Here is a 55,225-nt window from a genome sequence, read left to right on the forward strand (position 1 = left end):
CGAAGGAAAATTCAGCAGGGAGCAAAGAGGGTAAACAAACTCAGCCCTAGCCCGGGCCTTCTTAGCTAAAGCTTTAGGCTTTCTCCTCGTCGACGTCCCAAAACCTCTGCTTTGCGGCTCCACTCTCTTCACTCGTCAGATAACCATTCCGTACACCAAATTTCATTCAATTTTTGTGTCATTTTTTCAAGCATTCGCTCGTAGGCCCCTAATTTGCCCTTTTATGTTATTGTACAATCAAGTAATCGATTTATTTATTTTTGTTGTAGTTTCAATTTTCATGAGGATTTTCTGCTCAAAGAAACAGACCCTGTTAACAAATTTAATCCTTTATTGTTGCTCTTGTTTATAAATTTGTGCAAGTGTTTTGCTTAGTAATAAGTGAACTTAATCGAATTGGGAATTGGGTTTTTGTAGAATTGCGATATTGATAAAACGGTGTTTGGGAATTTCTTAAAGTTGTGTCCTCTTGTGTGTAATTTATTGGCTGTGGAGGATATTGATAAGGTTTGGTTTGTGTTGTGGAATGTTAGAATTCATAAGGTTGAATTCAATGGAAACGAGACCGGACCCAGACATCGATGATGACTTTAGCGAACTATACAAGGAGTACACTGGCCCTCCTGGGTCAAATGCCACAAACACACAAGATAGGGCAAAACCAAACAAAAGGTCTCTTGCCGGGTCTGATGAGGAAGAGGAAGCTCGTGACCCCAACGCTGTCCCAACCGATTTTACCAGCCGAGAAGCTAAGGTGTGGGAGGCCAAGTCAAAAGCTACTGAGAGGAATTGGAAGAAGAGGAAGGAAGAGGAAATGATTTGCAAAATCTGCGGGGAACCAGGTCACTTTACTCAGGTAAAATTGTAGTGCTTTATTTATTTTTCTGGCCATCTTTATGCAAAATCACACACATATGCAAACACATTACATTCTTTTTTTGTTTTTCAATTGCTTATGCTATAAAATGCTTTTTCTACTTGAAGACATTCATAAGTTATGTTCGGGTATGTTGTGGACGCCCTTACATTCTTTATATTTGATGTTTTCATTATGTTTGCATATCTTAGACCATCTTGTAATTGTCTAAATAATTGGAAGGAGTGTCTGTCCTGGAACTTTACTTTGGTTCTCTGCTAGATTTCCTGTTCAGATAGATTGGTATTGCTTTCTACTTCTAGATTTTCTACATGCATACTAGTCATGTTGAGTACCTAATTTTGTTCAGCACACCTGTGATTTCTAACTTTTACCGGATAAGATTTTCATTGTTTGCATCGCGTACACACCCACCCACCCACCCACGGACAAGCACATCTCATTAGACATCCAACATGGGCAGGAAGAAAATAATTTTTATTCATAAAGAACATAACCCATGTACCTCTGTGGGTTGCATTAGAAAGCTAATGTCAATTGCCATTGCTTGTCTACGATAACTAATCAAGATGTAACTCATGTAGGTTGTCACTATTTATTATTTAAATAAATAAATATAGTGCGTTCTGTGGTGCTGCATTAAGAATTTTACCAAAATGACTTCATCTTTTTCTGTCAAAGAAAATTTGGTACTTTGTAAGTTGTTTTGCAAAATATAGTCTAGTCAGAAATTTATGAAGGCCACAGAAACTAATATAACCTCATAGCATGTTTATAGACTTGTTAGTTTTTCTATCTCATACCTAAATGTTTGTCGTTTATATCATGGTAATAGAAGGGTGTTACTTTTTCTTTATGATAACATGTTCTAATGCATTTTGGTAATTCTCTAGGGTTGCCCATCTACCCTTGGTGCAAGTCGCAAGTCTCAAGATTTCTTTGAAAGGGTTCCTGCTAGAGAAAAGCATGTAAGGTCCCTTTTCACTGAGAAAGTGATAAACAGGATTGAAATGGATATTGGATGCTATATTAAGATGGACGAGAAATTTATCATTGTCGGTGGCAAGGATAGGTTAGTATTAAGAAGGGGTGTGGATGCTGTGCATAAAGTGATTAAAGAGGAAGGCGAACAAAGGGATGGTTCTGGTTCTCAAGTGACTAGATCAAGGTCACCTGAACGAAGCCCTGTTGTTGCACGGTTACAACGTTCTGAATCCCAGAGGTCTCATTCTGGTCCCCGGAACGGGTCGCATTTTCAACAAAGGTTTCACAGGAAAGATAAATTTGTTGAAGACCGAATACGTCATGAGATGCAGAAATTTTCCAGGGGTCCTCCACAAGGTAGGGACAGCATCGGATATATTTACAATGTATATATGGGGCTGTCATGTTTGTAGCTTTTTAGGTTTGTATAGAATTTTCTACGTGCTGTGTGTAAAATCTTTCCCATTTATCAAAGAATCAGCTTGTTGCTTAGATTTGTTTGCAGCAAGAGGTAAGTTCTTATCTTCAAGAATTGTGTGTAGAGTTCTGAAGTAGCTTTCATGGTTGGGTCTGAATTGATCGGGTTGTCTCCAAAATGAAATCATTTACTCAAAACTATCCAGAAATTTTCTCAGATGGTTTATCTCTGAAAATAAGATAGTATGTTGAATTAAAGCTGCCATCTGTGGTAGCATCTTGAATCAAGTGCTTGACATACTCTTCATTTCATGAAGCTTATGGTAATAACGGAGCTAGAGGTCGGCCAAGTCGTTCAAATTCTCCAGCTTGTGCCCCTTACATGGGAAACTCATATAATTCATATGATGGTCATAATCAAAGCATGTCTGCTTATAGAAATGATGGATGGAATTCTGATAAAAAAGGATCTGATATGCAATCTGGTCGTCAGTTTGATTACTCTGCCATCCCCCAGACATTGGAAGAATTAGAAATGGAGTACAAACGAGAGGCAATGGAACTTGGAAGAATTCGTGACAAGGAAGAAGATGAAGAAAATTACAGACATCGTGAGGTATGGACTACGTTACAACTCTGGGAACAAATAAAACGAGAAACACTTTTATGTCTTTTTTTCTTGCTTGAAGTGATAATTGGTTTATTAACCCATTCTATAACTCTACTTTAACATCAGGTATACTCGTGCCTAGTATATCTCCAGCTACCCTGACTGTTTTCTTGCCAATCGTAATTGTTTTAAAAGGCTTGAACTCTTGGTACAAATTTCTTGTTGCTGACATTTTATTATACGGATAAAAGGCGATTAGGGAAATAAGAGAGAGCCACATGAAGAAACTGGCCCCCCTGAGGGGCATGCATGCAAAGCAGTGGGAGGACTTTCTTCAACTTGATGCCCAGAGGCGTCAACAACAGGCTAATCAGCAGATGTCGACTTTGGGTTTTGGTGGTTATAAATCACACAATTATTCTGAATACGACGGCACCTCGGCCAATCCTCAGTATGCTGGGGAAAGTATGGCCATGGATTCAAGGAGCAGGTACCCCAATCCCAACCCTATGGAAACCTATCCTTCAAGGCCTCGTGACAATTTTGGTGAGTTTCAGCGTCAGAGGCACGAGGGCTTTGGGAGAGGTTACAATCGATACTGAATGGGAATCTGCAATTACATTGGTGAGTAGTCTTACTCTTCAGGAAAATTAACAAGGATATAATCTCTACCTTAATGGCTTGTCCTCAAAATTGAATATCCAATGCTCGTATAATGTGGTTCTTTGGGATGAGAAGTGAAATTTTATTGGGGTGCTTTTAGCAACCACAGAGCATGTTTTTTTTTTAAGCATATCCGTGGGTGTTGATGGGTAGGGAGAGCAGATGTTGGCGTTGTCAACGTGGTGTTGCAGATTATTGTTTGCTTATTTAGCACTAGCTTAATTTTCACTGGGAAAAATTTTCAGGGTCCAGGTCTGTCTGGGTCAAGTAGCAGTATGCACAGGAGAGCACCAAATCTAGGTAAGTATGTTATGATTTTAAAATGAGGAGATAAATGGTGGGCATTACGGTCTGCTGTTTTACAGTTTGGTGGCTCAGTTCAGTTTTAGAGCTTCTTGTAGGTAATAAGTTTTCCATTTGTTCCAATTGTTCTTCCGTATTCTGTTTTGTTTGGTTTGTTGGTGCTTGTAACTTTTAGATTTTAGTACATACGAAACTGAATGCAAGTTATTTCCTACTTCGAAATGGAATGCGATACTCAAATTTATAGGTTGTACAAGTTTTTACTTCGATGAGGAAAAAAAAAAAAAAAAAACTCGCCCCTTTAATTCCGAAAATTACTGATGAGCCCTTGAGACTTGTTAATTCCGAAAATTCTCCAAGCCTAATTAAGCAAATTCCGAGCCAGATTCCTGTTCAGGTTGACAGTCAATAGCTGAGGAAACACAACTTCAACCGACTAATTCAAAATCCACTGTTGAATTACGATATTTGGCACTGATTGTTTATAGGCTGCAAACCGACTAATTCCATATCAGAATTCAAATGCAAATCCAAGTCCAACCCGGGAACTATTTGACTCTTATTTGTTGGAAAATTAGTTTTATTAGTATTGTTATTTTATTCGTTTTCTTGTGGGCCAAGGATTAGGATTTCTAGCCCGTTAAGTTTTAGATCTCTTGCTCGTTCAGTTTAGGATTTGCATACGTTTGCTCCTACGTAGTCTCTACGGTTATGTATTTTTCTTGGTAATTTTGTAGTGTTTCTTTGTTTTCAGTTAATGAAGTATTATTTCGTAGTTTATTTTTATTTTTATTTTACATAAAAGATATAATTTTGTAGTTGTGTAGTCTGTTTGTTCTTTTGTTTTTAATGCGTATTTTGCTTTTCAACTCTAATTTCTTCAATTTCCTTCACTTTGAAGGTTGTTTAATGTTTCCACGTAACTAAGTCTGCAAGTTGAAATGGTGTTTTTGATTCCCCAAGTAAAATAACTTGAAAATTTTGAATCTAAGTATTTTTTTGAAAAATTGGAATGGATTTAGGGATTCCGATAATTCCAAATTTTCAATCCAATTTTTTTTGAAAGTGTTTTGAACTTTTTCCAACAAAAATATTTCGAAATATTCTGATTTTTTTTTATAGTTAAGCATATATATACTAGCATATTAAACAAGATAAGCATACTAGTATACCAAACAATTATTTAAAATTATACATAAGCATATACTATATAATAAGAAAGGACAATAAACTGCATGTACAATAAAGTTCGAGAATATTAAAAACGTATAAATTATAGGAATTTCCAAATTATGTTACGAACTTTCCAAGATTAATCCAATTCCACAAGTTTTCAATCTGAAAATTGTGATTCGATTCCAAAATTTTAGAACTGAAATTGAAAACCTTGTTTCCGATCTGATTTGTCCGAAAATCACCAGACATATAACTCACTCAACAAAACAGCATGGAGTGTGCTCTGATGGTGTGGTTTGGGAGGACTGGAGTAGAGGCCCTCAGGGAAAAATCAGCCAAGCTTGTTTGAATGTTCAAGCTTTCTCTGAAATTGGGACAAGGCTGTTGACTTTCGGGTTCCAGCAATGTCGACAACAATGCACCAACGAATACGATGCAATAGGTTATTTGAATGAGATTCGTGTGAATGGTAACAATGGATTTGGAAGTGTGACTAATTGTGCTTAGTTTAGTAATTCATTGACTTTGCCATATACGTGTTTTATCTATTAAGTTGTTTCAAGAATTTGTCCCTGGTTGGTTACTTATTAATACGGTTTAGTAATAATTTTTTTCATTTGTAACTGATAAGTTTTAGTTCGATTCTCGTCAAAAACGAATTTGAATCAAATTATTATGACTAACCCATTGTAAGACTTAAATCATTCTCTCGTTCTTTATAACAGATAATATCGTATGTAATAAAAAAAAAAAATTATCCGTCTTGTATTGTAAAAACAGCTGGACCTTTTTCTTTCCGGATCACTCTGTACGTGGGACCCAAGCTTATGGACAACCAAACGCTTAACACGTCATGTTAAATTTTTTCGAGTACTCGGAATACAGTTTAGTGCACCATGAGTCATATATAAGTGGAGAAATATTCAAAACAAATTTCTGCTCCACACGTAATGTTGAGCTGTGTTTGGATAACATAGAAAAATCTGTTCTGTTTTCTTTTCGGCTACAACACAGTAGCAAACAAAACACACGACATAGTACACATAAGAATATTCTACATCTGTCCCTCTTTGTCTTTTTATATTTTCTTGTTCCCATTTGTTTTCTCCTTAAGAAAAAGGTTGATTTCTGCCGTACTCTGCGTGCGTGCTAACTCCACCATCAGCTGCAGCACTTCTTCTCTTCCACGCAAAGGTACCATCTATGTTTTTGCTTCCCCTTGACCTTCGTAATCCATTTTTTTTTTCGTTTGGGGGGATTTTTTTTATTGTTCTTTTTGCACATCAGTGTAGTTTGAGCTGCACTTTGACAGTTGACTTGTGAGATTCAGCTTTTTTGGGTGTTCATAATTTCATTGTCTTTATTTATTGTAAAACTTTCTGCATCACATTTGGTATCAACAGCCCCACACTTCTGTGTAGTTTGTTCTATAAAAATTGAGACTTTGGAACTTGTTTAATTTGCGGAGTTCTTCTGATAGTTTTTGAAGGTTGTTCACTGTGATTCTTTGAGAATCATAGGCTTATGATAATTTGTAACCAGGAATTACATCTTAAGCCGTAACCAAAAAAAGGGGTTGTCCTTGTCCTACTTTGATTGGAAGGGTTCTTATATGGCTTCAGGGGAAAAAGAGTTTGAAATAGACCTTGAAAGTGGAGGGTGTACTAGTAAAGAAGATGCGAGCTTAGATGTTGTTTCGAGCAACGGACAGAGAATTAAGTTCTTGGGTAGTGTTTTCGGTTGGTTTTTGCATTTGAATGAATCAATTACATGTACATGTGGCATTGTATCATCTAGCAGTCTGGAAAAATCTGGCGAGGTTTCGAATGTCAGTGTAGAGACACTAATAGAAAGGAATTCAGAAGGGGAAGAGAGTCAAGGACATATGCTCCGAGCAGAAAAGGCGTGTGAAAATGAGCAGTGTAAGAAGAAAAACTCTAGGAATGCTCCTAAGCCACCACGACCTCCTAAACGTCCATCACTGGATGCCGCTGACCAGAAGTTGGTTAGGGAGATCACTGAGCTGGCCAAGAGAAAGCGTGCAAGAATTGAACAAATGAAAGTAGCAAAGAAGATGAAAGCATCCAAGTCATCCTCTTTATACAGCGGCATATCTGCTCTGATCATCACACTACTCTTCTTCGTCGTAATCTTTCAAGGTAATATTTGTTTTTCTCATTCAATTGGACCCTTTTCCTTTCGTTTCCTTCTTTTTGTATGTCATACTATAATTAATGAATGCTACAATTTGTCTCATTCGGTTGCTTATAAGATACATCTGATGATTTAACAGAACTTCCGAAAGGTTGAATACTGATTGAAAGAAAAAATTGGTTTATCTATATTCGAAAACACTGCATTGATTCTTTGGAATATATCCTCTTTTAGTATTCCTATTTGTGAGTTTAAGCAGGGATCTTGAAGCTGCTCTTTTTGTCGTCTCGTTTACCTATTCTTTTGTGGGTTCTGGCTCTTTCCTTGATTTCATTGGTGGTCTTTGTTTTCATGTCGTTTTTCGCATTTGTTTTGATATGCACCTACTGAACCGAAAATTTCCCAAGTATACAATTGAACTTTATTCGAGTCAGGGTACATTACATGTACAAAAAACAGTAATTAACTGAAGATGGAAAGGAAAAGTAATTGAAAGAATATATCAAATATCATACTTATCTGCACTAGTCAGGATCTGAATTCATCGGAATTCTAATGTATGATGCTGTAGGGGTGACCCTTGCTCAGATTGCAATCTATAAATTCTCTTCCGGCTCCTCGCTGTGAAATTTATATAGCTCTTTCTAGTCTTTGAAAAATGATCCTTTTCTAAGTTTGTGTTATTTGCATTTCCATAACAAATTCCCTTTTACTATTGTATTCTTAAGCCTGCTCATGTACACATGGATTATTGGTCGTTACTTTGTCCGTTGCTTTAGTCCATGTTCTTTAACTCATCAGTTCATCCTCCAACTCCTCCAATGGGGCCACTTGTTTTTCGAATAAATACATTGGGAGCATATACCTATGTACCAGAACTGATAGTGAAGTAGATTATTTACTGAATTTACTTAACTCTGTTCTTACCATCACTCACTTTACCAACAAAGTAACCTTCGCGTCCCTAACTGTGTCCTCCATCCATTGAGTTGTTCACTAAAATAATTTTTTTTTAATTTCTAATTACTGGCCCTACTCTATCATATCTGTAAAAGCATAATGCTTGTTGAACTGTTTCTATAGGGATAAGCTCCAGAAGCGTTCCAACTGTGAGTACACAGGGGTCTCCTGAGCCAGCAATCGCAACAACTCAAGGTTTTGTCTCAGTTGAATACCAAAAAAGCGACATACAACGTTCTACCAATCAAAAGTTTGTATTCCATTTCCCTATTTTCACGATCTCCATACTTTATAACTAAAACATTAAGAAACTTTAGTACTCTTTCTAATCCCATCCTCCCCCCTCTCGGGTATATTGTTAATGCAGCTTTGGGGAAGAGATTTCCCGTTCAGGTGGATGAGGAAGTTGATGGACAATATGAAAGGGGGTTGACGATATTGGCGCTTACATTTTGCTGCCCATGGTCCATGGAATTAATACAGATTTGTTTTCTTCCTCCATTCTTTAATGTTGCAGCAGGGGTATCTTTTTTCCTTTGTACATATGTACATACAGCCAAAAACTACACGAGATTTTCGATTATTGTACAGTAATTTAATTCATTTGGTGAAAAGAATGATTGTGTTGATGAGAAATGTAGTGCTTTTTTGTTGCCGAATTAGTATGTCACAAGTTCACTACATGCAATCAAACATGAAAGTCAAGTCTTAATGGTAGCTTGTTGCAGAAGTTTGCAAGTGCAGATCGAGTGGCAAAATTCTTGCAAGATACATTTTACTGGTCCTGGACAATGTTGTACGGGTTGGGGGTCGGCTCGGTAGGGGGAATGGGTTTAAATATGGAATATACTTACCGCCTTAAACCCTCTCTACCTTAGTGATCTCCCCAACTCCCAAGTCCTGAGGTACAAGGTTCTGAGGCAGGTCAGAGTTCTTCTAATTATAGCCCCTCTTCTATTGTTGCATATTGTGATGATTGCCAAATCCTTATATCTAAATCCGAAATTGGAGTGAGAGACTCACGACTAGTGCTTCCAAAGACTCCACCATAGATAGAATCCGCCGCAGGATAATGCCCCATACTCTCAGTTTGCTCTCCAACTGATCTGTCATGGCAATCCGTGAGTAGAACGCTCAATCGTCAAAGCATCTTACTCTCAAAATTCTAAATCACTAGTTTTCAAGTATGCTCTCCAACGATCTGTCATGGCAATCCGTGAGTACAACTTACTCTCAAAACTCTAAATAACTAGTTTTCAAGTACTATGAAACCCCGGAGTCTTTAGACTCTCACATTTCATCTTCCTTAAAAAAGTTGTCCTCAACAGTCACCACTCTCTTTCCTTTACTGCTCACTGTCACACACACAAACCCTAATAAAATTGAAAAAAATTCTGCTCACACAAACATGGTGTGTGAGCCTCTACCAGTAAGAGAAAACCGTTATCGTATAAAACACACAAAGATTCAGAGAAAATTAAGAATTGGGTAATAATATTATCCTCCATTTATTCATTACAACAGAAATCAACAATCCTTTATAGTCCATATCCAATAGTACGTCCGTACTTAGGGTACCAATTAAAATACGGAATGAATTTAATGTCGGACTGGCGGGTCTCCTTCTCCGGGAATAAAGACAAAGGAGTTCAATTTCCTAAAATGCTGCGGAGGCTTGTCCCGGATAAGGGCGTCATAACCTGCGGTGGTGAAGCGGGGGTCAGGCAGCGTCCTATCCGACGCATTGTAGGCCTCAAGGATAAGGTGATACTCGATGCCATGATCAACGAAGTGATGGCGCATCGTGACTCTTTTATTTCTTTGTTTAAATTGTTTGGTTTTCTTGACTACGAAGTGACCTGCATTGCATTGGAGGGGTATATGTATATATTTTGCGTAATGCTAGGGAGACCAATTTTGTAGATTAAATTTTGTAAATTAAATGATATGAAAGTTGATGAGTGGATTATTACTTAAACGTTGATAAACGTGCTCATTTTCTATTGATGACACATAATTTAATTTGCAAATTTAGCCTACAAATTTAGTCTTCCTAATATTACTCATACATTTTACGCACAACAGGGGAGAAACTTATCCGTCAAAGATTTCCGTTGTAATTTAATTTTGTTTTTCAAAAAAATAAGAAAAGGGCAGAAAGATATTTTACCATTCCTTCCATCTCTTTGCTATGATATGGGTATTTGTAACACTGTAAAAACCTTTTGTATTTGACACATATGGTAAAGGGCCAAATACGATTGGAGCCTGTTACTACAAAATCTGTAGCGACTTTTTTTCTTTCTAAACCCTTATTCTTACCACATATTTATATATATTTTTTAATAAAGATATGACTCGTATGTGTTTGTGGATTTTACTTTTATTAGAGAGATAGTATAAATAATGGTATAAATAGATAATAAATGTAACATTTTAATGGCTTTCAGATTTAAGTTATATACAATTTTGTAGCAAGGTTAAATACATTGTCCATGCCTGAATCATTGGCTTTGTGATATTTACATATATTTAAAAGAAAATCAATTTGATCCTCTCCTAATTAGTGAGTTTAAATCTGGAAGGAAATCAATTTATAATTATTAAATGATCGTTTTTTATGAAGAAAAAGGGAAAACTCTACTTACAATATATGTTACGGCGATGCTCATAATATGTTGAATGGTGATGATCACCCATTGTAGTTGGAGAATGTGGGGAGAAAATAAATTCCTAAATCAGAGGATCAAATTACTGTATAATTAAAAGGATTTTGGATTTGTTTAATTTTTTGTTAAGATGATCTATGAATGATGCATAAAAACATAAACGCTTTGGATCATTGAAATGCATATATATATATTGCAAACAAATAAATAGGAAAAAAAAAAACACAGATTAATTAGGATTTACAGCTACCATACCATGACAGTGTGGTATGAAAATTTCAATATCTTTAAAAACTGAATTATAGACTAATTTTATTTTCATTTGATTCATTACTTTATAGCAGATTTAGCTAAACACATCACGACTTTAGTTTAAGAAGAAAAGAAAATAATTTTTTAAATGATGAGGAAAGTAAACGTGGGCACAGTCAAAGTTTAACACAAATAAAGGGCAAATACCGAGTACTCGATCACAACTGGTCACATTTCGTAGGAACAAACGAGAGTGTTTCCTCGGCAAGATCATGGTAAACCAACATATTCTGTTGCTGAAAATTTCCAAACACAGACATCGAGCTCGCAGACCCCATGGCCAAGCAAAGCACCCCAACATCCGTATCCACCAGAATATAGTTTTCACCTGGTAATTCCAAATCCGCACCCTTGAAATTAAACACCAACTTTGGCACCTCTACCTTTCCAGAGTTAACGTCTTTCGGCAGCTTGTAGCACGCGTCAAGCCCCACCGTGTCTGTCGCATCCGCCTCCGAAAGTTTAATCTGGGAAGTGAACTCTTTCTTGAGTGCATCAAAAGCATCCTCTTCTATATACGTAAGAGTTGTCCCCGAGTCTATGATTAGGCCACCACTCCCATCATCTCCGAGCGTAAAAGTGTCTTTTTTAAGGTGCAATCGAGTTTCACCCACCGTGATGCCTTCTAGGGTGAGATAGTAGAAAGTTGATTGGTCACGATTTGGATTTTTGATCAAAGGGGTAGTTATGATATTTGCAGGACCTGATTTAGTGTTGTTCAAGCTTGCTAAAGACCCCATCAAAAGTGTGCTACTACCTTCTGTGTCGTCAATGGAAGTCAAGCAATACGAGAATTTGGGCTCCTTGAGCTGCGAAACCAAGGACAACGGTCCACGGCCTAACCCCACAAGTCCGGAACCTTGATCAAAGCCACCACCTTCATTGTCTTTGCCACATCCAAACCCTATTTTGGGAACCGAAACGTCTCCGAATGTGAACGTTTCGGTTGCGAGAATCCCATTCGTGGAGGAAGAATCCCCATAGGCGTAGTAGTACTCGCATGAACTGTTGGTGCATGTTTGGGATGGTAGTGCTTCACAAAGCTCGCTTTCGCATGATAGCTTTGAGAATGTTGAGGACTTTGTCGGGTCGAAGATTGGGGTTGGTTGATCATAACAGTCCTCACACGGCTTGCACTGAGTCCAAATGAGATCGCTGCCGGTGTCCATAATGGCATTGAAGGTATCTGCCGGATTACCAATCGACAACTTCATTAAAAACTCTCCTTGACCGGCGTGGACAGGAGATGTAACACCGGAATCCTGATCTGATGGTGAAGCGGCTAAGACCATTGCGTTGAGCCTTTGCAACCTTTTTCGGCCACGACTGATTCTGCGTTGGAAACGCTCGATTTTGGTCAAGTTTTTATCAGAATCAATGTGTTTGAGAGTCACCTTGAACCCGTTTTGCATGGTCTGGTGGTCGCGAAGACGGAGAGCTCTTCTTGAAGTGGAACATGCCGGGTTAACAAAGAAGGAAACTAGTAGCACTCCTAGGGTTAATAGTACAACACTTGAAAATGAACCAAGTGAACCCATTAGAGAAAGAATAAATGAGCGCTAGTTAGTGAGAATTGTTGGTCGATCGGGGATCGATATAAAAATGTTGTAACACTAACTTTAAGGAAGACCAACTAGAGTGGATAGCTAACTTTAAGAAATAATCTGAAAGACATACCAACTTGGTGAGCATGACATGGGGTTGAGATATCTCTATTGCGTCGCGGCTAATGCCTGCAGGTCTTGTGTCCTTTTTATGGAAATTGAAATTGATAGATAAATATATGCAAGGCAGCTACAATTTTATAAACCAAAGACAGGAATATATGGATGGAGAATTGATCTCTCACACGCTTTAATCTCTTTCGTCACAGTAAGGCTCTTTGGGGTTTGGAAATATATATATATATATGTTGCACCAAATCGATGTTGGCCACCTATTTTCATGACTAAGAATCAACGATTGAGTTTAGGTTACGAATTGAGTAAACTAATCACACACCCTTTCTGAAAAATATGGGACCCGTATATTTGTAAGATGAAGTGCAGACTAGCTACATAATTGCTAATTGAGTACTATGGAATTATACCAAGGCATAGCTAGACATGCCATTGCTTTAAAATTCTTCAAAATAATCATAAAGATAAAGAAATTGGTATGCAAGTGAACCAGAAATGATGCATTGGAGGGTTGGTGGGCGAACTCCTTTACTAGTGATTGAAAAGGTACTTGGGGTTGGTTTGATTTTCACGCATAGGGGGAAAAAACAAGGTGGTTTGATGGTCTAATGTTTATCTGTTAGGTGGGATGGACACTGGACTATTATAAATTTATAAATATATGGGAGTGCTCAAGTGTTAATCGGTTAATAAGTTAATACAACACTAACTATGTGAGGTTTTAAAATATTTTTTATGTGTCAATTTAAATTTTTCCCCATATGGATTGAAAGATGTGGAATTTCAGCGTCGAAATTGATTCGGGGTTCATTCTGTCTGGCAAGTTTGTATAATACATGCCATAATTGGAAAATCATGTTGCAAGCAATTCCTTCTTGCACCGTGTTATACTGTGTATTTTTTTGTGATCTGTTATGTTTTCTCTTAGGCTTAAGCAATTTTCCTTGAAACATCGGGTTAGGATTGCAATTCTTGTGACTAGTCCTGTATTTCATGTGTTACCTTGTGTACTTCTTTGCTATTTGTTAAGAAGAAGGAATTGACTGATCCCGCTAGATTTTTTTTTTTTTTGAGAACCTCGACGGTTTGAGAAAGTTTTATTGATATAAAAAAAAAATTACACCAAGTCAGGGATGACATAAACCTTACTCCTTATAAAGCAAGAAAAACAAAATACAAGAAAAGAGAGGGGGACATAAACTTTACCCTTCTTGAAAAGGAAAATACGGGAAAAGAGGGGGAAGTGGGGGGGGGGGGGGACATAGGACCAAAATGTAAGAACCTGCAATAAAAGATGCAAAGCAAAAAACAATATCCAAAAGGATTAGGTAAAAAAGAAAATGAAACATCAAGAATGAGAGATAAACCTAAAGGTCGGCATGCTAAGAAATCTAATTTTAGAAAAGGAAGAATCTCAAGAGGAGGATCGGCATGCCAAGTATGAGAAGATGAGAGAATCCCTAAATAGGCTAATTTGTCGGCAACAACATTCCCTTTTCGAAATGTCTGAGTGCAATGAAAAGCCATGTGTGGCAACCAAGAAAAACAATTTCTCCAACGAGTCTAGAGCGACCAATGAAGAGAAAGAAAACCAGAAGCAAAACAAAATACTACACTAGAAGAGTTATTTTCAAGCCATGAATATTGCCAACCCTATGCATGAGCTAACTTAACAACAAGTATTAACATTGGGCACTTTCAGTCCCACAAAATGGTACAGGCTGGAAAGAAGCCACGAAAAACCCAAGGGGGATCAGGAAGCCCAAGGTCCAAGGGGCTTAATAAAGGATACTTTCGAGCGCTAAAGCCAATCGCTTATGAGCTTAGCCCAACCAGGATATTTAAAGAGTTTTCCGACCACAATGGGCATGTGAGCAGGCTGACAGTTTTGGCATAAATCTCCAGGAATAGGTCTACCTATATGTCAATTAGGTCATATGGTGACTCAAATCCATTAGCAAAGACCTAGAATGAGACGCAGAGGTAGTCGGAACGATGCTTAGAAAGCCCGAGTTGGATAACTAAGTTGAGCACAATGCTCAGCCCTCATCACTCGTCCATTTTGACTGAACACATGTCACTTCATAGTCGAATGTCTGGTTGATAGGTGAAAATGTGGCAGTATGCTAGTCTACATAGGTTGTGCATTAAATGCAAGATTAGGGAAGCCCAAGGTTGGGGGATTCAGTGAGGGTCTATATAAAGGGATGGGAACCTCTTGTATTGGGGTCAGACGATTGAAAGGGGAGAAACTTCATGCATTAGCCGAGTGCTAGTTATAATCCTAAAATCAATAAAATCTGGGCAACATGGTGGATGTAACCTAGTTTTGAGGGTTGAACCACTCCTTTTGAGTCCATTTCATTTTAGTCCATATTGTAAGCCCATCAAGGGTTTGTAATTTAATAGTTTGGTGCTATCAGTGGGAATCACATACAACCAAGCAACTGAACAAGACAAAAAGTAGATCGCCGTCAATGAAGAAGAGGTATGAGAACCATTAGCCTAACACAGAGAGTTGCCCTAAGTGATATGACAAGTACATATCCTACAACTCCACAAAAAACCCAAAGGGGATTAAGAAGCTCAAGATCCAATGGGCTTAAAAGAGGATAATCTCGAGTGCTAAAACCGGCCGTTTATGAGCTAAGTCTAACTAGGATGTGTAAAGAGTTTTCCGATCGCCAGGAGTACATGGGCAAGCTAACAGCTTTATGGAATAAGTATCCATAAACAAATTCATCCAGGCGTTAATCAAGTTACATGACGCTTCATAGTCACAACATGCGTGCAACAACATAAGAAAGACAAACTGTCAATATTTTACTAGTAGTCTTGAAAAGAAAATTCGCCAAGGCAAAATATCGAAATTGAGTAATTGAAATAGCAACTTTGACCTTCAGTATCAATGCTAAGAAATTACTATTGGCATAGGGTTTAACCAATTCAATTGAAATAATTGTTTCACAAATTGAATATGATAGCCAACAATATCCTAACAATGATATTGAAAAAACCTGGAAAACCATCTGGCCCCTGTACACTAGAAGCACTTAAAGAGAAATTTGACTCCTTAATTTCCTCATCAGTCTGCAAGGTATAAAATATCGATGATATCGGAAATATCGGTAGTCCAAAAACACGGAAATTTTGATGGAAATATTAGGATATTATCGATATCGATAAAAATTAAATAAAAACCACGGAAATTGTAAGAAAAACTTGGAAATTTTTATTGAAACTTTGTAGGATGTTTATTTAGTCAATTATCTATTAGTTTATCACAAAAAATTGGAAGGAAATGCATTGCATGATGGTTTAACTGATTTAAGTTGATTACATAACGAGCTGGCAAACATTATGAGTGTAGAAAATATGAAGTAATTAATGAAAGAAGTTTAAACACACCATAATCATTTATATATAATGAATTAGTACACTATTTTACACTTTATACATTGCATGATAAGATACATGAGTGACTTAGTACCACATAGAGTTTCTATCAAGGTCTAAAATATCGATGACATCGGAAATATCGGGATAATATCGATATTTTAGACCTTGTCAGTAGGTAATGCAAATAATTAAACATTTTTGGATTCAGTGACCATAGGTTGAATGATCTCACAAACTTCATTAATACCTGACAAAGTGAAAGAATAACCAAACAAAGTCTGATAAAACTTAACAATATGGTTCGTAATGGCTTGCAGATCAGTAAGAAGATTATTTACATCATGAACATAGCTGATATGAGAACTAGAGGATTTCTTATCTGCACAGGCATGAAAAAAGAAATTTTTTGATCCCCTTCGAGCAACCACTTAACACGAGCTATATCTTTCCAAAAACCTCCTGCACTTTTTTTTGTTGTTGGACAAACTAAGTCACTTTTCCATTAAACAAACAGACAAGTACAAAGAAAAGAGAGCCTAAAAGGCATCCCATAACCAAAATACAAGCCCATCAAGAAAAAGTAAATACAACATAAAAGCCCAAAGAGCATAACTGAAAAACAACAAAAACCCTAAAATTAAAGAGGAAACCAGCTGCCACCACCAAATCTAACGCGTCTCCATCGCAAGGCTACCACCACCACCACCACCAAATCTAACGCGCCTCCATTGCAAGGCTACCACCACTACCACCACTAAGAAAACGAACCAAAAAGAGCAACTGGATCAATGGAAAATGGGGATGAGCGAGTCACCCGCACAGTGAACGCTCCCATAATCCTAATGCACTTTAACAACCACCCAAAACCCAAGTGCGTTGCCGAGGAGAAGCACCCGGGGCCGAGCAGCAGTGGTTGGTAGTTGTGGACATGTGACATAAAGAAGCATCGGAGCAAAAGAGGTGTCTGAAGGTTCTGAACTGAGACAAGCTCAGAAGATTGAGACAGAGCTCAAGAAAATTGAGATAAAGCTCAAAAAAGCCAAAAGTAAATATGAACCAAAGCCCCACAGGAAAGTATAAAAACAGAGGAGGATGAGAAAAAGAAAGTGGAAATGAAGGTTTGAAAGGGGGGTAAGGGGATGACTTAAGGGTGTGGGTAATGACCTAGGATGCAGCAAGAGGGAAAATGGCGGAGGAGGGGGGGAAGATGGGGACTAGAGGGCGTGGGTAACGGGCTAGAGAGGAGAAATAGCAAAGGAAAATCGACATACTCCAACCAGAGGAAGGAGTTGGCGATGAAGGCTGGAATTTTGGAGGGGGATTTATGCGAGAGAGAAGAAGTTGATGACTATGACTTTTGGATGGTTAAAGAATAAGTCGTAAACCTCCCAAAAACCTCCCGCACTTCAAAAGACTTCATTACTGTAGCCTTAGTGACAATCTCCTCTCTAAAAAAAGGTCATTGATACCCTGAGTTAAAATCCTCTGCCGAATCAAAGAGAGATTATGTCGAGCATCAACCACTCTATTATGAACATCACCAAATATAGAAAAATTCCAATGGCGCATGCAAACTTTTAGAGCTTTCAATTTTTGCAGCATGATAAATATGGGGAAACCATAAACAATTGTATTCAACCAACATTAAGTTAAAGTTTCTCAAAAAGATGAATGTTGAACCCATAGTGTTGAAAACGAAAAGACGAGGACCACTGCTCCAAATTCTTGAAGTAGAAAACATAAAGGGATTATGTACTGAGACTACCTTTGGCAAGGCAACGTATGTAGAATGAGGCCATGAATTAAACCAACTCATATCACAAAAAAAATGATCTAGCCTTCTTTTTGTGTGACCACAAAACTTCCAACCGTTAGACTATGTGAAAGCTGCCCCAGAAGTATCAAAGTGAGTAAAATTAGAAGAATCAGACGTAGTACTAAACTCATCACAAGAAATCTAAGATGGTCTGCATCCTCCCATTTGCTCATGAACACCAAGTATAACATTGAAATCACCAATAGCCATTTGTGGAACTTTTGTTTGTCACTGCAGATCAGCCCACAAATCTCTTATTTTAATAAAAGAAGTGCTTGCATAAACAAAGGTAAACTGATTTAAGACATGATCAAAAGTAGAATGGACAATAACTTGTTGATAAGATATAGAAATAACTAAAGGATATGCATATGTCGAAGACTTTAGTAGCCAAATATTAGGAGCAAGAGTTTCTCTAGAATCAAAAGCAAAAACATATAAATTTAGCGAAGCCCAATAAGCGGCTGAAATGAAATTAAATGTGACCATTGGCTTCGTAAAGCAAACCAAATTCAGGCAATGCAACCGACATATGTTAGAAAGTTCAGTCTGAGAGTCATCATTACTAATGCCCCAGCTATTATATAAAAGAGTCTTCATTTAAAATGAGTTGGTATTCCACGGTCCTCATTCAGAAAGGGTTTAGAGCGTTGGTTAAGCTTAGAGCCTGTTTATGCTTTTTTGAGTGAGGCTTAGGTAACATAGGAGTAAAACGTTAATATCACATCTTTTGCTAAAGTAGCAACATCTCCAACCCATGAGGAATGCTACATTCATCATGTAGATCTCGTGAGCCAATCTCATGTTGTAACTTAGGATAATAGTGTTTCCCACCTGTTCACCACAAGAATGACCCATTTAAGAAGATGATCCATTAATTTGAGGACAATGATCTAGTCATAGAGTTGCTAACATGAGATATCCCAGGCGACTGGACACCATGTTCTTCGCTTTCAGAATTAACCACAGCTTAAACAATGTTCTTCAAGGCCTCATTAACTACCTCTTCAACCACTTGGTTCATGAAAAATAACATTACCATTAGCTAATATGAAATTATTATCATTACCAGAAACAATTGGTGCTCTGGCAACTTGGGACTCGGGTAATAATTGATCAACATGTTGAAGAACCGGTTTAGAAACATGTGGCGATCGCTTAAAAACATTAATTGGTTTTGTCATATCCTTCTTTTGCTTAATTCGAGTCTGGCTATGAGAATGACCTTTGAACACCTATTTAAGTTGTTTACAACTATTAACCAAATACCCAATCAAACTACAAAGGCTACATTTATGTGGTAAATTTTCATAAACTACCTCAACTGGAAAACCATGGCTCTCTTTTTCAACCATAAGAGATGTAGGTAAATCATCTGCAAGATTAACATCAACTAATATGCATGCAAAATAACCATATTGTTTTTCCCTTGTAGCTTTATCTAGTGTAAAGGAGTGCCAACCCCCCTTCCGCGATTTCCGTCAATTGTCTAGGATGCCAATATTCTTGACTCAAACAAAAAAATTTAATCCATACTTAAGCATGAGTTTGAGGAAGAAAATCACCTGGTTGGAAATTTGGCTTCCATTGAGATAATTTGAATAAAACCAGTAACAAGAGTACACGTACTGCCACCCCGTGCGCAGAGCATATCATATTCCTTACTAAAATGAATATCAAAATAACATTTATCTAGAGGAATAAGTTTTCATGGTGCAGTAATGTTGAGTTTTAAGTGTTTGTTTGTATATATCTTTCATAGAGAAACAACAACACAAGAATACAAGATATAAAGGGCAAGGTGTGATCAACACAATGATCACCTTTGAATCACTCATACATGGCAACTCCATAAAACAGGGAGCAGAAAGAAGGTAAGGCAAAAAGCTTAGTAAGGTGACAACTACACCCTAATCATCAACCTAACTAACAGCTCCGGTACCCACTCTTAACTTTTATTAGACGATATGGGGTGACTGATGCTACACTGCGCATACTGATGTTGCATAGCTCCAAATACCCACTCTTGACTTTTATTAGACGATATGGGGTGACTGATGCTGCACTACGCATACTGATGCTGCACTGCGCATACTGATACTGCATATGACTGATGCTTGCACTGTGCATACTGATGCTGTATATGGAATACTCGCTCTTGACTTTCAATACTCCCCCTCAAGTTGGGTCCAGAATGTTGATGGAACCGAGCTTGGATAGAAGACGCTTAAATTGATGCGGAGGTAATGGTTTGGTGAAAATGTCAGCTAACTGATCATCACTTTTTGTGTAGAGAGTTTGAATCACTTGAGTTTGCACTTGAGCACTGACATAGTGGCAATCAACCCCAATATGTTTTGTTCATTCGTGGAACATTGGATTGAAAGCTATGTGTATTGTAGCTTGATCATCATAGTACATTGACATAGGTTGCTTTGTTTGAAACCCCAAATCACTCAACAGACCCTTAAGACATACTAATTCACATGCTGTGGATGCCATCGATCTATACTCAGCTTCTGCACTCGATCTTGCAATGGCACTTTGCTTCTTACTCTTCCATGTTACCAGATTTCCTCCCACAAACATGCAATAACCTGAGGTAGGGGTGGGCACGGGCTAGGCTGGGCCCAAATTTGGAAGAATCGGGCCCTACCCGTTATAAACTATAACGGGCCGGGCCAGGTAGAGAGATTTTGAGTTTTGGAACCGGACCTAACCTGGCCCGTTTCAAACGAGCCAGTCCGGGGAGGGTCCACAGGTCAAAATCTTTTTTTCTTTTTTTCAAAAATACATTTTTATAAAACTGCACTGCAGTGCACAGCAGTACTGCAGTTTTCAAAAATTACAAGAGCTGCTTCAAGCTTCTGTACAGACAGATTACAGAAGCTATTCCAAATCCAAAAAAAAAACATAAACATTAAAACTGAAATAACATCCATATTAACATCTGCAATGACATCAAACGTCCAAAATGAGGAGGTGATACATTATGGTCAAAGAAATTGCATTACCGAAAGGAGAACTGTAGCCTCAGCTCCTTGTACATCCTTGAAGGTAACATATGCAATTTGGGACCGTTCAGTATCACTACATGAGCATTCAATAAGACATATTCAGACAAAGATAATGAAAGACAATTGTAAACACGAAAATTTCCTTCGACAAATGAGACAAGAACATATGTACAAAATAATATTTTGTATTAATGATATGGGGTTACAATCTTTCTCTAGTTTGATCCTCTAATTCGATCTCCATAAGATGTAGATTTATGGATGTTTTGTTGATCCAAGGACCGTCGAGGCTTGATCTTGGATGAACGGTTGGAAGTTTCTTCAAAAGCCTTTGGGGCTTGATCTTGAAGGTTGAGGGAAGTTTCTTCAAAGGCATTCCGGGCTTGATCTTGAGGGTTGAGGATGAACAGATCTTCAAGAGATTTTGGGTTTGATCTTGAAGAACGGTGGTGAGCGGATCTTCAAGGGCTTTTGGACTTGATCTTGAAGAATGGATGTATGGATTTTTTTACGTTGTTGATCCAAAGGGCCGTTGGGTATTGATCTTAGGATGAACGGATGATGAATGATGAACACTTTCTTCAAGGGTGTGATGTGAATTGGTTGAAATGGCCTTGTATTTATAGAATTTCAAAACTTGATTTTTGGATTTAAATAATCAGATGAAATAAATCAGTTCTGCCAGGTGTTGACACGTGTCATATTTGATGACTTTTCTGATTTATTTCAATTTTTCGTCTAGTCACACGCTACGTGTGAAATTTATGTGACACGTGTGCGTTGAAATTGTAATTATTGGTCAACATTTATTTTACCGAAATTTCGATGTCTACAAATGCCCCCCACTTCAAGTCGCGTCGTATACATGTGCTTGTCACGTGTAGAAGATGCGTTTTGAAGTCCCTTAATGTAGATGTCGATCCAAGGGATATTGAGGCTTGATCTTGAAAGGGTTGCAAATTTCTTCAAGGGTCGTCAAGGCTTGATCTTGAATTGGGCTGGAGTTTTCTTCAAGTGCAGTTGAGACTTGTTCTTGAATTTTGATTGAAATTTCTTCAAGGGCCGTCGAGGCTTAATCTTGAATGAAATTGGACCATAAGGAGTTTCACGTGGTAGATGATCTTTAGCTTTGGTAGTGGATGAATCGGCACGTATTTTGTTCCGCTTGTTGACTTTCCACAACTTTGATCTTAAACTGGGTTGGAGGAATTTCTGGTTTCCTCAAATTGTTGACTTTCCACAGGCTTATTCTTGAATTGAGCTCGGGGGTTTCTTCTGCTAAACTTGCACCAAATGTTTGAATTTACTCCTTTTATCTGGAGCTGAATTTGATTCAAGGGTGGTGGACATTTGATCTTGAATCGAACTCGTGATTTCTTGAAGGGCCATCGATGCTTGATCTTGAATTTAAATGAGACCACGTGTGGTTTTACTTGGCAAGTGAGATTTGGCTTTGTTGAGGAAGAATTAGCACGTTCAGTTGTTGCGTTTGTTAATTATCCATAAGCTTGATGTTTCATTGTTACTCGTCTTATTTGTTCTCTAGGCAGATGTGGATAAGTACTTGAGAGTGATGCTAAGTAAACAATCAGGGAAAGGATTCCAGGCAGTCGGTTCCTGACTGGAAGCTTGATTCCAAGTACTGACTGATTGCTCTCCTTCTCATTGTCCTCCAGGTAAGAACAAGGACAAAGAAAATGACAGGGAGAAAGCATGATATGAGATACTTTTACTTTTGAAGAAGCATGGATGATTCGACGGCATTGCACGGCGAGGCTTTGCTCTTTGGCGACGGTACCAGCGAAAGGTTGTTGAATCTTCTAGAGTTCTTCGATTAAAGAAACGATGCCAGGCTTGGATTTAACTTAGACTCATCTTTCTGGATTATGCAATTCTGCAGGGAAGGGTGTCATACTACAATGATTTGTTCCAACTCATCGTGCTGCATTCTTCTCTGCTTGTTTCTTTTGCATAGTAGAAGTGGTGCGCAACCTTTTGCTTTTAAATGGTCTTTCAGAGCATCACCCCTCAGCGACTCATCCATGCTTGGCAGCTTCGATGTAAAGAGCCAACATCATATCAACTGTCCTGAAGTATTCGTTGAGGAAATTTGAGACCTATCAATAGTTGAAGACGAGCACTCGAGAGCAATGCTAGCTAAGTAACCAAACAAATGTTCCAGGCAATCAGTTTCAGATTGAAAGTTTAATTTTGGGTTCCGACTGATTGCTTTCTTTCTCATTGTCTTGCAAGTAAGAGCAATGGCAAAGGAAAAGACAGGGAAAAAACATGATATGAGATACCTTTACTTTCGACCCTGATGATATGAGATACGTTAGCTTTTGAAGAAGTAGCGGATGAATCATCACATGTATTTATTGCGCTTGTCTCCACATGCTTCGATGTATAATCTTCACTTGTCTTATCTGTTTTCCAGGTATATGGTATCTTCTTTGGAAGTACATTAACAGTTGAAGATGAGTACTTGAGAGCAGTGCTAGGTAAGCAATCAGGGAAGAGGTTCCAGGCAATTTGTTCCAAATTAGAAGGTTGATTCCAAGTGCCGACTGATTGCTCTCTTTCTTATTGTCTTGTAGGGAAGAACAAAAACAAAGAAAAAGACAAGGATAAAGCATGCTATGAGATACTTTTGCTCTGGTGTGGCCTGGTTGAAGAGGTATTTTCAGGGATGAAGAAAACTGAATATGTTGAGAGGTTTGGTTGCAGATATATTATTGGCAAGGAAGAAGAGTCAGGCGTTTTGGATGTGTGCCTTGCCATGAAAGATGAAGGTCAACATATATAAGGATTTCCCAATAGCAAGTAGTGGTGTGGACGTGGCCTTGTTACAGCATTGTAGTTGGAATAGTAAAATTCACTCATTTTCAACTTTGTCAGAGATCTTTGACAAAGTTGCTCGTGTCATCCGAAAAGCTGAGATTGCGTCTGAAAAGTGTTGACGGACTTTATGCAGGAAAATCCAGCTTTTCAAAATTCGAAGAGTGGTGTCTCTTCGATTTTTGAATTGTTGGATGTGTTGCCTCTCTTTTTATAGAGGTATCGATTGTATTCAAAATGCGCACTTCGAAGATTGCCTGCTTGTGAAAACTGTCTCTGTTGATTTATGAGATTTTACTCTATCCAGCCCTTTTCTTTCCTCATTTCTGGAAACGGCTTACCTATCTAACATTTGCTTAGATTTGAGTATCATGAGTGATACAGACGAGCCGTGTCAGGATAATATATGGTGCCCATCCTCCCCCTTTTTCTATCTTTCAATTATTTTGTCCCTACCATCTTTTTTTTTTCTTTTTGACTTTCCAATAGTAACATGCAATTGTGAGTGGCTCAACGATAACACGGTTGGGTTCCTTGGTGGGTGCTTGCATTTGCATAGGATATCATTCCTTTTTAGAAAAATGTGAGCTCCACCTTTGAATTGGCATGTAGGAAGTCACGTCAAATGTGTTGATGGATCACTTTTGAACATGTGCCTTAATCCCACGTAGAACCCTTCACATGGTGTCGTGCACCATTCCAGAAACCTTTATATATATATGGCTTTTTTTTTTGTCAGGCACGGAGTAAGAAGGCAAGTGTTGAATATTAGAGTGCGGAACAAACAAGACTACAAAATAATAAGAATATTATTAAACAAACTAGAATGCCAGAACGATTACAAAACCCTAAGAGGTTACATTGTGAATGACTTATTATTCATGCTAAACTATAAGCTATATTTATAGAGAGCAAAACTTAGAAACCCTAATTTGGATGGGCTAAGCCCATATACTAACTAACAAGCAAATTCATGGCGGTATACAACATGGGTTTGTAAACAAGCATATGCGGACTGGCTTTGTTAGGCAAATTGGCAGACCTGCAAACTTGACTTGACTTGACTTGACTTGATTGACGAACTGGACTTAACTTGCAAAGTGATTCTGATTCTTACATGCTAATGTGAGAGTATGAAAATAAAGCACATGAATGCTCCCCGTCACTAGATGGACGAGATTTTCATATCTCAATTGTACCAACAAACAAACAAATACAAATACTATCACTCGAGTGGTCACAATTCCAAGTACTCGGGTGACGGTCACAAAACAATTCCAAACATGCCAACCAACAATTCATGCGGGCGTAAACCAAATTTAACCATATTTTTTTACTTTGCCTGTGTGGGCCCAAAACAAATACCAAAAAATATATATATATATTTTTTTTCTTTTTTCTTTCTCTTCCTTTGCTTTTTTCTTTTCTTTCTTTATTTCTTTCCTTGACTTCTACAAAACACGGGATGGTTTACAGAACATGGGTCTGTAGGCAGTGGATGTAGGCGACAAGCGGGTTGGGTGCGGAGGGGGTTCTGACCAGGCGACCATCAGACCGTGCGTGCAGTAACGTCTGTGGTACAGCGGATGTGCGATGGTCGTCTGTGCAGCAGTGCAAAGCAGGTCGGGTTTTAGGTTCCTGATTGCAGCGACAACAATGAGAGGATGGTGATTGGGTGCGACGATGTTGGGTTTCGACAAAAATTGCAGAGATGACATGCGAGTTCAAACTACGACCTTTTTTGTTTTTTCAAACTAAACCAACGACAATCTAAACAACAAACAGGACGGACAAACAAACTGATACGAATCAAGGGAAGATTAAATTCCGAAGGATCAAACCTACTCTGATACCAAGTTGAATATCAGAGTGCGGAACAAACAAGACTAGAAAATAATAAGAATATTATTAAATAAACTAGAATGCTGGAATGGCTACAAAACCCTAAGAGGGTACATTGTGAATGACTTATTATTCATGCTAAATTATAAGCTATATTTATAGAGAGAAAAACCTATAAACCCTAATTTGGATGGGCTAGGCTCATATACTAACAACAAGCAAACTCAAATAATCAAAATATACTAATATTTCCCAACAGGTGTGAGTTGACAAACTTTGGTTTTGTTAATCACATTCAAAGGCAGCAGCCATGACAAACTTTGGTGTGAATTGACAATCAAATTAGTTCTTTGTATTCATATAGGGTTAAAGAGTATAGCTGTAAAAAATCATCACAATCGGAGTTAAAACTATTGTTAAATCGTGATTTTTCATTTATAACCGCCGAAAAGTTTTGTCTCGTTACTTAATATCTGAATGTTTGTTTGTTGCGATTTTTGGCATATGAGATCTCGAATTTTGTATAAACAAGTTTGACGGTTGGATCGTCTAAACTAGTTTCGTAGAATGTGTATCCCATCAAAACAATAGATTCACTAACACTTGGAGTTTATTTATACTTTCATTAAGTATAACATAAGATTTTGTGGTATCCACTTGTGTAAATATTTTAAATCGATGATTGAATTAATTCATAAGCAAAAAAAAAGACGTGGGTGCCCTTGCGTCGCGCAAAGTGTTTTTTTTTTTTTTTTTTTTTTTTTGCCCTTTTGCTTTTATTTTGGGATTCTTGCATTGCCTTTTTCTTTTGTGGTATCCACTTGTGTAAATGTTTTAAATTGACGATCGAATTAGTTCATTGTATTCATATAGGGTTAAGGAGTGTAGCTGTAAAAAATCATCAAAATCAGAGTTAAAATAACCGTTAAATCGTGATTGTTCGTTTATCTCCGTTGAAAGGGTTTGTCCCGTTAGTTGATATCTGAATGTTTGTTTTTTGCGATTTTTGGCGTATGTGATCTCGAAGCATATACAAACAAGTTTGACGGTTGGATCGTTGAAACTAGTTTCGTACAATGCGTATCCCATCAAAACAATAGATTCACTAATACTTTGAGTTTATTTATACTTTCACTAAGCAGAACATAAGATTTTGTGATATCCACTAGTGTAAATATTTAAATTGACGATCGAATTAGTTCATTGTATTCATATAGGGTTAAGGAGTGTAGCTGTAAAAAAATCATCAAAATCGGAGTTAAAATAACTGTTAAAACGTGATTTTTCGTTTATTGCCGTCGAAAAGGTTTGTCCCGTTATTTGATATCTGAATGTTTTTTTTTTTGCGATTTTTGGCGTATGCGATCTCGAAGCATATACAAACAAGTTTGACGGTTGGATTGTTGGAACTAGTTTCGTATAATGCGTATCCCATCAAAACAATAGATTCACTAATACTTTGAGTTTATTTATACTTTCATTAAGTATAACATAAGATTTTGTGATATCAACTAGTGTAAATATTTTAAATTGACGATCGAATTTGTTCATCGTATTCATATAGGGTTAAGGAGTGTAGCTGTAAAAAAAACATCAAAATCAGAGTTAAAACTACCGTTAAATCGTGGTTTTTTGTTTATAACCGCCGAAAAGTTTTGTCCCGTTACTTGATCTTTGAATGTTTATTTGTTGCGATTTTTGGCGTATGCGATCTCAAAGCTTATACAAACAAGTTTGACGGTTGGATCATTGAAATTAGTTTCGTACAATGTGTTTCCCTTCAAAACGATAGATTCACTAACACTTGGAGTTTATTTATACTTTCATTAAGTATAACATAAGATTTTGTGATATCTACTTGTGTAAATATTTTAAATTGATGATTGAATTAGTTCATTGTATTCATATAGGATCTAGGAGTGCAGCTGTAAAAAATCATCAAAATCGGACTTAAACCTATAGTTAAAACGTGCTTTTTAGTTTATAACCGTTGAAAAGTTTTATCCCATTACTTAATCTCTGCATGTTTGTTTTTTACGATTTTTGGCGTATGCGATATCTAAACTTATACAAACAAGTATGACGGTTGGACCTTTGAAACTAATTTCATACAATGCGTTTCCCATCAAGTTCAATGATATATATATTTACTAAGTAAATTTTAATTTATTTATTTTGTACTTATAATACTTAAGAAATTGAATAATATATATGTAAAAAAAATTATTGTGGGTTTTTGTTAGAAAAATATATTATTGTGGGGTTTATGTAAAAAAAAAAATTGAATTTGATAGGAGTAAAGTCACATTTTCAGTAATTTTTATAATAATTGTTTTTTAAAATACCTTGCGCGACGCCTTAATGTGATCGTCACGCAAAACCACTTTGCGCGACGTCAAATTATACACCTACATAGCGCCAATTATCATAATTTTGGCGGTAAAAATAGGCGTTTTTTTCAATTTTCCAAGTTTGGACCCAACTCTTTCTTTCCCTCTCGCTCATCTCTCATTCTCTCTTTCCCATAGACCTCTCTCTCCTCTTCGCAACCTTGAACCCCAAATCTTGAACCTAGACCTATCCTTCCTCTTCACAATCTCGAATCCAACCACCACCACTACTCTAATTTTCAACCTAGCCGCTCTCTCTCACTCTCTCTCTCATCCCTGAGCTCAACTCTTCACCTCCTTCCTAACCCTAGCTCCCTAACCCTTTCGATGGGATCGACGGCTTAGTGTGGGATTTGGTGAGGGGAAGGCATGCGACTTACAGAGAGGAGGAGAGATAGAGGGCGAGGGAGAGAGAGAGAGAGGGATTCGGTGAAGGGAAGGCATGCGGCTTGCAGAAAGGAGGGAGGGAGGGAGGAGAAGACGAAAGGCAACTGTAACAAGTTCATGGACAGGGTCACAACAATGAAGAACCCGCGGTAGCAGATTCAAGTCAATCTGGGTAAAGTCGTGGCCTTCAACCTTTATCAAAGCTTCCCTTTCAGCCTATTCTCCAGGCTATTTTTTATTTATATTATTCAATTTATCTCTATTTTTTGTGGTTGAATTCGGCTTCTGGGATTGCGGAATTCTTCGATTCGAAGTTTGAATTCTTCATTTTTGATTTATGGCGGCAGTTTATATTTTTGATTATTAAAAAAATTAAAATTAAAGCTTCATGCTTTCTAGCTTAAAAGTAATTTTTGTTATAGTTGCATAATGGAGGTCAATTATATGATTTTTGGGTGAGAGAAGTCAAAAATCTAGAAAATGAGGTTTGAACTGAAAAAATTAGACTACTTTGAGATTAGGAGCTGTTATTGGCACTTAAAAAATGGGCTTACATTACTCCTCGATTTCGCAATTTCTTAGGCGATTCTTTGTATAATTTTCGAGTTGAAAGATTAGGTTTTTCTTCATAAGAAGTTCAAATTACACTCTATTGGGTCTGAGACTTAGAAGCTCAATATCTTTGTGATATTAGATTAACATAGTTAAACTATATTTTCTTTTGGTGGGCATGTCTGAATTTCTGTATTTGCGCTGTAGGAATGTCTTATCTGGTGAAGTGTTCAAAATCCTTCTGCTAACTGATTTAATAGGTTGAATCTGTATCCAAGGTTTTCTTCCAATATGGTATGAACTATTTTGTTTAATTAATGAAAACAGGTCACTTCTCTCTGTGGTGGTCCCTTAGAGTTTATGTTTATCGTGGAAAGCACATACGACCTTACTTATCGAGCTGTATCTATGCTACTATCAGAGCTTAAGGTATACGCAACAATAATCATGGTTTCTTTAATATAAGAACATCCAGGACAAGTCATAAATAATATATGCTTGGAAGCACAAGGTTAATGCATAACATTTTTTAGGTTACATGTGTTCCTAGATTGATATGTTTTAAGTTTGTTGATGCACAAAATTCGGAGGATCTTGGACCAACGTAAATCCGGCCGTGAATCATGCAAACACCCAAGAACACAAAGATGTATCGTGGTTTACCCCAATGTTTGGGTTACGTCCACACTGATGTTGATTGTATTTCTCTGTATGAATGTATGGATTACAAGTGTGAGGGGGAGTCCCCCAGAGAAAGAGAGAGTTTGAGAGAGTTTCTCTGTTTGTGAGAGGGTTGCTCTGAATATGAGAGCCTCTGTTTGGGGGTGTGAGGCCTGAGGATTGTGAGGGTGAGGAGTCTCTTTTATAGACTAAGGGCTCCTCCCCTTTTACATAAATCATGGGCTCAATGTTTGGAAGCCCAAGTAACGAGGCCTAATATAATATGGTACCAACAAAGTTTAACTTCATTTCCTTGCAGGACGAGGTTGATGCTAAGATTGTTGTGGTTGGTATTGCAACAACCTGCAGTCAGAAAATTCACAACCGAATGGTATGTACCTGATTAAAATAATTTACGCTTTGCTACAATGCTGGTGCAATAGCAAGGTCTTGCACAGTTTATGTATTATCTTATCAAATCATTATGTACCTATAATTGTTCTATATGACGAGTTTCTTTTCTTTATGGAATACAGGAATATAAATTTATTACTAAGTCTTAATGGTGTAGGGTATATGTAAATGAATTCAATTAGAACTCACTTTTTTGTTTTCTGTTTTGTAGCTGCCTTGATCATTAGTTGGTGATATTTGGGAGATTGAGAGTAGGATAGGATAATTTTATTGTATAATCGAATACTTTTGTATAACCACTGTGCTTATACATTTTATATAACCATTGTACTTATACATTATACATCATCAGAGACCCTATTTATTGGATCAATATAGTATATAAAAAAGGATTTGTCATCATCAATGGGAATTTCTGTATATGTTGTTGGCAATTATATTTTGTGAGATTTATTATGTTTCTAAACACAAGAATTCTAGAAAATACAGGTCAGGACTGATTAGTCATTGAATGATTGATCATTGTGTTGTTGGACTACACTTAAGCTAGTATATTCTGTGGGGACAAATAATTGTTGATTCTGAGGTTGTGGAGTTTTCTTTCCTCCTCATTGGTTATGAATCTTATGTTGCAACTTCTAGAATAGAAGGGTCTTGCGACTCGAGTCATTTATTGTTGCAAGATCACTTGATCACTCAATGCTTCTGTTTCTTATGCGTTTTATTGTTGCTATTTTATTCTTTTTTGGGGATGCAGCTATTCATTTTTGTATTTCCTTTCCATTACAGGAATTCAGCAAAATGTCATGAAGGTGCTTTACTCGGATTCGAGTGTCTCTGTGAACCACTCGGAAGACTATTTGAGCTGTAAGTGATCGGTTATGTACAAAGAAGTTCTCTATATGGACTTAATATTCACCTGAACTCTCATTCTAACTGTCATCCTATCATCTTTTTTATGCAGGTATGTAATTAAAATGTTGCCACTACTGTTGGTTTCATTCCTTGATCAAGTTGTTGCAGATCGTGAAGGTTCCGAGTGTGCAGCTCGTGCAATGATGTCTCAACTTAATGCTCAAGGAGTTAAACTGGTTCTTCCATCTCTTTTGAAGGTAATTACCTTATACCTTACCCATTTATTTATAAACTTGTTTGGAAGTTCCTTAATCATCAAGTTAGTCATTTTAGTCTCTGACAATGATGTATAAATACATTATTTTGATAGGGTCTTGAAGATAAAGCTTGGTGAACAAAGCAAAGTAGTGTCCAATTGCTTGGGGCTATGGCCTATTTTGCTCCTCAACAGCTGTCTCAGTGTCTCCCTAAGATTGTTCCAAAATTGACTGAGGTTTGTCTTTATATGGAGTCATGGACATGAGTTTATGTAGCACTTTTAAAATATGCATATTGTTGTCTTATGCTTTATTGCACTTGCAGGTTTTAATAGATACACATCCTAAAGTACTTTGAGCTTGCACTTCCTGATATTATCCGAAACTGTTCTCATCAAAAAGCATCTGTCCGTGATGGATATTTAACATTATTTAAGGTGAAGACAATATGTTTTAAACATTTTAACCACTACTGCAAGTATTTGTTTTACCTGCTCTGTTTAATGGTCGCCTTTGTCTGGAAATTGGTTGTAGTATTTACCAAGGTCATTGGGCGTCCAATTCCAGAACTAATTACAGCAGGTGCTGCCTGCTATTTTAGATGGTAAGTAGAGTTTGTGGATGGTAGTCTGTAAAATATGCTATCATGTATCACTATAGGACTTTGGTGCACTATTTAAATTTAATGGGATCTTACTCTTACATGTCTTGCTGATGAAAATGAGTCTGTACGTGAGGCAGCTCTAGGTGCAGGGCATATTCTGGTTGAGCATTACGCAACAACGTAAGCATTGCCCTGGTTGATCATTGTGATGTCTCTCGAATGGATTCTTTGTTGGAGCCGGAGCCTTCTGATCACGCTTCCTTGTCCTCCATAGTCAAGCACATTAGGGCCCAGGACGAGAAGATGAGTACGATTGTACGGGCCTTAGCGATGTCCAGCCTCCAAATCCCAATGCCAGCACCTGATATTGCTCCACCTTCGACTTCCCAGCCAATACCAGTAGCATGATGTATTAAACCTAGAAGACTTGTAGTTTTTTCTTTTTTGTTCGAACATCTTGTATGTACATTTTCATATATTTTATAATTAAATACTTTTTCTTGGTTTATTAATTATTTTTTAGAATTTAATTACAATATTAGTAGAAATTAAAAAAAAAAATTTCAAAAAAAAAAGGGGTTGACTTACGTCGCGCAAACCCTAGTGTCACTACCTTGACGCGATGGTGGATGCGCGACGAAGGTTTGTTGGGCAAATTTTGTGCGATGTTTTTTTCCTTCGTCGGGCAAAATCTTTTTTACACTAGTGATGGTGCCCAGAATGACAAGCTCGAGGTAGTGCAAAGCGTCGAGGAGGAGGATGCAAAGCTGGTGGCGACCGAGACCAATGACTGGTGATGCTGGCCCAGGAGCTCTTGGATGTCGGCTTCCCCATGTTGGAGAGGATGATCCGAGATGTTGGTGTGCCATGCAGAGGAAAAGATGACTTGATGGCGCTGCGCCATGCAAAGGAGAAAATGACGGGATGCAGTCCCGCAACTCCCTTGCTTCGGTCATACTCGCAACCAGCTGGTTCACGCACACCACACATGTGTTGCAGTCGCAACTGCATGGTTATCAAGATGAGGTTTACCGGCACAAGTGGAGGGCACATGCAGAGGGTGGTGCGGCTGAGGGCGATGAGCAGAGGGTAGATCATGGAGGAGAACTTCGTACAGCTTCTGAAGTCCCAAGGCTTGGAGCGGGTCAAGATCTTCAATTCCAACCCGGCTGTATTCCAGGGTCTGTCTCGCGTTTATTCTTTCCTCAAAGGAAGTCATCATATGACAATTATAAGAACTCCGAAAAAAGATTGGGGGCGTTTCCAGAAGAATTATGCTGTCATTTTTCACTTGCCGAGATCACAACAGCAACTCAATGTTTTGATGCGAGCTTATTTATTGGCAGGAGTGACTTTGGCTTAAGGCTGGCTTCAGAGATGTCGAGTGCATGGTGCGCCGGAGTCTTGCCGCCGTCACCTGTGGCCTCCTTGTGTACATCACCAACATGCTTCAGTAGCTGGCCAAACGTAGCTTCAAGTAGTTGAACGTTCTATGAGAAGCGTGCTGCGGGGGGTAATAACGCATGTCCACACTGAGGAGTAGTGGCAGAGCGGGTCGGTGCTGGTAAAGCTGTTCTCGTCGCAGGGGTGCACCACTTCGCCGGTGGCAGAGCTGCTGGTGTCGAGGCTTGGGAGATGGGATTCTGATGGAAGCGGCAAGAACGCGAAAAATGACCTTATGGGGCTTGAGATCAGACTGGTCTCAACACAACGTATAGTGTGGGCCTCACAAATGTGGGTCGGTTACCATGGTCTACGGGCGGCTCGTAGTGGGCTCACTAGCTTAGTAGTCACAGATATATATGTATTATTTAATTTTTTTGTACGAAATGTATTTTTTTTTACTACAAAATATATGTTTGTTGCCTTTGTAATAAAATTGACTTTCATTAGTCAAACCCTTAATAAAATATTTATTTTTTATTTTGATATGACTGAACTCGAAATTGAATGTTCGAGTTGCCTACGTACCCTTTCAAAGAAAAGATCAAGTCATAGCGTAGTTCAAATACATTTTTTTTTGTGCCGTACGCAGTTTATGCTCTTGCAGGCCAGGAGCATTTGTTGTGGATTTGGTGCCATTTGCAGTTGCAGCTCATGCAGGCAAGGAGCGTTTTGGTGTTGTTCGTAGTTTCAACTTGTGCAAGCAAGGAGTTTTTGTTGTCGCCTTTTATGCTCGTGCGGACAAGGAGCTTTGGTTGTTTCCTTTTATGCTCGTACGAACGAGGAGCTTCATGAATTTGTCAAATGATATTGGAGAGGCATTCCTTGCAATCTTCATAGTAAGGAGTCCTGACCGAGTGATTGAAGAAGTCTTCAGAGAAGAAATCGCACATCGTGATGGCAATGAACAATCTTCGTGTCGCAATTTCATCATCCTTGACACTTTCATGTAGCTTTGGAGGTTGACGATAGCTACTTTGCCCCCTTTTCGATTGGTGAACTTGTGGAGGAGACGTATGCTTCTTGTGCAGTTTCTTTGGAGTGCCATAAGTCCATTCTTCAACTTCACTTGACTTGATTGACATGGTTTTGGAGCATGCCCCCAGCGGTTGAGGTGAAGATTTTGAGTTGAAAGAGCTAGAAGTGACGGTTGTATAGTTTGACTTCACCACATCATCAAGATCCAACTCGATGATTCCTTTTTGAGCCAGCTTCATGATGAGATCTTTCAGCACAAAGCATTTTTTTGTTGGATGACTGATGAAGCGGTGGAATTTATAGTACCTTGGACTGTCAGTATGATTCATCTCTTCTGGCCGTCTGCTCTCAGGTAGGTTGATCACCTTTTTATCAAGCAAGTCTTTTAACATGGCAACCACATCAGAGTTGGGGAATGGATAAGTCTTCTCCTCAAGATTCTTCAAAGTGCATCTACGCATCTCTTAATCACGAAAAGCTTCGGTTTGAATCGCCTTGCCTCGTGAAGAGATTTTGACAGGAGCTGTGTTGACCGTCATTGGTTCATTGATGGGTTTCCATGCAGCCTTATCCATCTTTGGCCCAAAAACTTTGTCGTTCTTGTAGTTGACGATCAATTCTTTCTTTTCATGATGAGCGATGCTTAACTTCATATCATGGGAGCAGGTGGTTAACTCCTCGAAGGTCCGTGGTTGGATGCCTTGTAGGATGTAGTGTAATCCCCACTGCATGCCTTGAACACACATCTCAATTGAGGAGGTCTCTGAAAGTTTATCTTTGAAGTCGAGACTTAGAGTGCGCCATCGGTTGATGTAGTCAACGACTAGCTCATCCTTCCTCATCCTTCCACTGCTTTGTATTTTTGAGCTCCAGTATGCTTACAATGTGGCCGGTGTTGTAGAAGCGGTTGAGGAATTCCCGCTCTAACTGCTACCAGCTGTTGATGGACTCAGGCTTTAGGTCTGTGTACAAGTTGAACGGATTCCCATTCAGAGAGCGGACAAACTGCTTTGTGAGGTAGTCTCATTCAGTCCTAGCGTTGTGCAAGTCTCGACAAATTGGACGACGTGTTGCTTTGGGTTTCCCTTTCCATCAAACTGCATAAACTTTAGTGGTTGGTACCTTGTGAACATCCACAAAATATCAATCCTATTGGTGTATGGCTTTGAGTACAACAATGCATCATGCGAAGTGCCTCCCACCTGTGTTCTGACGGTGTTGGCAATCATGTCCTGGATATGCTATATGGAAAGAGGACTTATAAGTGTCGTTGCTTGGTCTGGCTTCTCCTCAACTTTCTAGACCAGAGGCTCATCTTCTTCATCGACTTCATTCTTTAGTGGATTAACCTTTGGGTCGCGATCAACTTTTTCGTCATACTACGCCTCCAATCGGTTGATGAGTGCGATGATTTGCAAGTCTTTCTCCTCTGCGATCCTTGTGAGCCTTGCAATTGCTTCACTGATTTAAGCCAGTTGTTCTTCAATGGAGGTAACGCCGATGGTTATGACTTTTGCAACCAATAGACGCGATTTTCCTTCAGACATCCAGGGTGTTGATGAAGAACCCTGTTGGCCATTTTCGGATGTTATCTTGTGCGCCTCAGTAGCATGCTTCGATGCCCCTAGCGAGATCAGCGGCATGTTGAGGAGCGGTTGTGGAGCTAATGGAATGTCCGTTCGCGGTGGAAGTGCTTAAGATCTTTCCCTTGGTGGTTGCAAAAACGGCTTGTCCCTTGCTAGATGCCATTGATTTGGAGGTGTGTTCGGATTCCTTAACGGAGAAAAAGATGCGAGGTAGAGATTGTCCCACCAGGTGTGCCAAATTTGTAAACATAAAAATTTCTTGCGATGAATGAGACAAGAACATGTGTACAAAATAATATTTTGTATTAATGATTTGGGGTTACAATATCTCTCTAGTTTAATCATCTGATTCGATCTCTGTAAGATAAGATGTAGATTTGTGGATGTTTTGTTGATCCAAGGGCCGTCGAGGCTTGATCTTGGATGAATGGTTGGAAGTTTCTTCAAAAGCCTTCGGGGCTTGATCTTGAAGGTTAAGGGAAGTTTTTTCAAGGGCCTTCAGGGCTTGATCTTGAGGGTTGAGGTTGAACATATCTTCAAGGGCTTTTGGGCTTAATCTTCAATAATGGTGATGAACGGATCTTCAAGGGCTTTTGGGCTTGATCTTGAAGAATTGATGTGTGGATTTGTTGACGTTGTTGATCCAAAGGGCCGTTGGGGCTTAATCTTGATACTACCGACGTTGCCCTTCGTAGGGACATGGCCAACATGAGCAAGTCATTGTTTATAGATGATATTGAGCAGACGGAACCAATGCGGAAGTTTAGCCAGCCAGATTTCACCTTGTTCAAAGGAGATGAAGATTCGGACAGGCACCTGACGCATTACCGGAGTGCCATGACCTTCTATGCCAACGATGACACTCTCATGTGCAAGATCTTTGCCACGATGCTCCAAGGTGAGACGCAAGACTGGTTCCATACCTTGCCGCCACGTTTAATCTGGAACTTCAACAAAATTTCCTTGGTTTTCACTAAGGAATATTCGTTATACTGCTCGATAAAAAAGAAGTCTGACCACCTTTCCCACATGAAGAAGGACCGAAGGAGACACTCAGCACATATGTAAGAGATTCAAGGTGGAGAAGGCGATGATCGTCGGATGCGATGATAGCAGATCACCTACTTTTCAGAGGATTGATCATGGGCGAGAACTTGAGCCTGGCAAACTCTTATACTTTAATAGAAAAACACTCTATCTGGGATGAGGCCAAGCGCTCTTAGAAGCTGCGCAAAGATGCACAACTGATTTAAAGGAAGACGAGCAATAAACCGCTCAATGATAGAAACAAAGCAGACACAGGGATTGATCTCTGACGAAGGGAAGTACGACGCCCAAGACATATACCAAGTTCTCAATCCCGATCAATTAAATCCTTCACGACCTCAAGGACAAACCGTGGTTCAAGCCGCTGCCACCCTTCCAAGATAGACTAGACAAAGTACTGCGCATTCCACAGAAGTCTTCGCACACAACTAACGACTGCACCACCAAGAAGAGGTACCTTGAGCAGCTCATGAAGAAAGGCAAGTGTGACTAGTATGTCGACGGACTAGCTGCCCGGCCAATGCAAGAAGCAAATTCCAATACCGAACACCCAACTAAGACAATCGGAATCAACAAAATCTTTGCCGAGTCAGAGTATCTGGAGGCCACCAATAGTTCCAAGAAAAGGAAGATCTAGCAGGCGAGATCGGTCTTTCAGGTTCAAGCCGTAGATGTTGTATCTGGACCAATCGTCGGCTTCACCGAGTAGGACACGAAGGGAGTAAACTTTCACCACGATGATGCTTTGTTGATTTCTATTCAACTGGCCCACACCATCGTTGACAGAATTATGGTGGACAAAGGCAGCTCAGTCAATATTCTACAACTGTCAGTCATCAAGAAGATGGGCCTGGAAAGCACGATCAAACGTAAAACAAAGGTCTTGATCGGATTCAACGGACTTACCTCAACTGCCATTGACACCATCACGCTCGATTTAACCAGCCCACCGATTGTCTCATCGTAGACCTTCATGATTGTCAGTGACCCATCTCCCCATAATGGGATATTAGGTCGACCCTAGCTAGTGAAAATTAGAGTTGTGACCTCGATCGAGTATCAGAAGATGAGCAATCGGAGAGATTAAAGGTGACCAGGCCATGTCTCGGAGATGCACTATACAAGTTCTTAAGGAGTCAAAGAAGAAGTCTTTCACCCTAGGAGTAGTAGTTGAAGTGCAGAAAGACGACTCTATCGCTACCAAATAGCAACTACAGTGGAGAGGTCAAGAAGATGGCCTTAAGTTCGACAATGCCCTAGAAGATGAATCGGGATGGAAACCCAAAGATGATGCCGATAACATTATTCTTAACCCCCACTAGCCGGAAAAGACAGCTAGGATTGGCTTACATCTGAGCCTAGTGAAGAAGAAAGAACTAGGAAAACCATGACGTTTTCGCATTGTCACCCTCTAACATGCCCGATATTGATCCACTGATAGCTTGCCACAAGTTGCACGTCAATCCCACTGCCAAACTTATGATCCAAAAAATATGACATTTCATACCGGAGTGAGTAGCGATTATTGAGGCGGAGATTAACAAGTTACTAGGGGCCAGATTTATTGAGGAAGTGGCATATTCAGCATGGCTAGCCAACGTTGTGCTAGTAAAGAAAAAAGATGGGCAAATTGAGAGTATGTGTGGATTACACAGACCTCAACAAGGTATACCATAAAGACAATTACCCCGTTCCCTGAATCGACTTACTCGTTGACTCAACATCCGGGAACCAGTTGTTTAGCTTCTTGAATGCATACTTAGGCTACAATCAGATTGCCATGCATAAGCTTGATAAGGAGAAAACCGCATTCATGATCAAGCGAGGCACATATTGTTAAAAGATCATGCTTTTTGGCCTTAAGAATGCAAGAGTAAGTTACCAATGACTTGTAAACACGATGTTCAAGAAGCAGATCGGAGTAACCATGGAAGTCTACATCGACGACACCATAATGAAAGGCAAAGAGCGGTTAGACCACATCAGTAACTTGGCACAGACTTTTGACATCCTCTAAAAGTACAAAATGAAGCACAACCCAACCAAGTGCACTTTTGGCGTCTCCTCGGGCCGATTCTTAAGATACCTCATAACCAATAAGGAATCGAGGCTCATCTAAGGTAGATCAGAGTGATCCTAGACATGAAGTCTCCCATAACTCTGAAGGAGTTCCAAATTCTGACCGGACGAGCAGCTGCACTTAATTGTTTCCTCTCCTGATCCACCGATTGATGCAAGCACTTCTTCAAGGTAATCAAAAGGGCGTAGAAGGACAAATGGGACAATGAGTGCAAAAAAGCATTTCAGGACCTGAAGCAGTACCTGAGATCACCTCTACTATTATCCAAGCTAGAAGCAGCGGAGAACCTATGTATCTATTTGACGGTATCAGAAGTAACAGCAAGCTTTACCCTCATATGAGAAGAGCTAAGGGCCTAACTACTTGTATTCTATACATCCAAAGCTCTCCTCGATGCGGAAACCAGATACCCAAAGATTGAAAAGATAATTTTGGCACTAGTTGTTGCAGCTTGGAAGCTCAGACCCTACTTTGAAGGGCATTCGGTCATCGTCGTGACCTAGTACCCACTGCGATCAGTTTTGCATAGTCCAAAGGCTTCTCAACAAGGGATGAAGTAGATGTTGAAACTTGGCCAACACGGCTTAGCATACCAACCCTACACAGAAATATAGGCCTAGGCATTGACAGACTGCGTAGCAAAATTCACCCCAAGCCTAAAGGACGCAGCAACTTAGCCCGACCTGCAGGAGATTTCAGGCATTTGCATGTCGATGGATCATCCAACTACCAGGGATTAAGAGCAGGCCGAGTTCTTACTACCTTGGACGGTTTGATGCTCAAGCAGGCGATCACTTTAAGCTTCAAGTTGTCAAACAATGAAGTAGAGTATGAGCTCCACTTGCAGGTCTCTAATTAGCGAAAGATCTAGCAGTAAAAAAGCTCGTGATTTATTCTAATTCCCAGCTGATCACAACCAAACCTTAGGGGAGTACGCCACGAAGCATCCAAATATGGCCCAATAGCTCGAGAAGGTACGAGAACATCTAGCGATGTTCCAGGCGTACACACTCATTCAGGTTCCATGAGCACAAAATGCCCACATAGAAGCACTACCAGGCCTAGGCTCTGTTTTAAACCATCAACTTAGGCGCTCCATCCCAGTCGAGTACTTAGAAAAACCGAGCATAGATGAGGAATCAACAATAGAGATGGCACAAATCAACACAACTCCAAGTTAGCAAGATCCCATCATCGACTACATAGTCAACGGAACACTCCCCACAGATAGAATAGAGTCCAAAAAGCTTTAGATGAAGGCAACACGCTACTACATGTGAAACGACATACTCGTTCGAAGATCTTTTTCAGGATCACATCTCTGTTGCCTATCATCTCCCGACGACCTAAAGATTCTTAGCTCAATCCATAAAAGTGTCTGTGGAAACCATTCTGGAGGTCGCTCATTGGCATAAAAAGCTCTTAATGCTGCCTATTACTAACCAACCATGCATCAAGACACCAAGGAGTATGTACAAAGGTGCGACATCTGCAACGTTTCAAGCCTGTGCCGTATTTTCTGCCATCGAACTCCACCTGCAGACGAGCCCTTGACCATTCATGCAGTGGGTGATTGACCTGGTAGGACCAATGTCGTCTGCCACTGAGGGCATATGCATGATGATCGTACCAACTTACTACTTCACAAAATGGGTCGAAGCTGAATCTATGACTATAACTACCCAGATGGACATAGAGCACTTCATATGGAAAAACATCATTTACCACTTCGGCATCTCGCACTTTATCGTTACCGATAATGGTCCGTAGTTCATGGGTAAAGACTTGGCAAATTTCTTAAAAATTATGGCATCAAGAAGCACATGTCCATGCCTCGGTATCCGTAGGGTAATGGGCACGCCGAGGCGTCCAACAAGATCATCCTCGATTGCCATAAGGAGTCTCTCTCAGATAAGAAGGGCAAATGGCCAAACAAGCTCCCCGGTGTTCTATAGGCGTATCACACCACTAAGAGATGAATAACCGGCGAAACTTCATTCTCCCTAGCGTATGGCTCTAAGATGATCATTCCTCCTAACATCGTGGTGCCAAACATCAGCACTGTACTGACAAATTTCGAGCAGAACGAGAAGGTGATAGCCACAAACTTAGACTTGGCAAAGGAAGAGCCTGAGAAGGTTATCACTCGTATTGCGGCCTATTAGTAGCAGCTGCTATAACAAGAGGGCGAAGATCCGACAATTCCATCCAAGTGACTTAGTTCTCAGAAAAGCCTTCATCATCGTCCGTCGGAAAAGCTCGAAAAAGATGGCTCCCATCTGGGAAGGTTCGTACAAGATCAGCCGAGTAGGCGAAAATGGTAGCTACACCTTTACTACTATGAATGACAAAGAGATCGACTAGCAGTGGAATGCCTACAATTTGAGAAAATACTACATGTAACCTCCCACCATTCCTTAGATCCCATTCAAGATAAATAAAGTTCGAAAACTCAAGTAGCTCAACGAACAAGACCTCGCATGTTGAGGATTATCAATTGTTATGCCATTATTGCCTATCAGCAAAGTTAATAAATTTCTCTATTTTCAATGAAGATTGAAGGAATTATTCATAAGCTTGGGCCAAATGAATAAACAAACTGACCATCCCTGTACAAGCAGAAGATGCATCTGCCCTTACAGACATGTGGTGTGTTCTCTAGTTAGGAGATGGTAAACTAATCCGAAATATCTATACGTGAATGCAGCGACTACCTGAGCTAGACGAGTCCAGAATTGGCCAAAATAGTCATTCTCCTAGAATAGACTTAGCCGACTGAAGGATTCAATTTCGCAGGATCCCGGGTCTCTAACCAGAAGAGACGTTAAGTGCAGGATTCCTGCCCATGAAAGAGTTCGTGTGACTAGATGGTTCATCCTCGATGTGCAAGTCTTCATAAACATAGCTTGGTTTTAAAGTGTTACACTGTTAGTTAAGCCAACCGTGGAATCAAGTTACAACTCGGAAGGATAAGGCCTTTGAGGTGCGATTTTACCTACATCTTATGCCTAAAATGCATCCGAGAGCCAGGGATGACATTTTAAGTGGTCATACTGGTCGTCTGCTTATGTAAGTAAGACGTTCGGCCAACGACATCCTAAAGCAAACCGTAAGCTGAGACTAAAGCCTAAAATGACAACGTGGGATCGACTGCTCCATTGAAAGTAGCTAATCCAACCGTCCATCCTACGACAAAGTTTTGCAAGTCGCCTGAAGCAGGCAAGGCTCTCGAAGACCTGAAGCTGAAACTAAAACCTAAGTGACAACGTGGGATCGACTACTTCGTTGAAGCAGCTCACCCAGCCGCCCGTTCTACGGTAAAGTTTCACAAAAGACATGGCAAAATAGAATGATTGAAGCCAAGCAAGGAAAACTGTTTATTAAATTTCTAGCAAGTTCATAAACCGGCTTGAAGGCCATCAAAGTTCGAATAAAGTAGAACGAAAAGGAAAAGAAGAAAAAACGTAAGTGTAAGAAAAAAGACTACTCATTTGGTAGCCTGCGCAATCACTAGTTCCTCGATTGCCACACCTTCAGTAACAACGTCGCTCTTAGCAGCCAAAACTTTCATTAGCTCATCCTCAGCCGCCCCTGCCTGGACTGCCTGACCCTCAACTACTCCACCAAAGGTAGACTCAAACGAGAAATCAAGTATATCAGCTAGAGAAATAAAGAAAGTCTCGAAGTCATTCTCTGAAAACTCATAATTCGACGGCCTGCCCCTGAAGATGGTCTACATAGTCGAGCTTATAGAAATCGGCATGACAAGAAGCAAGCGGCATTTCGTGACCGGCTTTCTCATTTTTCAGATCCTCCCTAGGAACTCATTGAAAGAGCTTAGTGTGAGCACCTTACATCTTATCCAGTTCATTTATCAGATTTTCGCTAGTAGACAATGCACCTTGCAAATCCACTTCCTTAAACGTAAGCTTACTGGTTACTTCCTTGAGACGAGACACTTCATCATACATGAAGACAAGCTCCTTGTCCTTGGCAAAACAAGTAGATCGTAGCTATGAATTGACATGCTCAAGGTCCTTAACCACCATAGAAACACAACTGATTTCCTTATCTGCAACTTCTAACATCGCATAAGTTGCACTAAGCTTAGCCTTCAAATGGGTGACCTCTTGATGAGCGGTCTTCAGCTGCATATAAGTAGGGGTAGAGACATCAGACCCCTTAAAAAAGGTGAGTTCAGATTCGAGCTTCTTGATATTTTTTAGTAACCGAGCGATGAGCCATCAACACCACTTTGGCATCTTTAACACACTTGACAGCATCTTGATCAACGCGTATAGACTCAGCTGCCAGGATTAAAGTCTTATGCATTGTAGCAATCAGGGAAGACTTTATCGAGTAGGCAGGATGCTTCGCAAAAGAGTATGAGCGGATGACAACTTTCCCAACACTGTTAATGAATTTGGCGCATTCATCAACGTCCTTAAGTAAGTCAACCTTCAGCAATGCACAAACCTTAAGAAATTCTCCAGCCACAGACTCGGTGGATCTCTCACAACTGCCCGTGCGAGCAGATTTCCCTTAGCAGACAAAACAGTCGAAACAGAAAGATAAACAAGCCAATGCGCCATCTTAACAGCAGAATCCACATTCCCGCTCTTCATAGCAGCGAGCTTCTCAGAACTTGAACCAGACTTAGCTCTCGACGCACGCTTCAACACAAACCAAGACACCAGAGGCACCACCGAACTTTTTTGCTGGGCAATCCTCTCAGCAATGTTCATGGCCACCTTCGGAGTAGCAGGTTTCACAAGCTCAAACTCAACAGACTTTTTCGTCCCCTTTGGAGAAGTCAAATCAATCACAAGCTTCTTAGTAGTTGAGGAGCCCTCGCGAGCAATAGAAGAAGTCCTTGGCTTCTTCTCGGCCGAATGCTCACAAGAAGGTAAGGAATATCTCTTATTTCCACCCTTATTACCAGCAGGCTCTATAGCAACGATCGGACGAGCAATCGCCTCATCCTTTATCCACTTTATTTCTTCATTCGGAAGCAGCCTACCTTTCTCCAGATGAAGAGGGTTGCGCAGCCAGCGCCACTCACGGTACTCAGCAAGAATGCCCAAGGCGATGTGGACTTTCTTCATGTCCGTCGAAGTTCTTAGAGTTGAGCCAAATTTTGAATCTACACAGAGTAAAAAGGATAATCAGTAACTGAAGTCATGGAGCAGCTTAACAAAAATTCAAGCAGGCCAGGAATGATGTAGTTCACTTACCACCAATAAAGACAGTCAGAACGTGCAGCTTAGGAGATAAGTCAAACTCCCAATCTCCATTTATCTCCAAGGTGTCCCTCGCCCACTCATGATCACCTTTGCAAGGAGCATCGAGCAACCTATGGCGATATCTTAGCTGTCCCACGCCTTCCTTGTGGCTGATCTCAAAGAAGTACCATAACTCATTTATGGTTAAGCCAAGATCAAAAAACCTGCTCAAGTTTAAGAATCCCACCATCGCATGAATTGCATTCGGGGAGCATTGAGCAGGTTCGCATCTCATGGAGCAAATCACCTCCTAAAAAAGACATGGCATGGGAAAACTAAATCCCAACACAAAGTAATACGGGTGGAATTTGATAGCCCTCTTCCTAGCAGTGGCGCCTTTGCCGCATGGTTCATGGCCGCTATCATCCTTCATTCACTTGACTCGAACCCCTGACGGAATTGCATGCTTGTACATTTCCAGAAAATCCTGAAATAGCTCGTCAGAATTGATCTTGACATATGCAACCTTGAAGTAACGCACCTTGTCGGAAGAACCGCACTGGCAGTACAAAGATGGAAGATATTTGTCATTTTTGCGATCGAAGGAAGACATCTCAAAGTCTCTGCAAAAGATATGAAGAAAAATATTTAGAAGGCAGCTCGCAATAAGAGAAACAAAAATAAACTAAAATAAAAGGACCGCAGAGCCTAGCGCCCCAGCACCAGGCTCTACGGTCTAGCACACTCTCTTTCTCCTTAAGTGCGAGCCCAAACCGCATGAGACCAGCAGCCAACCATGCCCCATGGCCCAGGACTCGGCTCTCCCTCTCTCACATAGCATGGCCTGAAGGCCTTTGGTCATCCATGCATATGGCCCAGCTGCTTAGCCCAGCACAAAATGAGGTCCGCGTCTCCTTCCTCTCTCCTCCATCGAGCCCAGCGTGCACCACAAAAGGCCCAAGGCTTTTCGACCCAACATACTAGCTAGAGAGACCCGTCTCATACTGGTCTCCCTCTTCCTTTCGCCCATCATAGTAGGCTCGACCTTGTTCTGCCATGCTTGGCCCATGCCAAGCTCAACCTAGCGCCCTAGCCATCTCGGCCTAAGCTGAACAGATCACCTGGCCCACGCTAACCGGTTCCCACGCCGCACCACCATTTGCACTAGCTGCACCGTGGCACCCTGCCACGTGTTTCACACAACCTCGGCCCCCGCCGAGCCAATCTTTCAAGTCTCAAGACTACCAAAAAATTCAAGAAGAAGAAAATTCAAATTTTTCTTACCTTGATGCAGCACATAGAAGAAGAACTACAACGAGAAACGACTCTTTGCAAGGGCAAGAGAAGAAGAAAGTTAGGGGAGGGGGAAGAAAAATTTCCTCTGGCTTCTCTTCCTTGTTGGAATGATGATTGTTCTCCAAATTTATTTAATCTCCTGTTTAAGGTAGAATTAAATAGGTATTGGGGACAATTGGTTTCCTTTTCCTAGAAGAAGTCTATCTCCAAATCAAGAAAGAAGATCAAGTTCAAAAACAACTTTACAAGCCTAAGTAGCTTGAGATTTCTACATATATTACCCTTTTCTTGCATTCAGTCCAGTAGGTGTGGGGGCATTTGTGGAGCCTAAAATAATCCCAAAAATTATAGAGGTGACACATGGACTTTTGCCCAAGAAAGACAAGATTGCCCTCAATAAATGGGCATGCTTCTCAGATGCTCCCACGCGCAGCTCACACCCCTGAATGTCCCAGCAGCTGAATATGACTACCCACAACTCACCTGACGTTGGCAAGGAAAAGTCAAAGTATTAAAGATAAAGATTAACTACCCCAATCCTATCTTTAATACATTCCCAATTGAAGATTGACTCCAATCAAGTAAGTAATCCCAATTTAAATTAATTAGGAATAATTACTCCATTATCTCAAGTTATTATTTCCTATTTAATATCTTGAGAATATTTCTCCATAAATCTTGGTCAATAGGATGCCGCCACGTGTAGGGTAAAACCCTAACACTATGGCTGGCCCTATCCCTATAAATACCCCATATTCTTCCAAATTTGAAGAGTTTTTGCTACCCTAAAAACGTCCTAAACACTTTACTCTTTCAGAAAAACTAACTTAGGCATCAAAGATCCATTGGCCTAACCCCCCCCCCCAACCTCGTGCGCGCGTGAGGCTTAGGTCCTTGATCAAAGGTGTTAATTGTTTTGCAGATGCATTTTCGTCAAGATTGAAGACGGCGGAAATTTGCTTCGACATGCGTCACCAATAAGAATAAGCACATTTATCAACGTGTAAGTAATAAACCAATTATCAACTTCCATATCCTTTAGTTTTCAAAACTTTGTTTACAAATTTTAGTCTCTCTAACATTACTTTTCTCTTCTTTTTTTTCATGTTTAGTACATTTCATTGTCATTTAATCGATTCCATCAAATTTACTATTCCAATGTAAATGATCGTATACTAATACTTATTGTATATAAATTGAAAATTGTTATAAAGGGAGTAGAATCTATCAAGCCAAATTTTCCAACAACATATGCCATAGTGGTTTAAAGTGGTAAGGTTTTCCACAGTAGTTTAAGTGAATGTAATACTTATATATAAAATTCAAGCATCTTGAATTTGATACTTATAACATTATTGTGATATTAGTATGAGTTTGGTATATTAGTATTACACTCATGAATTCAATATATTAAACTTATGAGTGTGATATATTGAACTCATGAATCCAGTTTATTAGTATCAAACTCAAATTTTCCGACCCACTGTAGGAGTATGAATTTTATGTGACTTCAATACATTGGTATCACACCCATTTTTTCCTGCCTATTGTGAAATGCATAAGGCCTAATAATTTGTATTGTTCCTTTTATCTTAATTAGTTACAAAAGTTAAACAAAAAAGAAAGTGACTAAAATACCCTTTGGGTGGAGAGATTTTTCAGTGTGATCGGAACACTGAGGCAGTATGCCACATATCATTATATAATTAGAGAAAAATTTTCTTTTAAAGTGTCCTTCCAATTTTATAATGATATGTGATATATCGCCCGGTGTTTCGAAACACGGAAAAATCTCTCCTTTTGGTGGGTAGTCATATTCTCTGTTTATTATTGTTAGTTGATATACCTCATTTCTAGAGGTTCGTAGAATGCAAGAATCACTAATAATAATCACTTACTGCCTTTCATAATTGTTCATAACATTTAACAAAGAAAAACAAATTGTATACATTACATATATTGAAATACATGCATATTACCAGCCACATAAACACCAATCATATTTACTAACTCTTGCTTAAATAACACTTTTCTCTTTTAATGGTAGAAGTAGAAGATGTTCGATATTCGCAAGTACGACATTTTCTTAATTACTATCGTTTGAATCTTCTGTGAAATAAACATGCAAAATAACAATTTAATTAAACAAATTTTATATTTGCAAGTATGATATTTTGTTAGTAACAATTTTATTATTGCTAAGCTCATTGTGAAATTTAGACCACTCTCTCACCATTAATGTAAATAATATCGTTTATTAAAAAAAATACTCAATATTAAAAGTATTATATTACTTTATACTAAAAGTATTATATTACTTTATACTAAAAGAAGTGGGAGAATATGAATCCGGATTGCAATAGAAGAGGTAAGTGTATAATTAACATTAGAAATTCATAGGATCGCTAAAAAAGAACCACGATATAATTAGTCGATATTACTTTGAACGTAAATAGAGATGATAGATCTTATGAATTATTTGAAATCTTTTTAATTAAATAGCAAAATCAGAAAAAATAGATTTTGTTTCTGTTTTTGTTTTACTTTATAGAATTTATTATCTTTCAAGGGTCAACATTGACCACGCAAGCAAGTTGCTTGCCGAAAAGATTAGCCTCATAGCCAGATCTGGCACACGGCAGAGCCGACATAATTCTTATTTAAATGTATTTTTGACGTGAGCATTATCGTGATAAAAGTGGAGCCGGAGGGAATGAAATACATCTCCAACCATATAAAACTACGTAAATCCGGCTCTAAAAGACACACAACATAGCCTAACTTGTACGACTTGCAGCATTGGGTTGGAGAAAACGTATTATTCTTCTAAAAATGCCCAAGGCCTTTTTCTTGAAGCCGTTTTTCTTTTTATATCGCATTTTCTTTCGGAAACTCAGAGGTTTCTCCAAAAGTGTGAGCAGCAACAGCCATGCAACCAGCCTATCATCAAGCCAGTCTAAAAATCAGAAGTCGTTCGGTTCTTTTCACTCCCAAAGATCAAACCTCACAAACCAAACTCTGATCGTCTTCGACGTCGAAGGAGCTCTGCTGAAAGCATCTTGTTTGTTTAATTACTTCATGCTCGTGGCTTTTGAAGCTGGAGGTTTCGTAAGGGCACTCGTTCTTTTCCTTTTATGGCCTATCATATTTCTCGTCGGTGACAAATTAGGGTTGAAAATAATGGTGATGGTCTGCTTCTTTGGTGTTAAGAAAGACAGCTTTAGAGTTGGCACAGCTGTTTTGCCTAAGTTCTTCTTGGAAGACGTTGGGTTGGAAGCCTTTGAGGTGCTTCAAAGAGGTGCAAAGAAAATTGCTGTTAGTAAGCTACCACAAGTAATGATTGAGAGCTTCTTAAAAGACTACTTGGAGATCGATATGGTGGTTGGGAAGGAGTTAAAGGTGTATGGTGGATACTTTTTGGGTATCATGGAAGAAGAGGAGAATAGAAATATTGTTTCGCCGCTTTTGGAAGAACTAGAACTTGGTGGACATGATAGCATGGCCTTTGATACAATTGGTATCTCTGCCTCCAACAAATTTCGCTATCACCAATTATTCTCTTATTGCAAGGTACTTCCTTTATTCAATTTTCACTCGGGTTTAAGTAGTTAAACAAGGGTACATTGTTTACTTTCCTTTAATTATATATTAAAAATTTGAAACTCCATGCTGGATAAGATATCGTATAAAACAATTTTCATATATATTAAATAGATTTGGTTTAAGTTAATCATTCTTCTATATTTTGGTATAAGTTCATGGACATATCATTTTCCAACATAGGTCAATAATTGTGTGTGTCTAATTTGCATTATTAAAAATATTGGGAGAAATGGTTTGGTCCATGTAGCCTTTTCTGTTTCTTCTTTGATTGTGATTTGGTTTTATGTTTAATTAATTTTTGCTAGAAAACTAAATTGTTGCAATATTTTCTGTCTCTTGGCCTGAAAAATTGTTGCAACTTGCACGTACAGGAAGTTTATCTAGTGGCAGACTCAGATAAGAGGAGCTGGAAGAACCTACCCAGAGACAGATACCCAAAGAAGCTCGTTTTCCATGATGGTCGATTAGCTCTCACACCAACCCCACTTGAAACCCTGGCAATATTAATGTGGGCACCACTAGGGATAGCCGTAGCAATCTTCAGAATCATCGTTGGCATATCGCTGCCTTACGACGTGTCGTTCCCTCTGCTAGTTTTCAGTGGTCTGCAACTGACTGTGGGTGCTCCTAAACTCCGGAAACAAACCCCTCCAATGGACAAGCGTAGAGGTGTGCTTTACGTTTGTAACCATAGAACCCTGCTAGACCCGCTCTACCTTTGCTTCGCATTGAAGAAAAACCTACACGCAGTAACGTACAGCCTAAGCAAGATGTCTGAGATCCTCTCACCAATCAAGACCGTCCGATTAACAAGAAATCGCCATCAAGACGGAAAGATGATGGAGAAGTTGTTGAATCAAGGGGACGTCGTTGTCTGCCCCGAAGGAACGACATGTCGTGAACCTTACCTCCTTAGGTTTAGTCCCTTATTTTCAGAAATTAGTGACGAAATAATTCCCATTGCAATCACCACCCACGTCAGCATGTTCCATGGCACAACTGCCGGCGGGCTCAAGTGCCTGGACCCACTTTTCTTCACCATGAACCCCTCACCGATCTACACCATTCAGTTGCTGGAGAAGGTATCTGGGCTGTCCACCTGTTGTGATGGGGATAGATCAAGCTTTGATGTTGCTAATTACGTGCAAGGTGAGATTGGTAAGGCATTAGGGTTTGAAAGCACCAAGCTTACAAGGAGAGATAAATACTTGATTTTAGCCGGAAACGAAGGTATTGCTTCCAAATGTACATTTTAAATCCTGAGCAATGCCAGAGGGCCGTTATTTCAGACTACATTCAAGTGAACCACATTGAAACTTCGAAAGTGAAATTGACTTGTTACCCTTGTGTCCATTTAATTCTTTGCTTTGCTTTCAAGCTAATGTAGTATTATTGATTGATGATACAATTAAGTATAGACTAGGGTTTTCCTTTATCAAGTACTTTTTTACTTTTCTTTCCTACATTATCTATAGAATATAAGGAAAACTAATGAAAATGGCTTGAAAGTGAATAGTACCAAAGGATTGACTTTTTAGTGTAAAAATATGGTTTTTCGTTAAAGTGAACAGTACCGGGTGCTTTTCGTTAAAGTTCCCTAGAATATATTGTATGCTCCAACCATTTACTTTCGCTCAAATTTGTAATTAAACCTTTTTAGTAATATCTTGTTTTATTGTAACATATCGTACTAACGGTGTATTATATATATATATATATATATATATATATATATATATATATATATATATATATATATATATAATTAGATATTAATCCTTGAAAAAGATTATCTTTAGACTAAAACCTTAACAAAAAAAAAAAAAAAACTAATTATAGTCTTTCGACTTATGTCCACGCCAGCATGTATATTTATTGCCAGACTTAATTCCTTTTATGTAATTTTTTTCTTCCTATATTATCCTTAAGTGAATTATAATGTCTCATATTTAATTTATTTATAACTTTTCATTTTATTGCTAACATAAATGATTCTACTTAAAAATGATACTTTTTGTCCAACCCAAAAAATTATCTTCAACCGTGTAAGAAGAAAGGGCTAGGGCCACCGTCCACATCTAATAGTGCATGATTTATTTTTACCATTTTTTTTATAGTGTTGATGATTTATTTTTACCTTCTCATACATCGAATCTACCTATTTTTTCTTTTGATGTTAATGTATCAATACTTTCGTACCTATATGTACGTATGTACTGACACTTCCGCACTGATACTTCTGTATTGATGCTAACGTATCAATACTTTCGTACCTATATGTATGTATGTATGACACACCCCGACCCGGAATGTCCATTTGGACTCCGAGTCGACCTGTGCTGGCTGACATCTGGAAGGTGACGAAGCCATAAGATGTAGTGTAGTGGAACATGTGAATAAAATTAAACCTAAAGTGCCTAATTATAAGAGTGCGCTAATGAGTAGGAACGAACCCAATTCACATGTGATATCAAAGCATACGTAAAGTACAATAAAGGTAAAAGAGGAATTATATCGTCGATAGTATTCCCACAACAACATTTTGCCAGAAATCCTCGTCAACACGAAGGCTCAGCCACTAGAACCTGGAAGGGTGAAAAACAAGGGTGAGTGGGCCTAAAAATAAAGTTTTGTAAAAACCTTTTCTAAAACATAATAAACCTTCGCCGTAAAACAAGTATAGTTTCCAAAATATACATACTACGTATAGTAAGAAGGTACTTATCGTAACATGCAATATCTCGAGATTCAATACGACCCAATATTTCGTAAATAAATGCATGACATCCATAATCAACATAATCTCGCATGAGCAAACATCTCATATCGAGTGCTCATCAACACGTGCTGACACATAAGTTCATGCAGAGGTATTTCTGACATGAATAAGACTAGGTGTAACAATGATATACGTTCTAGTACTACAATCACGTGAAGACGAGCGTTATGCGCAACATATACGAGTCCTAATTGCCTATAGCAATATAAGACAGGACTGGCACCTACAATGGATCCAAAGTGAGTGTACGGTGCGATGTGCACATACACGTGAAAGACTGGCTCTGGCCCGAGTGAGTACTAACATCGGTGCAGCAAACGATGAACATATAACATAAATATAGTCATGCCACAATGATTCGATAATTCTAGTCAACATAATATTTTTCATAGTCATAAACTGAATTAAGGCATCCTGTAAGATTTATAGTGATTTCCTAATTCCCATCGTTACGTCATTTCCTATAAACATTAATTTAAATAATACAGTTGTATAGAGAATTCATTATTAGATGTATATATGGAAACTAAACAAATATATGTATATATTAAAGAAAAGACCCACTCACTGATCATGTTGTCGAGTCGAACCAGCCTCGAAGCATTGAGAGTCCTTGTGATGTGTTTCACATAGAAATAAAACTATTTATGTAAATACATAACGTACTAACGCTTTTTTGTAAAAAGTACGGCTAATAAAGAAACTATTTTAAAAAGGTAAGATTTCAGAAAACGGAGGGCAGATTCGAGTCTGGCACGTCGAGAAACCAAATGAGGGACCTCGAATTCCTCCTAGCGCCACCATAAGGTAGCTGCACCAGTAGCCACGTGCCACACGCACCGACCACCCTCACACATTCACGGGCGCCTATGCGTCTGTGAGTACAATTGTACTCGCCTTCCTCACGAGCTTCTGTAATTTTACAGGTTTTTGGTCCGACTTCTAGAGCTCATTACAAGCCTAAATCTCAGTCATTTTCAATGATTTAAAAGCTAGAACAAAGCTAGAAATGTGAAGAATCAATTTATACCTATTGGGGGTCAAGTCAACATCGGTAATAGCTAGAAAATGAGCCTAAAAAAGTCCGGATGGCTACAGTTCTTGAGTTCCCTAGAAAACCAAAAGATCATCCTCTTTGTTCAATTTGCACTAACCTTCCCCCAAATCTCATTTTAAGGTTGAAAAATAATATAGAACTTTGAAATAAAGAGGATTTAAGGTTGAGGGTCCCAAGACTCACCGTGGTCGAACTTCGCGAGTTCGTCGAAAAACATGGCGTCGGTGCCTGTTTTGAGTATTTGTGTCCTTGGTGTCCATTCGGCGTGCTTATACTCTCATGAACATAATCATCGTGATGGAATTCGGCGCCGACGATTTATGAACTTCGCAGAACTAGTAGCCTTGTCTTTAGGCTCTAGAACTCGAAGGTCGATAGTGTTCCTTCCTCGGTCGCAGTCGCAAGATCGAGAAGTCAGCCGTGCGCTCAACGCAACATCAACAAATTTTACTCCTTGGTCAACCTTAGCCGACGAGTTGGCACGCTCCGTATACAACCGAATGACGTAGTTAGCTTACTAATTATTCGGCCTACGCGCCACGTAGGTTTAGTAGTTTTTAGGGTCAACATTTTGGCACACCCAGTGGGACCCAGTTTTAAAACTACGAAGTTCATGACCATAGAGACACGATCGGTAAAAAAGAAAACAACCATGGGAAAATCAGCGACCGATTTACCGATTCATAGTCCCAGGCAAGAGGTGTCACATGCGCGAAATCTTATTGTCACTATGACCCCTGAGGCTGCAAGTGTAACATAGCGAGAAAATGAAGTGTGCCTCGGTACCCAGCCTCGAAACGCAGAAGTACCCAACCGAACCGCAGGCGTTTTCATTGAAGGAATAGTGGAGGACTGCAACAAAGATGGCGGTGAAAGCTCTGACCCTCCGACGAGGTCATTTCTTCGAAGACGAGTTGATGAGCAATCTCGACAAGTGGAACAGACAGTTGGTCAAAACTGAACAATTTGCTCAAAGTGATACGAAGCAATGGTGAGACCCACACCAGATTTCCTGAACTATTAGTTAGCAAAGTCTTCAAATGATGACCTGTTGATCAGGCTCGGCAGCTTCCATTTAAAGGTAATCCCCTACAGGCCAAAGTAGTATCTACTCGGCCTAAAATGATTGACTTAGAAAAGAGGGGAGGATCAAGTAGTAGCTCAGATAGATCTGACCAGAGAGTGGAAGCAACATCCATCAATATGACCGAAGTCCAACGAATGATCAATTCGGCCATGAAAAAAGGGCCGAAATTCTCGAAATTCATTCACCTATGCGGAGATGATCAATTTCAGCCTTTTTGTTGGAGAATCGTCGTTATCCTCGTTAGAACATATGGCCCGTTTCACTGCACAATGCGGAGATATCAATGGTGATTTTCATAAACTACGGCTGTTCAACTTTTCGTTGACAAGCTCAGCATTCACATAGTATATCAACCTCCCACCTAATTCTATTCAAAGTTGGGAGGAGTTGGTCGAGAAATTTCACGAACAGTTTTATCTGCCGGGGATGGAAATGTTAGTTTCTTCATTGGCTAGGATGGCTCAAGCATCTGATGAGTCACCAATGGATTATCTTACAAGATTTAAATATGCCAAGAATTGGTGCCGAGTACCTTTTCCCAAAGTCGAATTTGTTAGGCTTGCTTTGAATGGGCTCGACGTGGAGTACAAAAAAAAGTTCTTGGGGGCAAACTTTCAAGATATGTATGAATTAGCCCAGCATGTAGAGCAATATAATTATTTGCTCCGAGAAGAAAAGATCTCGAAATCCCCATCCTGAGGAATGATTAACAAAAATCCTACGGTCAACTACACATCGACCGAAGGCAAAGATTCCTAATACGTCAGTGTAAACGCAGCCGAGATAGTAATAGATAAACCATATGTTTGTAAGGGATTGACTCAACTTAATTCCAAGGATGCTAAAACCCGCTCGACCAATGAAGAGACGACGAAAACATCGAAAGTTTACATTTTTGTTATCACAAAGGCAGAGGCAATTTTCGACCAATTGCTATTAGCAAAGATCATCAAACTTCAGCCAGGACATAACATTCCCAAGGCCGAAGAGCTTAAAGGAAAGACATATTGCAAGTATCATAATTTGACCAAGCATGCCACAAACAACTGTGTCGTATTCTGTGATGATATCCAAGGCTGGATTGACAAAGGCAAGCTAAAGTTTCCTAAAAAACGAATGACGATCGACGCTGATCCATTCCCTTCGGCGACAGTTGGCATGGTAGACGCTCGTTTACCTAAAAGCAAAGGGAAAGGGAAGGCTGAGTTTGTC

At 39.2% G+C, this 55,225-nt stretch overlaps 4 protein-coding genes, 1 long non-coding RNA gene and 1 pseudogene across 6 annotated transcripts; 5 read left to right on the forward strand and 1 right to left on the reverse strand.

Annotated features, from left to right (window-relative positions):
- Positions 1-218: 218 nt before the first annotated feature.
- LOC126582320 (uncharacterized) lies at positions 219-4,094 on the forward strand. Of its 2 annotated transcripts, XM_050246435.1 has the most exons (5): positions 219-856; positions 1,771-2,218; positions 2,596-2,894; positions 3,140-3,512; positions 3,797-4,094. In XM_050246435.1, exons 1-4 carry the CDS (start codon positions 527-529, stop codon positions 3,488-3,490), a joined length of 1,428 nt encoding a protein of 475 aa, XP_050102392.1. In that variant the 5' UTR covers positions 219-526; the 3' UTR covers positions 3,491-3,512; positions 3,797-4,094. The 2 variants fall into 2 exon arrangements, with proteins under 2 accessions (XP_050102392.1, XP_050102393.1); XM_050246436.1 differs by lacking the exon at positions 3,797-4,094 and having other exon boundaries at positions 229-856; positions 3,015-3,149.
- Positions 4,095-6,106: 2,012 nt separating this feature from the next.
- Positions 6,107-8,803, forward strand: LOC126582325 (uncharacterized). Its single transcript, XM_050246449.1, has 3 exons — positions 6,107-7,189; positions 8,268-8,394; positions 8,512-8,803. Exons 1-3 carry the CDS (start codon positions 6,643-6,645, stop codon positions 8,543-8,545), a joined length of 708 nt encoding a protein of 235 aa, XP_050102406.1. The 5' UTR covers positions 6,107-6,642; the 3' UTR covers positions 8,546-8,803.
- A 2,296-nt stretch (positions 8,804-11,099) lies between these two features.
- LOC126582321 (aspartic proteinase nepenthesin-1) lies at positions 11,100-12,986 on the reverse strand. The gene is made up of 2 exons (XM_050246437.1): positions 12,803-12,986; positions 11,100-12,637 (listed from the first exon to the last, which is right to left on the reverse strand). Exons 1-2 carry the CDS (start codon positions 12,820-12,822, stop codon positions 11,284-11,286), a joined length of 1,374 nt encoding a protein of 457 aa, XP_050102394.1. The 5' UTR covers positions 12,823-12,986; the 3' UTR covers positions 11,100-11,283.
- Positions 12,987-28,548: 15,562 nt separating this feature from the next.
- Positions 28,549-30,355, forward strand: LOC126583253 (uncharacterized; annotated as a pseudogene).
- A 578-nt stretch (positions 30,356-30,933) lies between these two features.
- Positions 30,934-31,465, forward strand: LOC126583255 (uncharacterized). Its single transcript, XR_007609705.1, has 3 exons — positions 30,934-30,997; positions 31,084-31,231; positions 31,345-31,465. It is a non-coding gene; the product is annotated as an uncharacterized LOC126583255 (long non-coding RNA).
- Positions 31,466-48,189: 16,724 nt separating this feature from the next.
- LOC126634195 (probable glycerol-3-phosphate acyltransferase 3) lies at positions 48,190-50,525 on the forward strand. The gene is made up of 2 exons (XM_050304687.1): positions 48,190-49,057; positions 49,462-50,525. The coding sequence occupies exons 1-2, from the start codon at positions 48,320-48,322 to the stop codon at positions 50,344-50,346; spliced, it is 1,623 nt and encodes a 540-aa protein (XP_050160644.1). The 5' UTR covers positions 48,190-48,319; the 3' UTR covers positions 50,347-50,525.
- Positions 50,526-55,225: the final 4,700 nt, after the last annotated feature.

This window comes from Malus sylvestris, chromosome 9 (genome assembly GCF_916048215.2).
Source record: "Malus sylvestris chromosome 9, drMalSylv7.2, whole genome shotgun sequence".
Classification (NCBI taxonomy): domain Eukaryota; kingdom Viridiplantae; phylum Streptophyta; class Magnoliopsida; order Rosales; family Rosaceae; genus Malus; species Malus sylvestris.

Bases quoted from the DNA above. Each gene is read 5' to 3' on its own strand.
- LOC126582325 (XM_050246449.1), top strand. From the start codon at position 6,643: ATGGCTTCAGGGGAAAAAGAGTTTGAAATAGACCTTGAAAGTGGAGGG. The intron at 7,190-8,267 runs GTAATATTTGTT...CTGTTTCTATAG, and splicing joins CTTCGTCGTAATCTTTCAAG to GGATAAGCTCCAGAAGCGTT. The intron at 8,395-8,511 runs GTTTGTATTCCA...TTGTTAATGCAG, and splicing joins CAACGTTCTACCAATCAAAA to CTTTGGGGAAGAGATTTCCC.
- LOC126582320 (XM_050246435.1), top strand. From the start codon at position 527: ATGTTAGAATTCATAAGGTTGAATTCAATGGAAACGAGACCGGACCCA. The intron at 2,219-2,595 runs GTAGGGACAGCA...CATTTCATGAAG, and splicing joins TTCCAGGGGTCCTCCACAAG to CTTATGGTAATAACGGAGCT. The intron at 2,895-3,139 runs GTATGGACTACG...TACGGATAAAAG, and splicing joins AAAATTACAGACATCGTGAG to GCGATTAGGGAAATAAGAGA.
- LOC126634195 (XM_050304687.1), top strand. From the start codon at position 48,320: ATGCCCAAGGCCTTTTTCTTGAAGCCGTTTTTCTTTTTATATCGCATT. The intron at 49,058-49,461 runs GTACTTCCTTTA...TTGCACGTACAG, and splicing joins AATTATTCTCTTATTGCAAG to GAAGTTTATCTAGTGGCAGA.
- LOC126582321 (XM_050246437.1), bottom strand. From the start codon at position 12,822: ATGTCATGCTCACCAAGTTG. The intron at 12,638-12,802 runs GTATGTCTTTCA...TTCATTTTCAAG, and splicing joins ATGTCATGCTCACCAAGTTG to TGTTGTACTATTAACCCTAG.